The sequence below is a fragment of the Xenopus laevis genome, chromosome 3S, assembly GCF_017654675.1.
Source record: "Xenopus laevis strain J_2021 chromosome 3S, Xenopus_laevis_v10.1, whole genome shotgun sequence".
Classification (NCBI taxonomy): Eukaryota; Metazoa; Chordata; class Amphibia; order Anura; family Pipidae; genus Xenopus; species Xenopus laevis.
Window position 1 is genome coordinate 14,978,527 of NC_054376.1, and position 60,948 is coordinate 15,039,474.

Sequence of the window (60,948 nt, forward strand, 5' to 3'; positions counted from 1 at the left end):
ACCAACTCCACTGTTGTTGTTGAGCTACCCATTCCCCGCTTCCCAGCCATTACCAAGTTCACCCAGTGGGCAGTGTAGGTGACATACCTGCCCTGACCATGCTTGGAGGACCATGCGTCAGTAGTCATATGGACCTTTGGCCCAACACTAAGTGACAGAGATGCGGTAACTTGGCTCTGCACATGTTGGTACAGGTGTGCTATTCCCTTTTTAGAAAAAAAATTGCGGCTGGGTACCTTCCACTGCGGTGTCCCAATTGCTACAAATTTGCGGAAGGCCTCAGAGTCCACCAGCTGGTATGGTAAAAGCTGGCGGGCTAAGAGTGCAGACAAGCCAGCTGTCAGACGCCGGGCAAGGGGGTGACAGTCAGACATTGGCTTCTTACGCTCAAACATGGCCTTCACAGAAACTTGGCTGGTGGCAGATGACTGGGAATGGGAACAGGTGGTCAAGGTGGAAGGCGGAGTGGAGGGTGGTTCAGACGGGTCAAGGAGAGCAGAGGTAGAGCAGTAAGATGCTGGACCAGAAGGAGTGTGGCTTTTAGTTTGCCTGTTGCCTTTGAGGTGTTGCTCCCAAAGTGCTTTGTGCTTGCCGCTCATGTGCCTTCGCATAGAAGTTGTACCTATGTGGCTGTTGGGCTTACCAAGGCTCAGTTTCTGACTGCACTCATTGCAAATTACAATGCTTTTGTCAGAGGCACACACATTAAAAAAATCCCACACTGCTGACTTTTTGGAAGTGTGCGATCTGGCGGTAACAGTAGAAGTTGGCGGCATTGGCGGCAATGGCGGGTGCGTTGGCCGGCTGAACACAGGTGCCGATACATGTTGTTGCCCTACTGATCCCTGCGGGCTGTCCTCCCTGCTTCTTCTAAGTCTTATTCTCCTACTGCCTCTCTGACTCTCCGTCTCTCCATCTGAACTACCCTCCTCTTGCTCTCTTCTACTAGGCACCCACAAAACATCAATCTCCTCATCATCATTCTCCTCAGATGCATCAATTTCTTCTGACACATCACAGAAGGAAGCAGCAGCGGGGACCTCCTCCTCATCACTCATTATGTCCATCTCTATCATGTTCTCTGCCAGAATTAAATCTGGTGTAAGGTCCTCATCTCCTTCATCTTCTTCTGGCAATAATGGTTGCGCATTACTCAGTTCAAGAAACTCATGGGAAAATAACTCCTCTGACCCCAGTGAAGAAGGGGCACCGGTGGTGGAGGAAGTGTTACGTGGGGTGGCCATAGCAGTGGAGGATGAGGAGGATGTTGTGGTAAAGATAGAAACGGTAGAGGATGGGGTGTGCTGTGTAAGCCAGTCAACTACCTCTTCAGCATTTTGGGAGTTCAGGGTCATTGGCTTTTTAAAACTGGGCAATTTGCTAGGGCCACAGGATTGCATAGCAGCACGGCCCCTAGCACGGCCTCTGCGTGGCGGCCTGCCTTTGCCTGGCATTATTTTTAAAAAAACAACAACAACAACAAAAACTCAGTTGGTTTTTCTGGAAACGATAATACACACAGCTAGATGGCGGGTTGAAGAAAACAGTGTGCAAATAATGCCTACAAGGTCAACGTATACACTACTACAGCGGTGGATACGGATTACGTAAAATATATGAATGCTGCTTGAAAAAAAGTAACTCAAGTGGTTTTTCTAGAGACGATAATATTATCAATATTTAGACAAAATGTGAACAAGCTCACACAGCTAGATGGCGGGTTGAAGAAAACAGTGTGCAAATAATGCCTACAAGGTCAACGTATACACTACTACAGCGGTGGATACGGATTACGTAAAATATATGAATGCTGCTTGAAAAAAAGTAACTCAAGTGGTTTTTCTAGAGACGATAATATTATCAATATTTAGACAAAATGTGAACAAGCTCACACAGCTAGATGGCGGGTTGAAGAAAACAGTGTGCAAATAATGCCTACAAGGTCAACGTATACACTACTACAGCGGTGGATACGGATTACGTAAAATATATGAATGCTGCTTGAAAAAAAGTAACTCAAGTGGTTTTTCTAGAGACGATAATATTATCAATATTTAGACAAAATGTGAACAAGCTCACACAGCTAGATGGCGGGTTGAAGAAAACAGTATGCAAATAATGCCTACAAGGTCAACGTATACACTACTACAGCGGTGGATACGGATTACGTAAAATATATGAATGCTGCTTGAAAAAAGTCACTCCGGTGTTTTTTCTGGAGACGGTAATATTATGGATATTTAGACAGAATGTGAACAAGGTCACACAGCTAGATGGCGGGTTGAAGAAAACAGTGTGCAAATAATGCCTACAAGGTCAACGTATACACTACTACAGCGGTGGATACGGATTACGTAAAATATATGAATGCTGCTTGAAAAAAAGTAACTCAAGTGGTTTTTCTAGAGACGATAATATTATCAATATTTAGACAAAATGTGAACAAGCTCACACAGCTAGATGGCGGGTTGAAGAAAACAGTGTGCAAATAATGCCTACAAGGTCAACGTATACACTACTACAGCGGTGGATACGGATTACGTAAAATATATGAATGCTGCTTGAAAAAAGTCACTCCGGTGTTTTTTCTGGAGACGGTAATATTATGGATATTTAGACAGAATGTGAACAAGGTCACACAGCTAGATGGCGGGTTGAAGAAAACAGTGTGCAAATAATGCCTACAAGGTCAACGTATACACTACTACAGCGGTGGATACGGATTACGTAAAATATATGAATGCTGCTTGAAAAAAAGTAACTCAAGTGGTTTTTCTAGAGACGATAATATTATCAATATTTAGACAAAATGTGAACAAGCTCACACAGCTAGATGGCGGGTTGAAGAAAACAGTGTGCAAATAATGCCTACAAGGTCAACGTATACACTACTACAGCGGTGGATACGGATTACGTAAAATATATGAATGCTGCTTGAAAAAAAGTAACTCAAGTGGTTTTTCTAGAGACGATAATATTATCAATATTTAGACAAAATGTGAACAAGCTCACACAGCTAGATGGCGGGTTGAAGAAAACAGTGTGCAAATAATGCCTACAAGGTCAACGTATACACTACTACAGCGGTGGATACGGATTACGTAAAATATATGAATGCTGCTTGAAAAAAGTAACTCAAGTGGTTTTTCTAGAGACGATAATATTATCAATATTTAGACAAAATGTGAACAAGCTCACACAGCTAGATGGCGGGTTGAAGAAAACAGTGTGCAAATAATGCCTACAAGGTCAACGTATACACTATTACAGCGGTGGATACGGATTACGTAAAATATATGAATGCTGCTTGAAAAAAAGTAACTCAAGTGGTTTTTCTAGAGACGATAATATTATCAATATTTAGACAAAATGTGAACAAGCTCACACAGCTAGATGGCGGGTTGAAGAAAACACTGTGCAAATAATGCCTACAAGGTCAACGTATACACTACTACAGCGGTGGATACGGATTACGTAAAATATATTATGGCTGCTTGAAAAAAGTCACTCCGGTGTTTTTTCTGGAGACGGTAATATTATGGATATTTAGACAGAATGTGAACAAGGTCACACAGCTAGATGGCGGGTTGAAGAAAACAGTGTGCAAATAATGCCTACAAGGTCAACGTATACACTACTACAGCGGTGGATACGGATTACGTAAAATATATGAATGCTGCTTGAAAAAAGTCACTCCGGTGTTTTTTCTGGAGACGGTAATATTATGGATATTTAGACAGAATGTGAACAAGGTCACACAGCTAGATGGCGGGTTGAAGAAAACAGTGTGCAAATAATGCCTACAAGGTCAACGTATACACTACTACAGCGGTGGATACGGATTACGTAAAATATATGAATGCTGCTTGAAAAAAAGTAACTCAAGTGGTTTTTCTAGAGACGATAATATTATCAATATTTAGACAAAATGTGAACAAGCTCACACAGCTAGATGGCGGGTTGAAGAAAACAGTGTGCAAATAATGCCTACAAGGTCAACGTATACACTACTACAGCGGTGGATACGGATTACGTAAAATATATGAATGCTGCTTGAAAAAAAGTAACTCAAGTGGTTTTTCTAGAGACGATAATATTATCAATATTTAGACAAAATGTGAACAAGCTCACACAGCTAGATGGCGGGTTGAAGAAAACAGTGTGCAAATAATGCCTACAAGGTCAACGTATACACTACTACAACGGTGGATACGGATTACGTAAAATATATGAATGCTGCTTGAAAAAAGTCACTCCGGTGTTTTTTCTGGAGACGGTAATATTATGGATATTTAGACAGAATGTGAACAAGGTCACACAGCTAGATGGCGGGTTGAAGAAAACAGTGTGCAAATAATGCCTACAAGGTCAACGTATACACTACTACAGCGGTGGATACGGATTACGTAAAATATATGAATGCTGCTTGAAAAAAGTCACTCCGGTGTTTTTTCTGGAGACGGTAATATTATGGATATTTAGACAGAATGTGAACAAGGTCACACAGCTAGATGGCGGGTTGAAGAAAACAGTGTGCAAATAATGCCTACAGGGCAAATAATGCCTAAAAGGTCAACTTATACACTACTACAGCGGTAGTAAAATAAAAAAAGTAAAATAAAAAAAAATGAATATTAAAAAAAAAAATTAAAGTTGGTGCTGCTGAACTACTAGGAGCAGCAGATTAGCACACCAGTCCCACTCCCCAACACTGCTAGACTAATAGCACTGGGCTCTTATAGTAGTAGTAGTAGTAGTAGTAAAACAACAAAAAAATAAATAAAAGCAGTCCTTACAAGGACTACTGTTATTGCAGCAGTCAGCAGATGAGATCAGAAGCAGGACAGCTGCCCACTGCAGCTACATACAGAGCACTGCAGTAGAAGGTAGATTACTAGCCAGCAAAGCTACCTAAGCTTAAATGTCCCTCAAACCCCTGCAGACTTCTGTCCCTCCAATAACAGAGCAGTATCAAAACGATTACTAGCCAGCAAACTTTCAACTGTCCCTGAAATCACTAACAGGCAGCAGCTCTCTCCCTACACTATCTCTTCAGCACACACAGGCAGAGTGAAAAAACGCTGCAGGGCTTCGGTTTTTATAGGGAAGGGGAGTGGTCCAGGGGAGAGCTTCCTGATTGGCTGCCATGTACCTGCTGGTCTGGGGTGAGAGGGCAAAAAAAAGCGCCAACAATGGCGAACCCAAAATGGCAAACGTCGCGCGACGTTCGCGAACTTCCGGCGAGCGCGAACACCCGATGTTCGCGCGAACAAGTTCGCCGGCGAACAGTTCGCGACATCTCTAGTGTTCTTCCAGTGAGCATCACGGAGTGACCGGCTTCCTTCTTTGAATTTCCCAGGGCAGACGCATGCGCAGTAGAACGAAATAGCCATCTTTTTCGTTAAAGTTCGGCTTATCGATCTAAGAAAGAAGAAACCGGAAGACGATCGCTCGCTGGAAGAACCCCAGGCCGGTGCTGTTTTCTGCTGATAGGTTAACTGGCCCGGTGTAAGGTGCAGTGCCTGGCCACGCTGGGCAGGCGCCCTAGACAGGCCCGGCAGTCGCGGCGCCTGCACAAATTTGTGTTCCTGTGCGCGAATTCAAGCTCGCGTACGCATTCGCATATTCAAGCTCGCGTGCGCATGCGCACATTCAAGCTCGCGTGCGCATGCGCAAATTCAAGCTCGCGCACAAGCGCTGAGAAGCGCGAAAAAATTCCTAGTCGAGAAGAGAAGGGAGCCGGACTTGGGGTAGGCAACAGAGAAGGTACGTGCCTGGTGCCCTCCCAGCGCCCTAAGCACGTGCCTACTCTGCCTACCCCTAGTTCCGGCCCTGGTAAGGAGAGTATACACAATCACTTGGGGGTGCCTAACTTTTGGCACCCCCAAGTAAAGAGCGCCTTTCCTTCTCCTTTAAAATTCAAAATGCAATTATAGTTATGGAAGAATATTCTTATTTATGCAAATTGTTTTTCTCTTTGCGACTTTTTATTCCCCCATTTTTGAGCAAAAACTTAGATTGTGGCGTCTAGGTAAATACTTTAATACGTTTTCAAATGAAGTGGGGGAAAGCTAATGTGTATACTGTATATAAAATATGTATATTGCGTTCCTCTCTCAGACAAGTCTTTGTGTGGGTTACCTTGGCACAACACACAGTTCTGTCCCGGCCCCCACCCCCTTCATTTCATTTCTGCAGACTGGGCTGCAGCCTTGTGACATCACCAAGGCTGGTGGTGGAGCAGCTGCTGTGGTGGAGCAGCTGCTGTGGAGTAGGAGGGCAGTCTCTCCTTCTCTTCGTCTCACAGAGCTGCGACAAGCTGCCTGTATAAGGAATCTAACAAGCTCTCCTTCAGATCACTCCCTGCGCCAGCCCTGCCTGCCACCTCACAAAAAAGTAAGTTTTTAGATCATGTACTAGTGCTTATTCCTGGGCATTACCATTGGCACACAGCCCAAGGCTTAGTGGGTTTGATGCAAATTCTAATCCGTTGCTCGTGACCTTTTCCTCTGCGCCAGACAATACTTATAGATTGACAAATGAAAAGTATAATCAGGATATGATTTAAAAGCTGAGAAAAGTAAGAAACATAACTGACAATTCCTAAAACCAAATATATAAAGGATAGATTTCAGAGATTGGCACATATGAACTTACTCTCAGTATATTTTGTAGTTTGTGGCTTTGTCGTTTTCCTTGATGATGTTGAATTTCTCTATTTTAAGTAAGTTTAAAAGGGAAGGTTGTGGCCTCTATTGTGGTCTGACATATGTTCTTTCTAACTGATTTCATAGACCGCTAGCTAGTTGGGTGTCATAGACATGCTGGACAACTGTGATGCCGGCAGGGTGTGTCTCGGTGCCTACATATGGTCAATGCAGGCATGAGATTCTGGTGTAGAGAAACAATGCCATCATACTGGCTCTGATCCACTGAGAGCACACAATTCCCTTCCAACTTCTAAATTTCCCCTCTTACTTTAATGTAGTTGACATTTTCAGATTTTTTTACATGTATCTGTCCCTCAGCATCTTCCTGTATAGGTTGTCCTGAAAAAAATGGCTTTTTGTGCAATCAGAAAAGGAAAAGGATGTGGCATTAGATCTGGTGAAAGGAAACAGGCACATTGAGATATACAATATATTTGAGAAGGATGCTTAAAGGAGAAGGAAAGGCATTTTATACTTAGGGGTGCCAAAAGTTAGGCACCCTCAAGTGATTCTATTTACTTATCTGACACCCCGGGCCGGTGCTCCTATCAACAAAAAACTGCAATGGCCCAGGGTTATTCCAGCGAGCACCACAGAAAGAGCATTGGCCGGGGTGTCAAGTAAGTACATACAATAACTTGGTCAATTTTGGCACCCCCGAGTGAAAACATATTTCCTTCTCCTTTAAGAAAATGAGTCATGAAAACAGATATTGGTGCTCAATCTATTTCCTTGCTTTGATGGGATGCCATGATTAAGCTGATGTGTGGACCCTTGGGTGTGGCACCAAAGGAATGTAGAGCCTGGTCTAATTTAAACATCCTCTGACCTGCCGGATTTCATCTGGAATTCTGCATAGTGGACTTAGATATCATATACAAATACTTGAGAATAGGTAACCATTTTCTCCCTGTTTACTTAATAAAGGGCAAAATGCACTATTTTAGTTCTTTATTTATATGGTAATCCCCTTTGAACTGCTTTTTTGTCTATAGAGGAAGAAATAAGCCACAGGGCTTGGATACGCATTGAAACATGCGCCAACTGCCCTTCCCACTTTTTTTAGTGCCTGATGGGTAGCTGAAGTGTCACTGGCACAGGGGGGAAATAATAAAATTAGTAGCATCAGCTGAATAGGACTACGGCACAGGTTGCACAAGGTTTTTGCTTCCTACTCGTGCAAGAACCATGCTCAACCTGTGCAGATATATATATATATATATATATATATATATATATATATATATATATATATATATATATATATATATATATATATATACACACGATATATATACGAAGCAAACCTCCTTGGATTCTAATTCAATGATGTGAATGATGCCTGAGCTTATATATAAATAAAGCATAATAATAAAGTTAAATTTGAAACTCTTGCCTTTTGGTTAGTGTTTGTATATTATCTGTAAGTTTGATGTATACACCTGTGGAATATGTTGGCACTTTATAAATACTGCGGCTACTGCTACTAATAAACTATTGATAATATAACTATGGGAATGGGACCTGTTTTTCAGAGTGCTTGGCACCTGGAGTTTTCTGGATAAGGGGTATTTATGTAATTTGATTCACCATAGTTTAAGAAAAATTCTAATATCTTAGTTGGGATCAAGTACAAAGCACTGTTTTGTTATTACAGAAAACAAGGAAATCATTAAAAAAAACTTAAACTATTTGGTTAAAATGGAGTCTATGAGAGATGACCTTTCCATAACTCAGAGCTTTCTGGATAACAGGTTTCCGGCTAAAGGATCATATACCTGTACTCTAATAATGACTACTTATAATAATTACTTAAAATGCTGACGATAATAATAATTATGGAGTGAGTGATTGACACAGGCTGTAATGCTTGAGGTCAAGCTCAATTAAAGAAGTATATTTATTTATTTAACCCCACAACCTCTACTTACATTTCCGTATTGAATAGAACACAACACAAGTGTATAATCATACAAGGGGTCCAGTGGTTAATTCTCTTTATCCCATGCACACAAACACACATAGCCAGTAAAATTAATATGCTAAGAAGCCACATAATGTATTTTGTTCCATTGCTAGTATAGTAATCTGATTTGTGTCACTTCAGTAGAATTGATTAGGCAAAATGATGAGGCATGTTGAACCATCAGGCCAGTGGGGATTATCCTCCCAGTTAAGAGAATTTCCCAGTGGACTTATTCTGTGCCTACTAAGACTTAGCCGCAGAATGAAAGCTGTGTGCACAATATTGGTTTCCTCGAAAAAAGGTTAGAGCTGACATCTTATTAATAGCACATGAAGAAGAACAGTGTCGGACTGGCCCACAGGGATACCGCGAAAACTCCCTGTGGGCCCAAGTGTCAGTGGGCCCTCCTACTTCTAACCATTTGGTCTGTTTCATGGTCATTACCTACTTCTGTATGAGAACAGAGAGGCTAAATAGAATAATAAATAATAGAATAGAAAAAAAATAAATAGAGGATGAGTCAGCTGAGGAAGAGGAGAAATAGTTTGGAGAGTGGGTCCATGGACTAGGTTTTTCTGGTGGGCTCCTGGCATCCCAGTCCGACACTAAAGAAGAACATTTGTCACTGAGTGGAAATCTGTTTGGAAACTAAAGATGAACCAAAAATAATGAATTGTGTTTGCAACAAAAAGTGCATTTAATACAAATTATCTGTTTGAGAACTGCATGTAGTTTTCAAGTAACGGAACACTTCTGATTTATAATATAATATAAGAAAAGACCCCTTGCAATAAAATCAGATCCTATATGTCATACACAGGTGATTTTCTCAAAATACTGCAGAGTTGAATATGGATGGGAATGTCTAGAACAAAGTTCGTTACATGTTGCAAATTCTTCTATCACTCTAGTCCAATCTCATAGAACCACAAGGAACCTAAGGAATTTATTAGATACAGTTAATTGCCCCAGTTGGTTCCACTGTGATCAATCGTGTCAAAGTGAATTTAAAAAAACATCAACAATGAATCTGTATTATTAGGTATTATCTAAATAGTAATTAGTAAAAGCAAAATGTTCATACCTGTAAATTACAACATACTTTCTCTACCATGTTTATCTACTATCATTCAAATGCGTTTACTCATTCATTTGCTCCTGCTGACAACTGAGCTCTGGGTGCAAGAGATTCAAACTCTCCTACATGCCCAGTCTCCAGTGCTCAGGGTCAGGGGCGTAACTATAAAGGAAGCAGACCCTGCGGCTGCAGGGGGGGGGGCCCAGGAGGCATAGGGGGCCCCATGAGGTCCAAATAAATTTCAATATTTATTAATAAAACAGGCAATCTCTGGAAACGTTGGGGGCCCTAAATTATTATTAATATTATGCTGTGGGTCCCAGTAACAACTAGTTACACCACTGCTCAGGGTGTCAGTAGGAATGCAAACAAATGCCACCCCTATAATGATGCCATTCTTGGCCCAGGCCTTTGTCACCTTCCCACCGGTACTGAAGTATTATTGTCCAAGTTCAGTGTTGTATGTGCTATTAAAAATCAGTTGTTCATGGTTAATATAACTGAAAAAGCTGAAAGACTCCATGGTGGAGTCTCAGGACCCTCTTTACCACTTTTATTGGTCACTGTTAATAATAACAACATTATATAATGGTGACAAAGAAAGCAGTGGGGATTTCCTACTTTTCCAGTGTGCAGGGTGCCAGGACTGGGATATTTTGCTTTTTCTTGGTGATGTACTTTAATGAAGTACACAGAAACAGATTATAAAGTGCCTGAAGATATTTCCCACACCAATGGTTTAAAAATAGCATTTCACTGCCTCTTTCATTGCTTAATGTGTGTCCTGTGCATGAGTCTGCAGTTCTGAAATCCCATGCTCTGCAGCTTCCTCATGCACCAGGGGATTTTTTTTTTGTTGTTAATTCTTTATTTCTGAGATTTTTCAAATAATAAAAAGGGGGAAGTGATAGCTCCAATGTACATATTATAATACATTCACTTAAACATTTATTACAAAAATATCATACAAAAATTTATCATATCCTTTTTGTCTCACATTTCCTAAGACTATACAACATCATAATCGCATAACACAGTTCTCATACATCGTCCACATTTTTCATCTTTATTTACTTGCCATATGGTCTTCATTTATCAAGCAGAAACCAAGGGTGTCGTTATATTCATGTGTTAGTAATAGTAATTTGGCTATACTCAATAATTAATGAGCCATCAGGGATCTGAAGAAGGAACCTTGAGAAATAATTACTATATATACAGTATGTCAATGGGAACTGGGTATACCAAATAAGACTTCCTTGAGGCTTCACCTTTTAAATACTGGGGTCTTTTAATCTTGCCATGCAACATTTTGCCAGTACATCTATGGTGCAGCATAACATAAAGGGGAACCCAAGAAGCACAGAATCTATTGTGCCAGCACAACGGTAATTTGATATAAGTGATGTCAGTTTAGGTTTGTTCTTGTTAAAATAAATTTTTACTAGAGGTATATAAATCTTTATCTGGAAACCCGTTATGCAGAAAGCTTTGAATTACAGGAAGGGCAGAGAACATTTAAGGCAAATAAATCTAATATTTAAAAATGATTTCCTTTTTCTCTGTCATGGCCGGAAGCGCCTGTCTATGCCGCAGTGATAGGGTGGCAGGTGCCTGGTTTTATCCCATGCTTTGCTGAATGCAAAACCACATAACTCAGCTCTGCATTTAAAAACATGTAGCAGGCAGGACAGCATGACAGATGCAGCTACAGGAGCTAATTGAAACTATCAGCAAATTTATTCTCATTTATGTAGCAGGAGCAGGCTTGTTTATTTAACGGACTGACTTTTGGCCTGCAGCTCTTCTGAGCACCAACGATTCACTAGCCGCACCACAGCTGGTAGGACTGTTTTCAGGGAGCAGGGGTGGGAAAAGGCAATAGAACTGCAGGTAACAAGACAGGCTAGTAAAGGGAAATAGTGAAATGTGGATAAAATAAAGGGCAAGTGAGGGAATACTAAACTAAGATTAAAATAGAATAACGTGAAACTGGGGAGAAAAGAGTGCTGGCTGTCAATCAATACTATGACTATTTCCTGTGTGAAATTTGTTTTAACAGACTTTAAGTATGGTGATCCAAATTATAGAAAATTCCTTATCAGGAAACCACAGGTGCCAAGAATTCCAAATAACAGATCTAATACCTGTATTATATAGATCATACCTCCCAACATTTTGGACGTAAAAAGAGGGACAAAAAATTTTTCCGCACGTAGAACAGGGAATTTTTTGACCACACCCCTTTCTGTGGCCACACCCCATAATTACCATGTTAATTTTACAAAATTTGGCAGGTTTTAAAAGTTTGAAAATATTTCTCCTTATCTAAACTGTTTTTTTGTCTCAAAATTGTTACAGAGTATATGATTTGCACCTGTTAGGTGTTCTGGGCTCTCTGCTAAAAGTCAATTAAGTGAGAAACTTTGTTTCTTTTTCTGGCTGTTCAGTGCAGAGAAAAGAGGGACTTTCCAGTATAAATGAGGGACTGCAGGTTGAGCTGTCAAAAGAGGGACTGTCCCTCTGAAAAAGGGACAGTTAGGAGATTTGTATAGACACTGACATTCTGAAGAATGTAGAAATTTGGCTTCTCTTTCTTGTAGGTTTTTGGAATTATGGCTTTCCTTTTATGTCTCCTTAAAGGAGAAGAAAAGGCTTGCAGCACTTGGGGGTGCCAAATGCTTGGCACCCTCAAATGCTTGGCACCCTCAAGTGATTGTAGTTACTTACCTGAAACCCTGGGCAGGTGCTCCTATCAGCAGAAAACTGCACCCACCCGGGTTATACCAGTGAGCACCACGGAGCAATCCACTTCTTCTGTCTTCAAATTTCCTCGGGGCAAACGCATGCACAATTGAACAAAATAGCCGAATTTTTAGTTAAAGGTATACTATACCCCCAAAATGAATATACAGTATACAGAATACAGTATTGCACTGCTGTTTCTTTTGTATTTTTATACTTTTTATATAATCTTCACTCACTGTCACCATGTGACACCACATTACGTCACCACAATATAGTACTATACAATCCACATACACTTTAATCTTGTGTACTGTTACTTGGTGTACTGTACTGCACTGCTGTTTTTATATTTTATATTTCTATACAATCTTCACTGTCACTTATGTAAATAACATGCAGTGTCGGACTGGCCCGGTGGGACACTGGGAAAAAACCCGGTGGGCCCCGACCCTCATGGGCCCCCTTCGGACCAGACCCCCCAGGTTTTAAAAAAATAAATAAACCTTCAGCGGCGCTGCACGCTGAGGGGCGCGGTGTGCGCATATGTGCCTTCATGCACGGCACCCCTGTCTGACCCTGATAACATGGTTCATCTTGTACTACATATGCTCTGTTGCTATACTTAATTTTCAAAAAAATGTTTATGTAAAAAATTTTTTGTACTTACTTGTAGTATTTAACTAGTATGTTTTAACTTTTAACAGTCTAAAAAAGTGGATCAGGATGCATTTCACTGTATGTTGTACTTGTATAACTATGCATGTGACAAATAAAGAATCTTATCTATATGTATTTTCTTCTGATAGGAGCACAGGCCCAGGGGTTTCAGATAAGTCAATACAATCACTAGGGGATGCCTAACATTTGGCACCCCCAAGTGCTGCGAGCCTTTCCTTCTCCTTTTACCAAGCTGTCATTCAAAGCACAGCCTGGTTGTTAGGGAAAGTGGGACCATAGCAACCAGATAAAACGTTACATTCCAAACCACAGAACTGCAGAAAAAATATCACAAACAATCCAAGAATAGTTTTGCCATATGGTCCAGTCTGTACATATGATACTAGATGTCAATGTTATTAATAGTAAAGGTTAGGGTTAGGGTAAGTAAAGATAGAGAGAGAGAGAAAAGGAGGTAATTTTCCAGAAAATATTCTAAACCCAATCCAAAATATAGACTGCCTTAGAATAACATTGTCTAAATCATATTAAAACTGTAAGAAGAGCTTACCTGATAAATGTTGACTATAATAACTCATCTTAAAGCCTAGACTAGGCTATTTGAGCTGAAAGTAAAATAATTTCTAGTGAAAAGAATGTGTCATAAGCAACTTAACATTCATTACACAATTTTAATGCAGTTTGTATATATAATTGCTATTGAGAGCAATCCCTTGCTGTTGTATGCATTTCTGGTTGTGATTATTGAAACAGCAGAAGCTAGCTTATTAACATAGCTTTGAAAAGGCAGTTGAAGTCTTGACTTCTGTTACGTTGTTTCCACAGTCAGAACCAGCAGTACAGAGAATAGCAGGAGAAGATGCACCAATTTCAAGCTATACAAATAGCTTTAAAACCAGAAAAAAATTCAATGAATGTATTTTGCTCAATGTAAGAAAATAAAGTTCTAATTTTAGGTTTCATTCACTTTAAAATGAGACATGTCCAAGTGTTCCCACGGATGGTGCCAATTGCCATTCTGTAATGTTGAACTTTCCAAACTGCTTACTCATAGTTGTTCCTCATTTGCTCTTTAAATTCCCTTTCTCCACTGCCTCGTTTGTACCCACCCATACCACTTTATATTCCCTTTCTCTACTTTAAGCAGGCTAGTATAATTTCCCACATTGCACTAAAGTCAACTGCAATGTTTTCAATATCCTGATTGCTGGAGAGCAACTTCAACAAGAAAAGATATCTGTATGACTGGTAGTTACTGGAATAACATAGGGACTTTTACTATACTATTTGGGAGTACACCGTCAACATTTATTTTAAATTACCATGATCTATGATTATCTGTGTATATTTTTTATACTATTTTATTAACAAGCTGTTTTATCAGGCCTGTTACCTATTCATACTCACCTATTATGACTGTTACATCAGTGTGAGGTTGCCAGAATTAGTGACCTTAGCAACAAAATTGTTGAAATATTACACTCAGGTTTACAGAACGTACAAAGATAGATCAATGAATAAGACCAATTGCAAATTGCATCATGATTTCCACTTTAATAATACATCTAATATGGGATCTGTTTTCCAGAATGCTTAGGACTTGGGGTTTCCCGGATAAGGTAGGGGGTAACATAGTAACATAGTAAGTTAGGTTGAAAAAAGACACACGTCCATCAAGTTCAACCTTTTAACTTTTTTTAACCTGCCTAACTGCTAGTTGATCCAGAGGAAGGCAAAAAAAAACTTTTGAAGCCTCTCCAATTTGCCTCAGAGGGCATAAAAATCAGACTAGTCCCTGGATCAACTTGTACTATGAGCTATCTTCCATAACCCTGTATTCCCTCACTTGCTAAACACCATCCAACCCCTTCTTAAAGCTATCTAATGTATCAGCCAGTACCACTGATTCAGGGAGAGAATTCCACATCTTCAGAGCTCTCACTGTAAAAAAAACCCCTTCTGAATATTTAGGTGGAACCTCTTTTCTTCTAATCGGAATGGGTGACCTTATGTCAGCTGGAAAGACCTACTGGTAAATAAAGCATTAGAGAGATTCAGCGTCCGATTGGTCCGGCGGGAAGCCGGGAATAAACCCAGTGGCCCCAGGCCCTCATGTCCCTCACCAGCATGCGTGTAGGCATTCATGCATGCGCACCGGCGTTTGTACACACATGCTGTGTTTGCCCAGATGATCGCGCATGCACACAGGGGGGCCCGGAGTATAGTTACTTGGTGGGCCCCCCCATGTCCAGTCCGACCCTGGAGAGATTATTATATGATCCCCTTATATATTTATTTATAGTTATCATATCACACCTTAAGCGCCTCTTCTCCAGTGTGAACATCCCCAACTTGTCCAGTCTTTCCTCATAGCTAAGATTTTCCATACCTTTCACCAGCTTAGTTGCCCTTCTCTGTAGCCTCTCTAATTCAATAATGTCCTGTTTGAGTGATGGAGACCAAAACTGTACGTCATATTCTAGATGGGGCCTTACCAGTGCTCTATACAGTGGAAGAATGACCCCCTCCTCCCGTGAATCAATGCCCCTTTTAATCTCCCTAATTTGGCACTTTATACCTTGAGTCTATGTAAATATTAAATAAACCCAGTAGGATTGTTTTCCCACCAATAAGGATTAGATATATTTTATTTGGGATCATGTCCAAGGTACTCCATGGGAGACAACCTTCCCACAATTTGGAGGTTTCTGGATAATGAATTTCCGGATAATGGATCCTATACTGTACCTGTATAATAGTTTTATTGAATTATCTCTTTAAAATTGTATATGAAAAAATTTATTCATATTTTAAAATTATTTAACCAGCACTAGATCTAATCTACAGGGTTGGCTTTTTGTGTATTCCATATTGCACCATGGGAACAACACTTGGCACCAGTTGTGGCTTCCGCAGCTGGCACTGAATGGGTTACAGCACATTGGTTAGCAATAAATGAAGGTATGGTAACAGTATGGGAACCAGTCAGCAGGATAGCTACACGCCAGTCTGTTTTTAGGGGGGTGTGGAAGGAACGATCTGCCTGCACAATGGAAGACATAAATATTTAATTTGGCTTTTTCTATTTATATGTGTGTTTGACTTACATTCTCAGCTGTTATGGCATATCAGTGCTGGTGCTACAGGACATCTGTTTGTCCCTGGTGGGAGTGAAGAGTGAGACACTGCAGAGGGGTGTGTGAATGGGCATCAGCAACGCTGGACAGATTGTGTGCTACTTCCTAGAATACTTACAGGACTGACAGACACAGGCAAATAGACAGGCAGATATTATATCAATGACATACTGGGAGATATAGCGTTCAATTCAAAGTAACCGTGTAGAGAGGAAGTTTTTTTTATTTTTTCCAAGGGACTGAGTGAGTGCTGGTTACTTTATCCCCTCTAATTTCTGTACAGATGTGGGATCTGTTATCCAGAAATCTGTTATCCAGAAAGCTTCAAATTAAGGAAAGGCTGTGTTCTATTTTATACAATTAATCCAAATTTCCTTTTTCTCTGTAATAATAAAACAGTACCTTGTATTTGATCCAAACTAAGATATAATGAAAGGGGTTGTTAACCTTTGAGATAACTTTTAGTATGATGTAGAACAGGGATCTCCAACCTTTTTTACCTATTATCCACATTTGAATGTAAAAAACAGTTGGAGAGCAACACACGCATGTAAAAAGTTCTTGGGGTGCCAGTTATGGGCCATGATTGACTATTGGTAGCCCCTATGTGGACTAGGAGCCTACAGGAAGCTCCACTTGACTACACACCTGGTTTCTGTGCAACCAAAACTTGCCCCTAAACCAGGAATTAAAAAATAAGCACCTGCTCTGAGGACATTGGGAGCAACATCCAAAGGGTTGGTGAGCAACATGTTGCTCTCCATCCACTGGTTGGGGATCACTGATGTAGAGAGTGATATTCTGAGACAATTTGCAGTTGGTTTCAGTTTTTATTATTTGTGTTTTTTTCAGTTATTGCAGCTCTCCATTTTGCAATTTTGGCAATCTGGTTGCTATGTTCCAAATTACCCTAGCAATCAGGCCCGGATTAACAAACTCATCGCCCCCGCTCCCCTGCAGGTGCCGTCCCCTTCGCTTCCCCTGTCCAGCACTGTTACCTCCACTTCCGGTTTCCCCCTGTCCAGCGATGTCCCCTTGCCTTCCAGGGCCTTCCGCTTTCTGTGCGTGCGCATACGCATAGCTTAACACTCTGGAACAGCACTGTGCCGTCCCCTTGCTTCCCCCTGTCCAGCACTGTCGCCTCCACTTCCGCCTGTCCAGCGATGTCCCTCCCCTTCCAGTTGCCGTCCTCTTCCCCCTCAGTGTGTGCGCGCGTATGCGCACATCTTAACACTTGGGAACAGCACTGGAGACTGACATGAGTCTCCAGTGCTAGTTACTGATGCGGCTGGGCCGCCCCTGAAATTGCGCCGCCCTAGGCCCGGGCCTATGTGGCCTTGCCTCAAATCCGGGCCTGCAAGCAATCATGCATTGATTTTAATAAGAGACTGGCATATAAATAGGGGAGGGTCTGAATAGAATGAGAAGTAATTTAAAGTAACATTAATTATACATTTCAGAGCATTTGTTTTTGGATGGGGTCAGTGACCCCCATTTCAGAGCTGGAAAAAAGTCAGAAGAAAAAGACAAATTATGAAAAAACTATAAGAAATAAATAATGTAAACCAATTGAAAAGTTACTTAGAATTGGCCATTCTATAACATACTAAAAGTTAATTCAAAGGCGAACCACCCCTTTAATCTACATTGGAGGCAATATCGGCTTATTGGGTTTATCTAATGTTTACATGATTTTCTAGTAGACTTAAGGTATGATGATCCAAATTACAGAAAAAAACAGGTCCCCAGCATTCTGCATAACAGGTTCCATACCTGTATTACTTATCTCTGGAGTACGCTTTTAGATTGACAGTGTATGTGAATGTTGACCTTTTCTGACACTTTGGGGCACATTTACTTAGCTCGAGTGAAGGATTAGAATAAAAAATACTTCGAATTTCAAAGTATTTTTTTGGCTACTTTGACCATCGAATTGGCTACTTCGATCTTCGACTACGAATTCGAATCGAACGATTCGAACTTAAAATCGTTCGACTATTCGAACATTCGATAGTCGAAGTACTGTCTCTTTAAAAAAAACTTCGACCACCAACTTTGCCACCTAAAACCTACCGAGCACCAGTGTTAGCCTACGGGGAAGGTCCCCATAGGCTTTCCTAGCTTTTTTTGATCGAAGGAATATTGTTCGATCGATGGATTAAAATCATTCGAATCGTTCGATTAGAAGGATTTAATCGTTCGATCAAACGATTTTTCCTTCAATCGTTCGAACAATGGAAACACGGTAAATCCTTCGACTTCGATATTCGAAGTCGAAGGATTTTACTTCGACGGTCGAATAATAATTAACCCTCGATATTCGACCTATGTGCCCCTTTGAGTAGAACGGCACTGGCTCCCAGATGAAGGTTGCAGCTTTTTAGCCTTTAGTAATATTGGGGTAATTCCTGTATTTATGGAATAGTATCAGAGTTTGTGCAACTCCAGCACTAAGCAAAGTAGTCCCCCAGCTGCTGGATTTCAACTAATACTAATATTTAACTGATTTGGCTTATGATGCATTGTATCCATAGAAATGTCAGAGTTTATTTAATGGGTAAATATTTTACTCTGTGTATATCAAGGGGTAGTACAAATTATATATATATATATATATATATATATATATATATATATATATATATATATATATATATATATATATATATATATATATATATATATATATATATATATATATATATATATATAATGACATGAAGCTAGGATTGTCTTCAAACCAGTATTTAATCCAGCCTGTCCATTAAAAATGATGATGTTTTTAATAGGGGAAAAGATGAAAGATGAAAATAAATTAAGGTCTGAAATTCCTTGTTAGAAAATAAGCAACCCTATATGCAGTAGTGGTGCTTAGTTATTACAGATCAGTACTAGATAGGAGATTTATGTTAACTGGTGTCGTGGGGGTTTGATGAGTAGAATGATTAAGACGGAACATGGACATTTACAACGGAAAATTTTAATCACCATTAACTGTGGTTTGGGTAATGTAGCGCCCCTTCCTGAAACTACAAGTGATTTACATGCTGATTGTGTGCTTTATTGATTTAAATGATTCAAATCATATCAGCTTCTCTAATGTGTATCACAATCCAAGGAGCTTATCACAAAGATTTTCTGTCATAGCATGCTGTACAGAAGGGAAACAGAGAGACTGAAGGTATCAGTCAAGAGGCAGCTCATATACAGGGGCTTTATATAACCGTCCATATTTCGGTACATATGAAAGACATCCTTAAACAGCTATGAATGCAGGCTCACTTCCAAAAGACATGAGTCACTTCAAAACCCTTTATACTTAAAATACTACACACAGGTTTCTGGGAAGCCCTTTGACTCTGAGCCAAGGAGGCTGCTCCACAAGAATTTTCCAGCAACGTGTCATCAAGGGATAAAATTCCATATATGGGATATGGTTGGAATCTGGGACATTTCATGGCAAAGGAACAAAGGAAAAACTTTGATTGCAAGGGCAGGACTTTGTTATCTTCAGTTTATTTAAAATATAGACATTTGAAAGAGCACACATTAGTGCAGCATACATGTTTGGGTTTTAGAATAAGGTCTTCCAAATCACTTCTATAGCACAAAGTAGCTGAGTCAGAATCTTCAGTCAGTAGCTGAGCTTGCAGATGTCACAGTATACTTTGTGATGCCTGTCTTTTCCTGACAATCATCCTTTGTTTCAGTTTCTTGTCTTTAATTTACAGCAGGGCAGTTATGAGATAGATGTAGATGAAGAATCAGGGGATCAGGCAGTTATGAGATAGATGTAGATGAAGAATCAGGGGATCGGAAATTCAACACAATTAAAGCTTGATTCTCAGCTTAAAAGTTATTTATAGTTACTATGTTAATAGTATTTATCATCTCTTTCCAATAGGAAATAATCCCAGGACAAGTCAGCTATATATGACAATGTGTTCTCTTATGAGTTTTACATCTCCAACAAGAGCAAAAAACTTTTGCTCTGAGAGACTTACATTTAATTGTTGTTTTTTATTAATTTTCTTTCTATTCAGGTACTCTAATAATTATCTTTTAGTCTCTGCTAACCCTTGGAAACCAGATAGCTGAAAAAGTCCCAAACCGATGAGCTGCTAAACTAAACAATACAGAAAAAATAAAGACCAATTGCAAATTGTCTCAGTTGCTGTACCACTGTCTACAGTGATAATCAAAAAGTTTTTTTATGGTGATTATTTATATCTATTTCATTTTTTTCTGGTCTCTTTCAACAGGTTTTTCTTGTATTGGAGTCTACATTCTGAAGCATCATGTCCTTCACGGTAAGAGTTAAATTATGATGGCTAGAACAGGGAATGGTATGTTTAGCAGGAACATAAAAAAATATGTTTAGCATGAACAGAAAAAAATATGTTGAGCAGGAACAGAAAAACATATGTTTCGCAGGAACTACAAAAAATATGTTTAGCAGGAACAGAAAAAAATATGTTTAGCAGTAACAGAAAAAAATATGTTTAGCAGGAACAGAAAAAAATATGTTTAGCAGGAACAGGAAATAATATGTTTAGCAGGAACAGAAAAAATATATTTAGCAGGAACAGGAAATAATACAGTATGTTTAGCAGGAACAGGATAAAGCTAGATAGGTTTTACCCTAATTGTTGTGTGCATTGTGATCAAAAGCCAAACAAATCTTGTGTAATTACATTATGAACATTGGCATCAGAAAGAAATACAGTCTGGAGAAATAAATACAGGTCTGGTGATTAATAAGGTTCCCCACATTTGGTTGGGGAAAAGGTTTTTTGCCAACAGGTGCCCTTTTAATGGAACGACTGTTAAAAGTAAAATGACATCCTAATTAAATGTATAAAAAGATGCAGCTTATAATTGTAACACCCACTTGGTGACCCCCCTGGTGCCAAGATTGTACCGTCTTACCAACTCAGGTCCTGAGTCCGCTTTGCAAGGTGAAAGGGTACTTGGAAGTTCCTCTCTTGGCAGTGCCTCCACCTAATGGGATCCGGGAATATACCTGCGGGGGGGCCCCATTAGGAAAACATTCAACACACACAGTGCTGTATAACAATATCAACTTTATAATAAAGAAAGTGCAGATTAAAGGCAAAGTAAATAGTCATAATACAAGTATGCATTTACATAGCATGACCCACTACCCTGAAGAACCTGTGACAGTCCAGTCCTGGCACCTCCCTGCCAGGCAAAGTCCCTTTTCCCAAAAGACCACATTTGGTCCCAGGTAGCGCTACTGCCCAAATACCTTTCCCGATGAACAAGGTACTTGCTCCCTTGTGGCAGGCTGTCAGGTATCAAGGCGAGTCTGAAGGTATAAGCCTCCCCCACACTTCCCACTGAGCTGCCCCCTGGAAGTTGGTACAGGACGGTCCCAGTTAAGGAATAGCAGGAGTGCCAAGTGAGCCCGCAGAAATAACAGTTTGTGAATAAGGACTCAGCACTTATCTGCAATTGAAGAGACGAAGTCAGGAACAGGCCGGGTCATACACAGGAAATGATCAGGAAGCAGGTGCCGATTGGGTATAGTCAAGCAGAGAAGTCAGGAGAAGCCAAGGTCGAAATCAGAAGTAGCAATCACAGAAATCCAGGGATAATCAGAAGAATAGTCAGGAACAAGCCGTAGTCGTAATCAGAAGAATCATCAGAAGTCTAATACGCTTAGTGTCAGTAGAGACGATCACCTCGCATTGAGCCTAGGCCTGAGCGTCCTTTTAACCTCAGAACGCAGCCTGATTCTTTCCACTATACTCAGTGAAGTAAAATCAGCAAATCTCTGTACACCCTCTCTCAGCGAAAGTGAAAGCAGATATGGCTGTGAGCACATGGCATTTCCTATATATTGAAAGATGGTGCAGCAGCGAAACCTTGTGACACCCTCCAGTATCTGCTAGACATAATTCTCCAGCCCCTCCCAAAGCTCTAGGTAGACCCTGTAGCTGCACAGAAAGGGGATTTCCACCATGTGGTTCAGACCGTTGGGGAATTAACCATACGGGTCCCTACATAATGGTGTTTTAAACCCATTGGACTGATTATAAAGCCTTATTTGGATATTGACAATTCTGCATCATCTGTAAAATGAAAACATCATATTTTGGAACAATATACAACTGTACACATACCTTCTACCTATTGGTATATGAACCTTATAAAAGTGTGAAACTGAAAATGCTTTCATTTCGAGCCTTAGTCATTTCTTTGCTACTTACAAATTTGTGGGAATTATCTGTCCCAGTTAAACCCCTTACAACAAACTCCTTCTTCAGACACATGTAGCTGGTGGAGGAAAGGGTTCCTTATTGCCATAAAAGGAGAACGAAAGCTTAACTAAAGAACTAGGCTAGAAATGTTGTACAATATGCTTTGGCCTTCTGTACCAGGGTAACCACAACCCTTTAGCAGGGAAGTTCTGTGTCTCCAAAGATGCCCCAGTAGCTCCCCATATTCTTTTCTGCTGATTCACTGCACATGCTCTGTGCTGTTGTCACTTACTGAGCTTTGGGACTCACTCACAAAATACAGTACAAATAGAATAGAAATGTCACAAGGCTGATTAGTAATTAATACAGATAATTACTACATGGCAGCACAGAAACCAGTGCAATTAGCATCAGAATTTAATAATCAGCTACGTAGCTACGTAGCATCAGCTTCATTTTCTGCTTGATAATTAGCACCGATCCCTAAGTTTAGCTTCTCAACAGCTGCTCAGAGCCCACTGAGCATGTGAGTGTCACAGACACTTTCCAAGATGGTGACCCCCTGTGACAAGTTTGAAGTGCTGGATCATTACTGCTATTGACAAGCTGAAACTTTAGTTTAGTGCAATAAGTTCAGTATATAAAATATGGCATTTTTAGTTTTATTCATTTTTAAGGTTTAGTTCTCCTTTAAAATTGGGTGGGGTGAGACAGATGTAGTAAAGATACAATCAAAAGAATAATTAATTTGTGCTTTATCATAAAGAATTCAGTTAAAAGAATAGATACAGGTATATATTTCCCCTACATTGCAAAATTGCAATGAAAACTAAAATGAATACTTAATATTCAGCCAAACCTGAATATTGCTTACACCTAATTTCTTGTTACTTAAGAATTTAGTTGTAGTGTTCATTCACATAGATTGCAAGTCCAGATGGCGGCAATGAACGTGAGAAACAGTAAAATAAAAAGCAAAAGACAGTCAGTTACTAGCATATAATATATGTTGGGATGTGGGCCAAGACATGCTGAGACTCCAACACTTATGAGATATTTATAAGCTCACGAAGCAATGCCGGGGACTCAGAGGGGCCTAGAAGGAAACTATATATCTAGCTTTATCCCCATATCATTTATGAAGTCTTCTAATATTGCCTAATACATGTTCCAGAATAATATTCATTGACATGACTTCCTAGCAGGGTCCATATTTGAAATCATTGGACATTAGATTGGGAACATTATGAAATGTCACAAATAGTGATGGGCAAATTTGTCCCGTTTTGCCGGAAAATTCGCTAATTTCCCATGAAATGCCTAAAAATTTGCGAAACGCCTCCGGTATCTTGTTTTGCATGCGGCATCCATTTTTGGATGCTGGCGTCCGTTTTTGGATGCTGGCGCACATTAGTCTGCGAAAATGCGACAGCTCAAAAACACCGGACGTCAGCGTCCAATTTTCGTTGCAGTTTCGTGAATTTATTCACCGGTGGCGAAACGCGGGAATTCACGGCAATTTTGCACCTGGAGAATAAATTTGCCCATCGCTAGTCACAAATGACATTTTGCTCTGCCAGTTTTTGCGTTCAGAGCAGTGGCGATCCTGGTGCGTGACGCGCAGCCGGGCCCCGCCCCCTTCCGTACGGCCGCATTTGGCCACATTTGTCGGGGGGCCCTGAGGGGGTGCGGGCCCTGGCCCTGGCCCGCTCGCACCCCCTGCTCCCCCGGTAGTTCCGCCACTGGTTCAGAGGTTGATTGCTTTTTTTTTTTTAAATGAGAGCATGTACCTGTAGTGAGTTTATATTGGGGTACAGCTATTTTAAAGTGTATCAATGCAGTTAGTGCCACTTGCTGACCTGGACAGCCTGCCGTGCCAAATGCAGTAAGTCAGGCTCTTAGGCAGCAACTCTCCAGGCTGCCTTCCTGGGAACAGTAAAGGAACAATAACACAAAAAACTGAAAGGGTTTTAAATGATTGAGAATATAATGTCCTGTTGCCCTGCACTGGTAAAACTGGTGTGTTTGCTTCAGAAACACAACTATAGTTTATATAAATAAGCTGCTGTGCAGCAATGGGTGCAGCCATTCAAAGCTGAAAAAGGAGAAAAGGCACAGGATATGCTGCTTATAACAGATAAACTCTGTAGTATACAATGGTATTGTTCAGAACGTATCTGTTATCTACTGTGTATCCTGTGCGTATCCTATCCTGATCCTGTTGCAAGGATGTCGCATCCTGGATGGAATTAATTGGGCTGGATAGTTGTGTGTCATCTCCAAACACTGATATATTACTTACAATACCCTCCTCTATTTCATTAATGAACAAGTTAAATAAAAGTGGACCATTAACAACCACCCTCTGTACCCGATCCTGTAGCCAGTTTCCTATCCATGTGCAAACGACTTTATTAAAGGGAAACTGTCATGGGAAAAAAATTTTTTTTCAAAATGAATCCGTTAATAGCGCTGCTCCAGCAGAATTCTGCACTGAAATCCATTTCTCAAAAGAGCAAACAGATTTTTTTATATTCAATTTTGAAATCTGACATGGGGCTAGACATTTTGTCAATTTCCCAGCTGCCCCATGTCATGTGACTTGTGCCTGCACTTTAGGAGAGAAATGCTTTCTGGCAGGCTGCTGTTTCTCCTTTTCAATGTAACTGAATGTGTCTCAGTGAGACATGGGTTTTTACTATTGAGTGTTGTTCTTAGATCTACCAGGCAGCTGTTATCTTGTGTTAGGGAGCTGTTATCTGGTTACCTTCCCATTGTTCTTTTGTTTGGCTACTGGGGGGGGGAAGAGATATCACTCCCACTTGCAGTACAGCAGTAAAGAGTGATTGAAGTTTATCAGAGCACAGGTCACATGACTTGGGGCAGCTGGGAAATTGACAATATGTCTAGCCCCATGTCAGATTTCAAAATTGAATATAAAAAAATCTGTTTGCTCTTTTGAGAAATGGATTTCAGTGCAGAATTCTGCTGCAGCAGCACTATTAGCTGAATCATTTTGAAAAAAATGGTTTTTCCCATGACAGTATCCCTTTAAGCCCAACAGACCTTAGTTTAGAAAGCAGTCGTTTGTTGGGCGCTTTGGCAAAATCCAAATAGATCACATCTATGATCAATGCTATCTTTTCAACAGTATGCAGGAATTGAAGCAAATATGGCAGCACAATGAAAGATTTTAAATTGCATAATTTAAAATAATAGAAATACTGTCATGCTATATCATGAAGGCTGATTACAGAGATACAGCATAAATGAGAGTTGTAGTATTTTAATTTGGTAGGACATCAACATGGGAAAGAAGAAAGATCATTGAAGGATCTAGGCAAAGAAACATGTGTTGATCAAACCAATAAACATTTATGAGATTGAGATTAATTTTCCCATGCTGAGCTATCTCACCTTTGCCCTATACCCATATACCTCTTCAGGGTCACAAAAAGTTTGTTGAATGTTTATATAGAGGTCAAGTTCATCGGTGTTCTCTCCATGCCTTGTGTTCCCTCAGAAAACAGGGGAAGGTGAAAAAGTTGAAAGAACTCAGTGAACCATGTACTTCTGTTCTAGCAAATAAAGTGGGACAAGGGGCTCAGGACTAAACATTATGGTATCACACACATAGGGGGTTATTTACTAAACTACGGTTGGGCTTTTTGGGGCAAAACTCAATTTATTGTTTTTTTAACTCAGGTTTTTTTTTGAGATTTATTAAAACACAAAGCAGCAAAAAGCCTGAATCCAAAAATCCGCCATCGCAGATAAGTCAATGGCAGAAGTCCCTATCCTATTTTGACATTTCTGTGGTCTGCACTGTAATTAGCCTGAAAATCCGACCTTTCCGGGCTTCTCGGGCAAAAATCCGAAAAAATTCAGACTTTCGGTAATAAGCCCGAAAAAGTTGAGTGATTCAGGAAAAAAGGTACGATTTGTTCTATTTATCAAGTTTTCGATTTATCAAGATTCTAGTTTGGTCTGATTTTTTTTAATTAAAAAATCAGAAAAATTAAGATTTGGATAAATAACCCCCATAGTGACAGCTGATAGTCATGAATATTTAGTGGCACATTTACTATGAGTCAAATATCGAAGGTTAATTAACCCTCGATATTCGACCATCAAAGGATTTTAATTAGTGATGGGCGAATTTATTCGCCAGGCGCGAATTCGCGGCGAATTTGCGCGATTCGCGTCCAGCGAATACATTCGCGAAACGCCCGCGAAAATTTGCCGAAAAAAAACGGGCGCCGGCGTCAAAAAACGGGCGCCGGCGTCGAAAAAACGGGCGCCGGCGTCAAAAACGAGACGCCGACGCCGTTTCGCGAATTTTTCGCCGTTTCGCTTCGCCGAAAAATTCGCGAAACGGCGAAAAATTCGCGAAACGGCGTCTCGTTTTTGACGCCGGCGCCCGTTTTCCGACGCCGGCGCCCGTTTTTTGACGCCGGCGCCCGTTTTTTTTCGGCAAATTTTCGCGGGCGTTTCGCGAATTTATTCGCTGGACGCGAATCGCGCAAATTCGCCCATCACTAATTTTAATCCATCGATCGAACGATTTTCCTTCGATCAGAAATTACTTAGAAAGCCTATGGGGACCTTCCCCATCGCATTTCCATTCGATCAAAGGATTTTAATCCATCGATCGACCGATTTTCCTTCGATCAGAAATTACTTAGAAAGCCTATGGGGACCTTCTCCATAGGCTAATATTGGTGCTCGGTAGGTTTTAGGTGGCGAAGTAGGTGGTCAAAGTTTTTTTTAAAGAGACAGTACTTCGACTATCGAATGGTCAAATAGTCGAACGATTTTTAGTTCGAATTGTTCGATTCGAAGTCCAAGTCGTAGTCGAAGGTCGAAGTAGCCAATTCGATGGTCGAAGTAGCCAAAAAAATAATTCGAAATTCTAAGTATTTTTCATTCTAATCCTTCACTTGAGCTAAGTAAATGTACCCATTAAAGTAAGTGCTATGAAACTTAGTTTGATAACATTTTCTAAAATACTGTTTTTGTCCTTTTACCATTTGCTGTAATAGGGAGGCCGTTATCGAGGATCAGTAAAAGACTACCCAGACTTTGATGCCAATCAGGATGCAGAAATGCTTTACAAGGCAATGAAAGGATTTGGTAAGTAAACAGTATTATACACACTTATACAAACCTCCACTTCCTGGCCCAACCTTTCCTAATGAAACACACGCCTGATGTGAATGCTTTAGAGGGTGTGTTTAGAAAAATAAGTTACAGAGACTCAAGCTATAAATGTTTATTAAATTACTATTTCTTTGTCAAAGATAAACAACAATATAAATAAATGATAATTGCTTTATCAGGTTTGGCAGGTGCTGAATACCTTATGTAACCCACTACTGAAGCCAGTACCATATGGATATATGAATGTTTTTGTTTCACGTTCATGGTAAAATATTATTCTCTGCATGTTCTACCATATGATATGTAAAATCAAAATAGCAAACAGTTGCAGGAACGTTGAGTCTCTAGAACATATTAATAAGAACATCTGAACCTGTGTGTAACTTGGTATTGAATTTTACCTTTCCCTTGCCTGTAAAACAAAGACAGCCTTATTCTGTTTCTTCTTCATGATTTATGCAAAGCCGCTGTTAGCTAACAACTTCAGATATTTACTTTCTGAAGATCTAAAGTTTCCCGCTCAGTGCATTCAAGGTCAACATTAATTAAGAATATCTAAACAATTTAAGTGTTATTGGCATTTTAAGTTCCCAGTTAAAAGTGGTAGTTATCATGAAGGAATAACGTGTGAGTTTTGACATATAACATTAAATAAAAATAATTATTACAAGAAGCAGAAATGGTCGTACATGATGCATTGGACTGTTAAGATATTTGTCGGGAGTGGAATTTGCGTTTGACCAATCTTAAAATGCATTTAAGAATATTTCTTGCCTGAAAGTGCCTTAATATGTGATAAAATACAAACTCAAGGGGTCAATTTAGTGGAGTCCACCCAACTGCATTACTATTTAGAAAATAAAAACAAAATGACACACTCTTGAAAAATGACATAACATTTATTAGATCACAAAAAATTTACATTATATTTCATTTTCCCTGATGATGACTTCATATTAATGTAAAAAGTTACAATGTATTCTATATAACCCTAGTTTCCAAGGTGGCAGACTAATACCTATCACAGGTTTTGGAGACCTACAGTATGTGCCCTGTATGCACAGAGTACCTATGAACATGTACATAGCTGTAACGTAAGGTATCTGAAACTCAGAACAAACTTCAAGGACCTGGTCATGGCTCACGCTTCTGCCTATAGTAGCTGACTTTGGCTTTGGGAGGAGCCCTCCGCTACTCAGATGCCGCCAGGAATTAATGTGAGAGGACCAAGGAGAGAGTTCTGAGCAGGCTAGGGAACCATAGTATGCGGAATGGATGCGGGAGCAGTCAGTGAGGTGTGAACAGACAGGGTCAATACCAGATGGGTAATGCAGTACCAAATCAGATAAGGGCAGCAAGGTCGTTGTCACAAACCAAGGTCAAAACTCAGAGTGTTAGCTCATCACCAAATCAGGATCCGGAGAATAGTCAAAACCAGGCAGGGTTCAGTATCAGGCAGCAGGGACAAGTCAGGGACAGGCAAGGATCAAGACCAGATAACAGAACTAGAAATAGCACCCAGGAACTTAGGAAAGGACGTTTACATTGGCCAATGAGAATAAGGCATTTGCTCCTTTAAATATTCAAATTTTGCGCCAACTGCTATGACATCATGCAGTGCGCCCAAAGAAACCTGATTCTACCAGAAAACCGTGCGAACCCGGAAGCATCGCAGCAAGTTCAACCTTTTTGCATTTGTGAAATCTACCTATCTGCTAGTTGATTCAGAGGAAGATGAAACCCCCTGCAGCTTCTCCAGTTTGGTGAAAAATGTTCATTCCTGACTCCCAATCAGACCAGTCTCTGGAACAATGTTTGTTTAGAGTTAATTTCATTGACTAGGTACTTTTTTCATTTTCTAAAAAGGCATCCATTCCTTTTTGGAAACTATCTTATTTATCTGCCAATGCAACAATCCCAGGGAGAGTTCTACAACTTCACAGTCCTCACTGTAAAAAAACATTTCCTTATCTTAAAGGGATTCTGTCATGATTTTTATGGTGTAGTTTTTATTTCTAAATTCTAAATTTTCTAAATGCAACTTGCAGTACCGCAGTAAAGAGTGACTGAAGTTCATCAGAGCACAAGTCACATGACTGGGGGCAGCAGGGAAACAGACAGTATGTCTAGCCCCATGTCAGATTTCAAAATTAAATATAAAATAACCTGCTTTCTATTTTGAGAAACAAATTGCAGTGCAGAAGTCTGCTGGAACAGCACTATCAACTGATGCATTTTGAAAAAAACATGTTTTCCCATGACAGTATCCCTTTAAGATGGAACCTCCTTTGCTCTAATCTGAATGGTTGACCTCATGTTTACTGGAAGGACCTGATGCTGATCAAGCATCTGAGAATTGCTTGTATGTTCCCCTTGTAAATTTATGCAAGGTGGTCATATCCCTCTCAAGTAGCTCAAGTACCTCTTCTCCAGTGTAAACTGCCCCAACTTAGCAAACCTAACTTAATGGACTGTGGTGTTTTTTCAAACCAACTTAATTATGCAACTATGTAATTATTAAGAAATATGTGCTGTGTAGTGATCAATTTTACCAATGTTCAGTATAGAGGCAGAATGGCTATAGATATATAGTAGAGTCCCAATGAATGGGGGTAAATGTTCATGGTGGTCTAGTGGGGAGGCAGAGACGCCCGTTTCCTGTGCGGAGATGCCCAAACCCTTCCTCTTAGGTTCCGGGCACTCGCACAGGTTTTTCCTGTTTAATTTATGTGTTTTTTTGTTTTTTTATTTGGCATGCCGCGGCTAACGTCATCACGCTTGGTGTGAAATTTAAATATTTAAAGGTGCCTTGTCCTTTTGCTCACTGCCCAACGTAGGTCTATTGTGAGACAGTTCATTGGTGTGCTTAAAATCTGGTTTCTTGTTCTTGACCATTGCCTGTCCCTCACCTGCGATGATACACCACCTGTACTGACCTTTGCCTGTTACTGACTGCTTCCGGGTCCTGACTTTGTACAGCATTTACTGATTGGTTTGAGCCCGGCCTGTGTCCTTGACTATGCTTTCTATTTCCCTGTCCTTCCTGCCCAGAGCACTTGTCTTGGTTCTCTCAAGTTAAGACCTGACTCGCCCCGATGTGGTAGGCAGCTGTTATAGGCAAAAGCATGAGTCGTGATCAGAACCTTGCAGTTTGTTCTGGGTTTGGGATACCGAATGTGACACATACCATGCAAGTAAACTGATAAAATGCATTTATTAATTGACCAATTTATTCATTCTTACTTGAAGTTCATAGGACTTATATATTTCTTAAGCACTAAAAATTGACAGGTATTGGAAAGGCTGGTTGCAAAATCTTTTTTCGGTAGAGTTTTAACAGATGAAGCGTGATTATAAAGCCTAAGCTGGAAGTTTTGAAATTTCAAGCTGCAAATACAACTGTCAGCTACTTTTGACCTTATCTTTAAATAACCAGTGTCAAGTATTTGTGACCTTGCATGCCACAACTTATCTCAGTCCAAAATGTGTTCATTGTTGCCATTGTTTATCTAACCCAAAACTGTTTGACTTCTCTAACTATAACAATACAAAATATAATAATAATAATAATTAGCAACTCATATATATATATATATATATATATATATATATATATATATATATATATATATATATATACACACACACAACGCATCTGACCTTCAATAAAGCTCAGTGCCTGGGTGCCGGTTAGAGAATGCAATTATATATGCTATATACAAACCGCACTCACAGAACTTACATGAAAAAAGCAGCGATGGCTTCCTGAAGACGACTAGAGTTTGGTAGCCGAAGTTGCCTCACTAGGAAAACGAATCGCCGTGTGTGCCAGGCGATTTTCATTTTTTTCACAGGGGGAAGGCAGTTCAGGCAGATTGTTGCCCTGGCGACTAATTTCCCCGAATCTGCTCGTGTGGCCTGACCCTAAAGAAACTCAGAGATTCTGCTCAGCAGGGACAAAGATAAGAAATCTAACAATTTATGTATATACAGTTACAGACCCCCATCCACAGAGCTGCTTCAAAAATTCATAAATGAATCCTTGCACTCCAATATGAAAATGTTCACAAACAGTAAATAGAACGGAATTGAAAAAAAGTCTTTATTTCTGGTGAACTACTTGAAAACAACTGAACTGAAAAGAGTGTTGGAAGGTGAACAGAACCCCTTGAACACAACCCCTTTAACAAATTTCTTTTTTTTTCTATTGATTTTAAATGCTAGAAAAATACTTTTTTCTTGAAAAAGGCCCTAATGTGGGCCGAAACGTTGGATACACAGATGCGATAAAAACAGTTTGCTTTACAAACTATTGGAGTGTGGGTTCTTTTGAAGGAAAACTATTTGTTGAGTTAACCCTGCATCCACAAATATTGAAGAATATATTGTCCTGTTTTCTCCTGATGAAGATCCCAGTAACGGATCGAAACGTTGAGTTCAAATAAAGGATTTATCTTTTTGCACAATACAAAGCCCCATGAGTGTCGCTACTTCTCGCACAAATATCTATTTTACTATTGTGGGCACCCGGGCAGTTCCACAGTAAACGGTGTGCACCTTTTGGAACATATATATATATATATATATATATATATATATATATTTATATATATATATATATATATATATATATATATATATATATATATATATATATATATATATATATATATATATATATATAGTGTATATATACAGACAAGGGGAAGTTGTGCTCACCACTAATTTGTAAAACCATTAAGCGGGGGGTACAATGAGTCTGTGAACACAAAATTCATACGGACAAGTACAAGAGGTTCTCTGCACTCAACTCATTATCAATATATTTAAGACATTGAGACACTTTTTGCCTTACGCTACCAAAAAATGGCCTCCCCTTCAAACAAAACAGGGATTGTTGGTCCATATATTGCAATATATTTAAGTTGGCAAACTACATCAAAGTCATCCCCTGTATGGCCAGTCCTGCACTCAACTTTTATTCTTTGACATGTTGGCCAGCTTAAATATATTGCAATATATGGACAAACAATATCTGTTTTGTTTAAAGGGGAGGGCATTATTTGGTAGCTTAAGGCACAAAATGTCTCAATGTCCGATATAAAATATATTGATAATGGGTTAAGTGTATATATATAATACACAAAAAATATCTTCCAAGTGGCACACCCTTGTAAAAAACATTGTCTTTTTATTGCATTGTATCAAAGTCCAACGTTTCGGCCCTCATCAGGCCTTTATCATATATATATTGAAATAGGTCTAAATACTATGTAAATCTCTCTATGTGTTTTCTTTACAGGCAGTGATAAAGAAGCCATCTTGGATCTTATTACATCCCGTAGCAACCACCAACGCATCCAGATTATTCAGGCATACAAATCCCTGTATGGAAAGGTAAGATAAGAATATATTTATCTCCTTAATTCTGTAGAATTGACTGTGCTACCACTGTAACACCAGGACCCATAGTACTTGTAGATTCTGAGTTCTTGTTTAACATATAACGTTTTGCTGGCCAACTTATAGTAGAGGTTTAATAGGATTAAGGGATACTATCATCTCCATTTGCAAATATGCCTAATTTTGCAGCATTAAAATTGTACATGTTCAAATTAATGAGCACATGCCCATGTCCTACAGTATTGAAACTGACCCTTTATTGTATAGTAACTGAAGTAAATACCCTTTCTACATTACTTACAAGGCACTATCACCATATACTAAGCAGTGCTCAGTGGAGCAGAGGAGCAATGCATTTTACTCCTGTGAAGGTTCTACATGAGAATCGTTCCTACTAGCATTCAATTCACCTTTGGGTGAGTGAGGTATATTGTTTCAAAAACATACCTCTTCTTTCTACTTAGCGCCTTGTAAATATTGGCAAATGAGCAAATAGCTGCAATTACACTTACGTATATTATCATCCAGTCATTCATATAAGAAACACAACCAGTGATTTGATTCAGTTTATATTATAATACAAAGTAACAGTGTACAGCACAATGTTGAAACCTCTGGCGCCTTCCTTTATATCTTGTGATGACGGGCTGATGGTCTACAGTAAGATCATGTTTGGACTAAGGGTACCAGATAGTAGGATCATATCTAGATGCAGATAAATGCTTGTGGAAAATCTGTGTCATTGCCCCTTCCTTAATGTACCCATACACCTGTGTCACCAAACTATATACTGTCTTACACATGATAATAAACGTGGAACTAACGACGGAAGCTGTTTTCCCATTTATAGCCTGAATATGTGTTTTTATTTAAAACAGGATCTTATTGATGACCTTAAATATGAACTCACAGGCAAGTTTGAGAGGCTGATTGTTGGACTGATGCGCCCCCCTGCTTATTTTGATGCCAAGGAAATCAAGGATTCCCTGGCCGTGAGTATCTGTTTTATTTATTTTGAATTAGCTAATAATTATTCAACCCATATTCATTCATTAACACCCATAACATATAAATAACCTCTGAGCCATCTTCTGTTTAATTGAGCCATTTTCAGTTTCAAATGCTATTTTCTCTTGTATCCCTACTTGAGTGCACAGTAGATCATGTCAAGGTTTGGAACCTGCTCGATGCTTTAAATACAGATAAGAGTATTGCTTTGAGCTAATTTGTCCAAAAGGGGGCATAAACCCCTCATAACTAACATTTGAGCATTGTAGCTCTCCAAGGAGGGCATCCTATGTTCCACTACAAGTGCAAGAGCATTCTCTAGAAAGAATCATCTCTAGCAGTATTTTATCTGTAGTCTTGCTGTTATATAAAATTGGGAGACTAATGCAAAATGTCAGCGTGCCAATATTACACTATAATGAAATCAGAAGTGCAAGCATAGAACTGTTTATGTTTTCAGTGCTAACAGCAGCAAACGTATAAATATGTGCCTGCAGTGTAAGAACATTTCCCATAAATTGGGCATTTGGCCTTGCTGACTTGAGCATAACCTTTTATTGTATAATGTTGCTTTAGGAATAAATCCCCAATATTCTTGGACTACAGCTTCCAGTTTGCCTAAGTGCTCATGAAATGTTCAACCTTTAATGGCTTCAAATTACTATTTGTGTTACAGGGTGTTGGCACTGATGAGAAATGTCTCATTGAGATCCTGGCATCTCGGAGCAACCAACAGATTCATGCCCTGGTCGAAGCCTACAAAGATGGCAAGTGACTACATATACTTAGCTGCTGTGATATGCTTGATGCCATTGATTCAATTATGATATAGTGATGTGGATACAAGACATCTTAATTATACAGATACAAACGTCTGTTTGGGGTTTCTAGTCAAGTGTCCAGCAAGTACAACTCTTCAGTGTAGCTCAGAGCGTCACTGACCCAAAGTGATGGAAACTTGTTATCTCTAATCAAATGTTTGCTATCTTCTTTCTTACAGCATATGGCAGAGATTTGGAGGCAGATGTCATCCAAGACACGAGTGGTCATTTTAAGAAAATGTTGATTGTCCTGCTGCAGGTATTAAAAACCCAGTTCTAAACTGCTCATAACCCGAGTGCTCTGTTAGTAGTCTCTGTCAGTATTAAATATTTTGATTGGCTGGAAACTGATATATCAAATCTTAATTTGTTTCATCAAATAGCTAATGAATTGTTACATAGTATGTACCATAGTAACATAGTAAGTTAGGTTGAAAAAAGACACACGTTCATCAAGTTCAACCTTTTAACTCTATTTTAACCTGCCTAACTGCTAGTTGAAGAAGGCAAAAAACCCCACTTAAAGGCTCGCCAATTTGCCTCAGAGTGGGAAAAATCCTTCCTGACTCCAAAAGGGAATGGGACTAGTCCCTGGATCAACTTGTACTATGAGCTATCTTCCATAACCCTGTATTCCCTCACTTGCTAAACACCATCCAACCCCTTCTTAAAGCTATCTAATGTATCAGCCTGTACCACTGATTCAGGGAGAGAATTCCACATCTTGACAGATCTCACTGTAAAAAAACACCTTCCAAATATTTCGGCAGAACCTCCTTTCTTCTAATCAGAATGGGTGACCTTGTGTCAGCTGGAAAGACCTACTGGTAAATAAAGCATTAAAGAGATTATTATACGATCCCCTTATATATTTATACATAGTTATCATATCACCGCCTCTTCTCCACCGTGAACATCCCCAATTTGGCCTGTCTTTCAAGACTCTCCATACCTTTTACCAGCTTAGTTGCCCTTCTCTGTACCCTCTCTAATACAATAATGTCCTATTTGAGCACTGGAGACCAAAACTGTATGACATATTCTAGATGGGGCCTTACCAGTGCTCTATACAGTGGGAGAATGATCGCTTCCTCCCGTGAATCAATGCCCCTTTTAATACAGCTCAAGACCTTATTTGCCCTTGATGCTGCTGACTGGCATTGCTTGCTACAGCCAAGTTTATTATCTACAAGGACCAATGTTCTTTTACATTATGGATTTGCCTAGTGCAGTCCCATTAAGGGTATAAGTGGCTTGGATATTTTTACATCCCAAGTGCATGACTTTACATTTATCAACATTGAATCTCATTTGCCACTTTGTTGCCCAGATTGTCAGTTTGTCAAGATTGTGTTGCAAGGATTCTGCATCCAGGATGGAATTAATTGGGCTGGATAGTTTTGTTTCATCTGCAAACACTGATACATTACTTACAATACCCTCTCCTGTTGTCGGATTGTAGGGTAGAGAGGGAAAATATTGGGCTTGTAGCTTTGCAGTAGCCGAAGAAACTGTGCTTCTTTAAAACAGGTCATTTTCTGGCATGTTTATTATCAAAAAAGATGTAGCGTACAACACTGCCTATAGGAAATGTGGTACAGGGCTCTTTTGCAGTAAGCCCCCAATTAATATAGCACTAGACGGCAAACACCTCTTTAGTGGGTGTTAACCCACAGGGCAGGGTGTAAAGAGTTTAAAACATGGTGGTTTGTGCCTGTTTTTTGCACTTTGTTCCTTGCCCTGTGAATGATACATAACACTGTCAGTATTTTAGAAATTAATTCAGCTATAATAATAATTAGGGACAATAAGATTTGCTTCTGTGTGGCTTTAGTAATTTCACTTTTACAAAACACTCAACAATCTGCACTTTATTTTAGGGCACACGTGAAGAAGATGATGTGGTGAGTGAGGATCTGGTAGAGGAAGACGCTCAGGTAATGTCTACATTTGTTTTATAGATTATAGTCTGATAATTTTGCACAATGTCCAGTGACATATATTACAGGTATGGAACCTGTTATACAGAATCTTTCTGTAATTTGGACCATCGTACCTTAAGTCTTCTAGAAAATCATGTAAACACTAAATAAACCTGTTTGCTGTCAATATTAGTTTGGATCAAGCACAAGATACTGTTTTATAATACACAAAAGCCATGAATATCCTGTAAATTATATCCTTATAAACAGCGAGTTCTGATGTCATTAGTTATAAACGGTGAGTTCTGATGTCATTTTGGTCACATGACTCATTGAAATTTGGGTATTATAATAAATAAAGTACCCCCAGTTGTAAAATATGAGGATATTAGAAGTTACCTCGCAGTTCCATGACCTGTATAAAAACACTCGTCCTTCGGCCTCGTGTTTTTAAATGGTCATGAAACTCCTCGGTAACTTATAATATCCTTATATTTTACAAGAGGGGGTACTTTATTCACTATATTATTAAAGAAAAAAAGGAAATTTGGAACTTTCTGGATAATGTATCCCATACCTGTACTGCATTTCCCAAATGCAAATGCATTTTTGGTCTTGCCATATAGTCAAATCACCCACATTTTTCTGGAGTTAATCTGATTTTTCGTACCCTCATCATTAGTAGCCAAGTCACTTGAATCTCTGCTTACCCCTGAAATTAATAAATGTGCCACACCCAAGACAGTCTATTTGAACAAACATTTAACAGGTTTGCCTGTTTTTTTTTACTGTATTTGTGTGCAATACACATCACCTCTTAACGCAGAGTATTACTAATTATATTAGGGCCTGATTTGCTTGGTGCAAGTTTGTTACAGTCATGGATTCAAGTCAATAACCACAAAATCACCAGTAGGTTCTGGCTACCCATAAATCCACAACTCCCCACAACTGCACACATCGACACTATTGCCCACAGTTCTTTAAACAATGTGCATCGCAACAAGTTTCTAAGAAGCAGCTATGGATAAAAGTACCTTGATCAATAGCACAAATGTATGCTCAATTTTGCACCCATATAGTGCTTTGTAGTTGTATTTTTGTTTATAAATGGGTCCTTTTATCTAGTTGGTGGCTAATAAAATGGGCAATTTACAATTGTAGACAATTATAGCAATTTATCAGCAAGTAGTGTGCATTTTTGTTACCTGTTTAAAATAAACATCTTATTGACTGGTATGGGTTACTGAACTTGCACACACTTTCTGCCTATTATTAGTGATGGGCAAATTTGTCCCGTTTCCCACAAAATTCGCGAAACGGGTGAAAAATTAGTGGAATGTGAAATTTTTGCTGCAATTTCACTAATTTATTCGCCACCGGTGAAAAACGCAAATTCGCAGTAAATTCGCACCTGCCGAATAAATTTGCCCATCACTACCTATTATTCCCTATGTTAAAAAAGGCACAAAGTTTGCTATGGTGCAGGGACCCTTAGCAACCAAAAAGATGTTTGCTTTTAAAACAGATGATCAAGTGCTTCCTGCTGATTGGATGCTACATGTGACTAAACTTGCAACAAATGCTGCAACTTTTGTTACATGATTAAGTGCCCTTGGGCACAAAACGTGTAAGAAGTCTCTCTGTTATTTGCCTAAAGAAAAGTCTGCAGTTCTTTTACTTGCATGTCATTTCCTTTTTTCTGGTGTGATAACTTTTATTACATGACCCTTTGCCAAAAAAGAAGGTAGCCCCCCCCTTGTCGTGCCCTAGACACATGGTGTGTGTTATTGAGATTTGTAGCTATTGCTATTAATAAAAACAAAGCATTGTGATATGACATATAACATTAATGTTATGTAAATCATATCTCTGTCCTCTTCTACTTTTAGCACTTATTTGAAGCTGGAGAACAGAAATGGGGAACAGATGAGGCTCAGTTCATCTTTATCTTGGGAAGCAGAAGCAAGCAACATCTCCATCTAGGTAGGTGCCAGTCTCTGTGATCCCAACAAATGAGCATTGAATACACTGCATTAGTTTGCATTTATGATGACCTCAGGCCACTGCAGTATTGACATCTTGTTTTAAAATCTATGATCTGGTCTCTGTTTAGATGCATATAAACCCAGAATTAAAGAAGGGACTCTGCTCTCCCGGAGCTTCATCAGTTTTGGTTTTTTAAAATTACATGAAAATCAAATAGAAGGGCAGGTATAGTGTTGGTTATGTGTTCAAAATTAAAATAAATATTGAGGAAAAGGTTGGCTTATGATTAAAGCCCAGATTTTCTGAACTGCATCTTCTGCAACTGCATGTTTTAACCTTCCATTATATGTTGGTGTGTGGCTTATATGTTCCATTATATGTTGGTGTGTGGCTAGAGTAGTATACCAGGAAGTTTTGCATTGGACGGAAGGTTTGGGGCCCATTTACTTAGCTCGAGTGAAGGAATAGAATAAAAAATACTTCGAATTTCGAATTCTTTTTTTGGCTACTTCGACCATCGAATTGGCTACTTCGACCTTCGACTACGACTTTGAATCAAACGATTCGAACTAAAAATCGTTCGAATATTCAACCATTCGATAGTCGCAGTACTTTCTCTTTAAAAAAAACTTTGACCCCCTAGTTCGCCACCTAAAACCTACCGAAGTCAATGTTAGCCTATGGGGAAGGTCCCCATAGGCTTTGCAATCTTTTTTTGGTCGAAGAAAAATCGTTCGATCAATGGATTAAAATCCTTTGAATTGAACGATTCGAAGGATTTAATCGTTCAATCAAACGATTTTTCGTTCGATCGAACTATTTGCGGTAAATCCTTTGACTTCGATATGAGAAGTCGAAGGATTTACATTCGACAGTAGAATATCGAGGGTTAATTAACCCTCGATATTCGACCCTAGGTAAATCTGCCCCTTTGTGTCCGCTTTAACTTGTACCACAAAGAAGAGTGAATATGCCCTTCTTTTATGCATATTATAACAAGTTGTCAGATGTTGTGATGTAAAGTTGGTCACACTGGGGGAAATTTGTGTGTGATCACAGTTTGTGTGCACTGCAATATGAATTGCGCTGATAAATAGTAAACCTACAGGCCAAGGGATCACAAGTCATGGGTAACATGCTGCCATGCTCTAAGAAGTAAAAAGATTGTTACAATAATTCTCTCTTCTTCTCTCTCCCTCTTCTGTATACAGTATTTGATAAGTACCAGGAGATATCAGGAAAAACTATAGAGGAAAGCATAAAAGGGGAACTTTCGGGTGATTTTCAAGATCTGATGCTGGCTGTGGGTAAGTTCTGGCACTCTTCATTTTGCCTTGATGTCATCAGTAAAAAATTATTGTACATACACAGACTACACAGATTCTAAGAGTTTCCTTTTTTTACCACTCCATCATTCCTCCCATTTGACCCCTCCATCACCCAGTCACCTGCTCCCACGCTCCCTGTAAATTGCACCCTAATTAATCCCGCTGCCATTAAAATGCAACCTGGTATCCTTAGGAACAGGCATCAAAGGGTATGTAATCGAGGGCGTTGCCTGGGGCATAATAAGGCATTGTCAGGCCTGGCCAAAATATAAAACATCAAACGTTTCTGTATAAAGGCACTTGATATTCAATACATTTTTCTTTGTAGCAATGGACAAGGCTCCCACCATGTAATTAGATGGCAATACAACATATAAGCCATATTCCTAAACAAATACTACAAGCAGCAGTAGCCACATGTTCCATGCAGGCACAGAACATTTCATGCAGCCATTACTGAGAATGTTTCTGTTCAGGGCTGGCTGCACCTGAATTCTCACTGTTTATTTTTCTCCCCAGTCAAATGTATTCGAAGCATCAGGGAATATTTTGCGACTAGACTGTACAAATCGATGAAGGTGGGTGACATTTACTATAAAGCCATTAAATCAATATGTGCACATTTATTTGTAGGGGACCTGGGTTTGTCATTTTTAAATATTTTTAATTTCTAAAAAGTTCATTATTATTAAGTTATTTGTTTTCCCCCCTCAAAATCCATCTTTTCATTCAATTCTTGGGTACCTCACTATAGGGATTGGGTACTTCTGACAACACTCTTATCCGGATCATGGTTTCAAGGAGTGAGATTGACATGCTGAACATTAGGGAGTCTTTCCGGTCTAAGTATCAGAAATCTCTTTACTCCATGATCAAGGTGAGCTTGGCACCGTATTGGATCAGCTTATAAATCAATAAATGGATATCAGTTGTTTAGTCTTGAAAACAGGGACAACAACATGTTTGCTGCATTCATTAGTTGATTTAATTGCTGTATTGCCCATGTCTGTCATAATATCAATGATCTAATGGCAATATGATCACAAAACTGTAGAGCGCCATGCATGGCATTTGGTCCTTATTTATCTCCCTGTGTATAAACTAAAACTGTTGTATTTTAAAGAATTGATCAGTTATCTGTATAAATGCGTGCGCTATAGCCGCATTCAGCTTGAATGGCTGCCCCGTGGCTGCACAGTAGATTACTTATATATATTATAGTAGTCCTTCTGAAACATACATTTTCCCCAGACCAGTTCTATTTAAATGCATATAACTCCTTGTCTTGTTGACACTCCTAAATAATGTGACTCTAATGAAATGTACTGTTATAGCTGAAGTTCTACCATGGAATTAAAAGTTAAAATTCTCTTATTGTGCCTATTTCAGAATGATACATCAGGTGAATATAAGAAGGCCCTTCTGAAGCTCTGCGGGGGAGATGATGAGTATGTATCACATTCCATAAACCAGACACAAATTTAGAAACTCAGGTCTAGAGTAAACAACGTATCATTGTCAACTAGCCTGCTCCAGAAAGAATGTAATAGAGTAGCTTCAGACTATAGCACATGGTGCACTTTGAATATGTTACTTTTAGGAGAGAACAAAACAGCATTTAACTTTTTTTGGGTATTAGTCGTCCCTGCAGAGTGTGTTTCCCATTCAAGCTAATGGGATACCATCTGTACTGGATAGATGGCTATGAGGCACTGTTATAGTTGTGAAAGTTCTTGAAAAGTATACATAATTAAACATCTCAGAAAAAACTCAAGTTTTAAAGTTTTGTCCATTGTACTAGAGTCTGCGGCTTCTGCATGTGCAATGTAGCTGCTATATTATTATTGCAGTCTGGAGTCTTCATCATCTATCCAAAGGGCTGCTAAATGGGCAGAGAGGCAAAGTTTTATTTTTTGCAGCAATCAGTAACGTAACTAAGTAACGTAACTTTGCAGCAATCAGTAACGTAACTAAGTGGCTTTGGGTCCGGGTGCGGGCCATGCAGTGGGGGACCCACCCGGGTGCGGGCCATGCAGTGGGGGACCCACCACCCGGGTGCGGGCCATGCAGTGGGGGACCCACCCTCCCGAGACCCCACCCTCCCGAGACCCCACCCTCCCGGGACCCACCCTCACCAGGAATCAATCTTCTTGGCTGATACATGGGGGCTCAAACTGCTGGCGTGCCCCGAGAGGGTGCGGGCCCTGGTGCAATCACACCCCCTGCTACCCCGGTAGTTCCAAGACTGGCAGCAATGTAAAATCCAGCTTATTGCATTGCAGCACAAGTTGACAATGCACAGACATGTTGGCCTGCACTACATGAAATGCTTGAACTGCCGTCAGCACATTGTAATTTAATAATGGATTACACTTATTATTACAGTATCCCTATTGTGACATAATACTACCACTGGCAGTTCAAGTGAATTAAGCATACCCCCCCAACATCCAGTACCCCATACTGCCTGATATATATTTATTTAATTATATTTTCTGACAAAGACTAAATAAAGAAAGAATATGCTTAGTAAAATGGTGCATCGTATATTATTTTCAGAGTGCTGTAAATACTGAATTCTCTATAGAAAATATGACTGATCCCCTAGGTTAATTCCATTTTATAAACTTTGAACAATTATCAAAGCACATATTTAGTCATTGGTTTGGATTCTGTTCTGCCAAATAAATATGTAATCAAAATGTCTGGGCTCAGTACATTCATTGTTTATGCCCATAGAGTGCCCTACCTCTTGTGCCAAACAATATCAATCCCATATGTACTATGTTGTAGAATATCAGCTTGGTTTTTGAATGATCATCGTCCCTTTTCACAGATCAGCTGTTCCTTCCTTTTTAGCGCCCCTGGAGAGTTTTTTCCAGAAGCAGCTCAGGCGGCCTATCAGAACTGGGAGCTTAGCGCTGCCACTGCGAGACGTTTGGAGGTTGGAACAGAATGTGATTTATTGCTCTGCCTAATGCACTAATTAATATATTGGCCTGATGGTCACTATAACCCCCAGCTAATACATATTATTCCCCAGCATTCCACCCTGTTGCTTGCTTGCATAAGATTAACCAAGGTCTGGAGCTGTATTACAATTGAACTGCTTATTTTTCCCCTTCTGCTTTACCCTAACTAGTTTGGATCTGGATGCTTACACTCTGCTTATTGAGAAATCATTGGTAACTGTACTAACTGGGTTTAAATTTTCTTGCTGTGATTCCAATGCTTTTTGATGAAATAAACTGTTACTTAAAGGGAAAATATACCCTCTTTACAAGTAGATGTTAGGCAATGAGACCATGCATTACTATTTGCATAGATCCCTTCTTTTCTGCATTAGCATAATCCATAGGTTGTAACTAAACAGTACTAGTGTTCTTAGATATTCTTACTGTTATATGAAAGGTGTGTTCACCTTCCTGCAAAATGGTACTACACTGTAGAATAATAGAGAATTTTCCTTAATATGGAGTTTTTAATTTACAACTCTGTTGAGCTGATCATACCAACAGTGACATCATGCCATGAAGCCTGGTTTCTCGTATTGGAACATATAACAATAGTTGTGAGTGGCTATAAGTTCATTTGTTGATGGTAACCAGCAAAATGCAACAGCTTGTCTTAGTAACATTTGGATTCAAACCAGGAGAAAAAATAATTGGGTTACAATATATTCATCGCTTGATATTTATATTAGACAACATTTTAAAAAACACAATGACTCTTTAAATTCTATGGCGAATGGAGAATTTCTCCATATGGGCAGGACCATGACTAATGCATAAAAGAAATATAAATTTGAAGGAAGGAATGTTCTATGCATGTTATAATCACATGTTACAAAGGATAAACAAAAGGAAGATACACCCTACTTGCAAAATGTATATTTTTCCCTTTAATTTATAATATTCTATAACATTCTTTTACATTCACTAGTGTCCCACTGCCTTCTTGTTAAGTACAAATGCCAGTGGGTTCTATGACAAAATGGTTGTCTGGGTCAGACTTTCCTGTGATTATATCATTCTGTCCATGGTGATCCTGGAAGCTGATGTATTTTTGCCAGGGGCAGCTCTCATGAATTAAGGTGGCCATACACGCACAGATATTATCATATGAATTTAAGTTACGTAGGATATTCGGTTTGTGTATAGCAGGAGATGAGGCATCCAATATCGTCAAAAGACTTGGATATTGTTTGGCTTGTTGATCGGCCAAGATGGAAAATTTTGATTGGGTGCCTTTGAAGGTGCCTCAATGGCCAGGGTTTACAACTGAATCGTCAGAAAGAGGTAGAATTCTATTGTTTCTGCTTGTCGATTCAGCTCTTAACTGCAACAGCCTATGCAAACCAACAGGTGGAACCTTGTATCGCCATACTGAACTCATTAGTTCCATGGCTAGAATGTGCTCCATGCAACAGACTCCTTTATTTTAATTTGCATGGAAATAGCAAGAATGTATTTTAGCCTCATTTATACTGATCAACTTAATCATCTAATGGACTTATGGCTATAATTACTCCAAATAATTTCAATGTCAATGTAACTAGACAATAAAGGTTGTTATCTGTGTACCATGGTCAGATTTTACAACCCTGTGAAACCTAATCTACCTAATCTAGTGCAAACCTAGGGGCTAAATAGAGAATGAGGACCCACTGTCAAACAAAACTTGGAGACAGTGCCAAATGGTATAGAGGTTTTATAAGCCTATGATGGAAAGAAAAAGGACCGATCTGCATTTTTACAAACTGCAGCCACTAGACCTAGGGCCCACCAAGAGAAACTATGGTATGCAAACGATACTATGGGCACAATTATGTAGAGCTAAATCTGTTGGTTAGTTGGGTTGTCACAAAATGTCACCACTGGTATTGATACATGACACCTTCCGCATGCTTTAAAGGGTTTTTCTGCCTCTGAAAGAACCAGCTTGTTCTACACAGGTATAAAAACCCTGGACATGGAACTATTTATATATGTTTTTCTTAGACTCTTGCTTGTTTCTTTTTATAAATATGTTTGAATGGTGGTGGACAGTTATGTATTATGACATATTAAAACCTACAGTGGTTGAAAGATGTACACATTGCAGAATGGGTGGATTATAGGCTGTTTGGTGCCATAGATTGCACTGAGGCAATGAGGTACTTCTGTCACATTTCATTACACCAAAGTCCTCCCTCACCTCGACCGTAATAGTAACATTCAACATGGTTACTCCTTATAGCCAAATTATAGTTCAGTCTCTGATATAATAAAGCTAATTCAATATTCCTGGTTTTATTGGGTGATAGGTAATTGGTCTCTGTGTTGACTTATGGTAGACAGGAAAGGCAGCAACCAATGTGCCAGGAGAGCCATGCATGGTATTAGTTACACTTCTCATTCCCATCCTAGCTGAAAGGAACAGTGCAGCCTGCTGAGAACTTCCATGCAGACAACGATGGCAAAGCCCTGCGGAAGGCAATGAAAGGATTTGGTAAGCATTTAATACAGTGCTGGTAGTACCCAATACTGATCTTCTCCTGTATCTTCTCCTCTTCATCTCAGCTGCTTTGGAGAACAAAGGGGGGGGGGGTCAGTTCTCTCTACAAAACAACTACAGCATCATATCCATCGTAAAGATGATAAAGTTGTTTATTATCCACTACAGGTACCGATGAAGATACCATCATTGATATCGTTACTAAACGCAGTAATGCTCAGCGCCAAGAAATCCTCAAGGCATTCAAGTCCCACTTTGGCAGGGTTAGTCTATTTTCTCTTACATAACATCTTTACTTAAGCCGTTTGTTCTGGATTACAATTCCCAGTACACTCCAATATGTTAACGAGATTTAGGGGGTTATTTATCAAAATCCGATTTTTTTTTTGATTATTTAAAGGGATACTGTCATGGGAAAACATTTTTTTTTCAAAATGAATCAGTTAATAGTGCTGCTCCAGCAGAATTCTGCACTGAAATCCATTTCTCAAAAGAGCAAACAGATTTTTTTTATATTTAATTTTAAAATCTGACATGGGGCTAGACATTTTGTCAATTTCCCAGCTGCCCCATGTCATGTGACTTGTGCCTGCACTTTAGGAGAGAAATGCTTTTTGTTAGGCTGTTGTTTTGCCTTCTCAATGTAACTGAATGTGTCTCAGTGAGACATAGGTTTTTACTATTGAGTGCTGTTCTTTGATCTACCAGGGAGCTGCTATCTGGTTACCTTCCCATTGTTCTTTTGTTTGGCTGCTGGGGGGGAAAAGGGAGGGGGTGATATCACTCCAACTTGCAGTACAGCAGTAAAGAGTGATTGAAGTTTATCAGAGCACAAGTCACATGACTTGGGGCAGCTGGGAAATTGACAATATGTCTAGCCCCATGTGAGATTTCAAAATTGAATATAAAAAAATCTGTTTGCTCTTTTGAGAAATGTATTTCAGTGCAGAATTCTGCTGGAGCAGCACTATTAACTGAATCATTTTGAAAAAAATTTTTTTTCCCATGACAGTATCCCTTTAAATAAAAAAGTCAGACTGGAATCTCTCTCATTCACTTATATACAGTACAACCTCTGCAGGTCTGAGATGCTGGGTTTTCGGATGCTGACTGGTTTTCATACTCAGGTTATAATAAATCTATTTTTTTTTTCACTATAAATTCAGATTTTATAGTAAAAAAAAAATCGCTAGTTTTTGGCATTCAGACTTTAATAAATAACCTCCGTAAAGCATGTTGGTTGTCCGACAACGCCATGCATTATTGCAACTGTTTCTCTAGCTCTCTAGAACAAATGGATCAGCTGATTTCTTTTGAGAATCCTGCCTGACCTTTGTATAACTGGAATTGTACTTTAAATTTGAAATAAAGCAGATTCTGCTAAAAAAAAATGTATTGTCTCTTTTTCACAAAGTGAATTATTGATTTAATCATTTGCCTCTGCACAATATCACATATTTATGTAGGATCTGATGGCAGACCTGAAGTCGGAACTGTCTGGCACCTTAGCCAAAGTGATCCTTGGTCTCATGATGACACCTGCCCAGTTTGATGCCAAACAACTGAACAAGGCCATTGCGGTATCTATGCTGTAACTATGTTGCTATGATTTAGGCTATTGAAAGCTGGTCAAAGCACACTAGATCCAATGAAGATATTGTTGGGGGGCACATACCACTGTCTTTGATCAAGGATTAACCTGATAATCAGTAGGCGAAAGAATTCACATTGCAAGCCAATCTCTTGCCCTTACCATGTTCTAAATGTAAAAATGAGCCTTATTGTATCCTTATTGTATGTAACGTCAACAGCTGCTCTTAGGAAGTTCTGAGTCACAGTTAAAACAACAGTTGAAGGTCCACTGTTTCTTAGAGACCCTTTTTCCTAACATGTCTAACCAGAGATACAGTTAAAAAGATTGGACAGGAGAGCTGAATAGTTTTTGGGGATTAACTGTCCTTTTAGAAACTATACAGTTTACAGAAACCTTCATTAACCAAGCTAGATATGGACAATGGGCACATGCCCAAAAAGAAATGCAGTTTTACAACACCATCTGTTGGTGAAAACTAAAAATGTTTTCGTCCAGTGATCTGACCATTTGTTACTAACCTAAAAAATTCAGGATGGCTCTCAAGGGGGTTATTCAAGAACAACAACAGCTGAAGGGAATTGGTAGTTGTATTACCAACTTCCTTAGGGTTTTGGTTTTTATAGTACCAGGTACAGTTTGCTTCAGGTCTCGTAAACCAATAGCAACTTATTAGAAGTTTTGGTTTCTGCAGTTAGAATAATAAAAGCAGACAAATATTATTTTCTGTATGAATCAGAGATCACAATCTAGGAAGCTGTGCTGTAATATTTCTAGTGCATATACAGGAAAAGGGGGCATGGCTGAGAACAGTTGTAAATACAATATAAAGTACATAAGCGAGTTCATACCTCTATATAACAACACAAAGAATAGGTAAAGGGTTGCTGGTCTCCACATTTTACACTGTCTGTTGCCTTTTTCCAGGGGGCTGGCACGGATGAAAAAGTCTTAATTGAAATCTTGGCCACTAGAACCAATGAGGAGATCCAGGCCATCAATGCAGTTTATCAAGCAGGTAATCCAGCAAACAATTACCCGTCTTTTTCAAAAGGATACAAATCACATTAAGTGAATAGATCACCAGGAAAACCAAGGGCAGTGGGTAATGGGGAGTTTTGTCACTGTGCATGACAAATCTCAATAAAATGCCTCTCCACTGGAAATAATTGAAATTACTGGTGGTAAAAGTAGTGCATTGCTTTTTTCTTCCAAAGTCGCCTGGAGTTGCCTCGAGAAGAAACTTTAGGTGACTTTGTAAGAAGGTGATTGGTTTGTGTGCGTGAGAAAGTGTATTGTATGTGTAAAGTGAATGTGAGTGCTGTGAAAAATGTTAAAGTGATTGAAAGTATTAAATGTGTTGGAAGACTGTAATGTGTAAAATGTACCACAAGATGGCAGTGTTGTCATGTAAATGAAGGGTAAAGGTTCCATGCTGGATAACAGAGGGAAAGCACATGTACAGGATTGAGAACAGCACATGAACAGTAAGTGTTAGGGTAGTGTTTAATTGAAGAAGGTATTTAAAGGGGAGACACACCCAAAGGGTTGTTCTCATGCGTTTGGATTAAGATAGAGATAGGGCACAAGTGTGAAATACTAGGTATTTCAGATAGTCAGGACTATTTAGCATGGGTAGTTAAGACCCCAACAAGGAGGTAGTGGCATATGTGCCAAGGCTAAGCTAGTGAGGGTGCAAGTGGAAGTTATAGGAAAAGGACATCCTGAAGGAGGGGGAAAAGAAAAGTCCTATCCGGAGTAGGCCAGAGAGGTGTCACAAGAAAAGTCCTACCCTGAAAGGTCAGTGGTGCACTGGCGTGGTGTCAGCCCGGCTGAAGCAGGGAGGTTGTGAGTAACCCTGGAAAGGGATGTCCTTCGGAAGGTTTTTTGAAAAACCTTTGTGTATTTGGAGTGTCGGCTTAGCCAGCAAAGGAGAAGTGTATCATTGCCGTGGATTGTATATCTGTATGCCCTGATGTGTGGAAGAGTCATCTGATGAAAGAAAGTGTACCCAATAAACAGTTCAAGTTTGTTTTATAATCAAGAGTGTGGACTTTAATCTTTGGATCAAGTTGGGTTTCCATAGTGACGGTGTTAACCCCTTCCTACCCTTACAACTTTGCGATATGTAGGATTTACTGCCAGCGATTTATAGGGATTCTGTCGTGATTTTTATGGGGTGGTTTTCATTTCTAAATGACACTGTTTATACTGCAAATAATTCACTCTACCATATATAATTTCATTCCTGAACCAGCAAGTGTATTTTTTTTTTAAATGTGTAATATTGGTGTGTAGGCAGCCATCTCAGGTCATTTGCCTGGTCATGTGCTTTCAGAAAGAGCCAGCACTTTAGAATGGAACTGCTTTCTGGCAGGCTGTTTCTCCTACTCAGTATAACTGTGTCTCAGTGGGACTAGGATTTTTACTATTGAGTGCTGTTCTTAGATCTACCAGGCAGTTGTTATCTTGTGTCAGGGAGCTGTTGTCTGGTTACCTTCCCATTGTTCTGTTGTTAGGCTTCTGGGGGTGAAAAGGAGGGAGTGATATCACTCCAACTTGCAGTACAGCAGTGATTCTACACACATCTCTCTGCTATGCACTTTTTTCATTTTTATTACACATTTTTCATACTGTTTTAAAGAACAAATATGATTTAGAAGTAAAACCCCTCTTCCTTAATGCTAGTTCCTGATGTGAGCACAGATAACTGTAGGGCTAGCAACCTACGAAGGAGGCCTCTCCACTTAGATGTTTCTCTTTACACTATTTAGAATGCTTGGGATCTGGATTTTTCAGGATAACGGATCCTTCCGTAATTTGGATCTTCATATTTTAAGTCTTCTAGAAAATCACGTAAATGAAATGAATCCAATAGCCTGGTTTTGCTTCCAATAACGATAAATTATATCTTACTTTGTATCATGTACTGTTTTATTATTACAGAAAAAAATTAAATCATCTTTTAAAATTTGGATTATTTGGATAAAATGGAGTCTATGGGAGATGGCCTTTCCATAATTCAGAGCTTTTTGGATAACTGATCCCATACCTGTATAGGCTACTGTTAGTACTGGAATGTTCATTAGCTATGTTGTACTTTGAAGAGATAGGGCAGCATCCCCAGCAAAGCTGTCCTTAAAAGCTTAGAAGCCCATTTGGTGCTGAAAGTGTAGGGGTGAGAGAGAGAGATTCCTCATTTTATCCCAGATTCACACTTTGAGGTCAATTCACTATCATCCCTGTAGATATTTGTGTGGTATTTTGCATCTAGCTTTGTTTTGTATTCACTCACTCTACCAGCCTCTCTGCCATTAAAATGGAGTTGTGGCATTTATTATACAATCCATTCTTTAATAAAAGTCTGCTTAGTGATAGACACACCTTTTTTTTTTTTCAGCCTATCGCAAGTCTTTGGAAGATGCTATTAGCTCAGACACATCTGGACATTTCAAGAGGATATTGGTATCTTTGGCACTGGTTGGTACTTGTTAAATCAATTATCTTCATTACATGAGTGTCTGTGCACACCTAGCATAGTAAGCAATTGTTATGGTTAGCCAGGACACTTACTATGGCTGATGCTTTTATATTTTCTATCAGGGTAACCGGGACGAGGCTGGTGAGGACCTGGATAAAGCAGTGGAGGATGCAAAAGTAAGAAAATCTGCTTCAGTATATTGTATACAGAATGAACACGATACATACACTCTGTTTTGATTGTACTAAAATCAATTGTCACATATATAAAATATTAATGTGCCTATGTAGTGCCTGCCTGATGGCCATTAGATTTCTGGCCAAATTTAATTAGGCTGTCCAAAGGCTCCATACACCAGGCCCATGCATGGTCACGCCTGTGTCTAGGTATAGCAATATGCTCCATACAAAATCAACTTCAGTGTACTGTATGTATCGTTGTTGCCTAAAAAAAGTGACTCAATACATCCAGTTAATATACAACATTCTCTCATATATCTGTCACTGTAGAGTTGAGTTTTTTGAGCTCTGTTTCACAGCAAAAGACTGGTGACTTCTTATTGTCATCAGTTTTCATAGTGAAAGATGGCTTATCTCAATATCTATTCCTCTTTTCTTCTTTTCATCCAAATGATAGGTCCTTGCTTCAGTTCTGGTAAGTAATAATTTATGGCATGACTACTATACATATATGCATCGGCTGTCAATGACACAAAGTGCATACTAGTGTAACTTTACTCTCTATATTCATCCTTCCAGGAGATCTCAGACTCTGGATCTGGTGATTCAAGCTCACTCGAGACGAAGTTCATGACCATCCTGTGCACTCGGAGCTACCCACATTTGCGAATAGGTGAGATAGTTGTCCCCCTTCAGGATTTCCATCATCTAGAACAGTGCTGTTCAAATGTTTCCAGATAGTGAGCTAGTTATTCCCTTATACCTCATGCTTTGGGTCCGATTATAGTGAAATGATGTTGCCCATAGAGTTCAGTGAAGTTCTTGTGCAGTTTGTTGGCCATTCATTTCTCTTGGTGGACCACAACCTGTTCGCAGGCTTCTAATTGGACAACCCTGATTTACAATGTTTTATTACTGAAAAACCTGCTTCTTCAGCAATGAGCCCTTAAATGTTCTTTCTGATCTTCCCAATCTTTGCGCACTAGTTTTCCAGGAGTTTATCAAACAGACAAATCATGATGTGGAACATATCATTAAGAAAGCGATGTCTGGAGACGTAAAGGATGTATTTGTGGCCATTGGTGAGTAGTGACCTATTGTTGCTTTGTGATAAATAACATGGGACTTTTTCATTTCTGCATGTTAAACTGTGTGTTAGTGATGGAGAGCTTTCTGCTTGTAAGAGACTACAATCTGGAGTGTTAGTGGGTGGAAAAGTATTGGCAGAAGGTTTTTTATTTTGCGCCTCATAAGGAAATTACACCAATAACACTATGCCTGACAAAGTCAACATGCTTTACAAGGGGGTAGGGATTAAAAATATGCTTATATAAGCAAGGCTGTATTAAATCTGTAACAGGTTTTTAGGCTACTTTAGACCAAAAGGGTTATTTTAACTACTACGATTTACATAGAGAGCACCAAAGTGGTCAAAATGCCCCATGTGCCATTAAAGGATCAGTAACATCAATTTATTTTTTTAAATTCGTTAGTATACAACGAAAAAAAAACACAAAGACAAATTAAACTTTGAAATCGCGAAGTCTTTATTAAGAAATAACTTACTGAAACTCCACTTTAGCTCCTCTTCAGAAAAGGCGACAGGGCGACGATCCATCGTGCGGCACTCAATTTATCCTCCCTGGCTATTTCCTATAAGGAAGGCAGGGAGGAGAAATTGAGCGGCGCACGATGGATCGCCGGATCGCCTTTTCTGAAGAGGAGCGCAATCGGAGTTTCGGTAAGTTATTTCTTAATAAAGACATAACGATTTCAAAGTTTAATTTGTCTTTGTGGTTTTTTTGTTGTTGTATACTAACACATTTTTTTTTTTTTTTTTTTAAAAATTCATGTTACTGGTCCTTTAACCTATATATAACCTAAAGAAGGCCCAGAAACAATACTCAACACAGGTGTGATCCAGCATTTTTCAGTTATTTAGCCTAGCCAAAGCCAGCTAGGAACCACCAAGAGCACAAGATGAGTTATCACACAGTGTATTGGTGTTTGATTATTTTCCTTGTTTCATTTGACAGTACGTAGTGTGAAGAACAAACCAGCCTTCTTCGCAGAGAGACTCTACAAAGGAATGAAGGTAAAATTACTGTTATTAATGACATTTTCACACTCTATGGCAGAATCTGGCCCAGACCATTTGTTCACCATCACTAGATCTGCAAATTGGCAATGTAGGTGCATGATGTCTGCAAGCCAGCTGTCATGCAGCCTACTTCAGAGAATGAGAAAGGCAGATTTAAAACAGAAATTATGGTCTTATTGTTGCCAAACAATGAAATCATTGCTTTTTAGCAGGGGTTGGATGGATTTTTAGCAAGGGAGGTAATACAGGGTTATGGGAGATAGCTCATAGTGCAAGTTGATCCAGAAACTAGTCTGATTGCCATTTTGGAGTTGGGAAGGAAATTTTTCCCCTCTGAGGCAAATTGGAGAGGCTTCAGGTGCAGTTTTTTGCCTTCCTCTGGATCAACTGGCAGTTAAGCAGGTTATATATAGACTTAAAAGTTGAACATGATGGACGTGTGTCTTTTATCAAACATTGTTCCTTTTTTAGCATGCTACTTGCTGCTGGATTCATAAGAACGCGCATTGATCCTTCCAGCCCCCTACCCTTCACCTAAACCTAATTTTCGAATCATTCAGTTATGGTGCTGAGACTGCTGGCTGCAATGGGGCGCTGTACTTACCTCCTACCTTATGTATTCCATAACATTAATATGTTATGCAATTATACCTTTTTATATCATTGGATCAAAGAGATGCATATTAAGGGCTTAGATAAAATGGCTGCTGCTAGGCTCTGGGTAAACCCAATGCCATTAACTATGTCTTATAATTAGTCCAATACAATTAACTGTAGTGCATTCAAAGTCAAAGGCCTCCTGGTGGTGGGATGTTTAGCACTCTCATGCGAGTTCAATTACAGGATCAGTCTGCTTGAATTTCTCCTATGAAGCATTTGCATGAATGTGCCAGTAATAAGTATGTTTCCTTATTAGGGGGCAGGAACAGATGAGAGAACCCTCACAAGGATTCTGGTATCCAGGAGTGAAATTGACCTTCTGAATATCCGGCATGAGTTTAAAACTCTGTATGAGAAATCACTACACCACTGTATTGAGGTGAGAAATGGAAATGAGAATACAGGTATGGGACCTGTTATCCAGAATGCTCAGGATCTGGGGTTTTCTGGATAATGGATCTTTCCATAATTTAGATCTTCATACATTAGGGGGCACATTTACTAAGCTCGATTGAAGAATTCGAAGTAAATAAACTTCGAATTTCGAAGTTTTTTTTTGGGACTTCGACTATCGAATATGCTACTTCGACCTTCGACTATGACTTTGATTCAAACGATTTGAACTAAAAATCATTCAACTATTCGACCATTTGATAGTCAAAGTACTGTCTCTTTAAAAAAAACTTTGACTACCTACTTCGGCACTTTAAACCTACCGAGCACCAATGTTAGCCTATGGGGACCTTCCCCATAAGCTTTCTAAGCTTTTTTTGATCGAAGGAAAATCCTTCGATCGATGGATTAAAATCCTTCAAATCGTTCGGTATTTTGCGGTAAATCCTTCGACTTCGATATTCGAAGTCAAAGAATTTTACTTCGATGGTCGAATATCGAGGGTTAATTAACCCTCGATATTCAACCCTTAGTAAATGTGCCCCTAAGTCTACTAGCGTCTACTAGAAAATCATGTAAACATAAAATTAACCTAATAGGCAGGTTTTGCTTCCAATAAGGATTAGTTATATCTTAGTTGGGATCAGGTACAATCTACTGTTTTATTATTACAGAGAAAAATGAAATTGTTTTTAAAAATTTGTATGATTTGGATAAAACTGGGAGTCTCCATAACTTGGAGCTTTCTGCATAATGGGTTTGCAGATAACGGATCCCATAACTGTATTGACACATCTAGTTGTCAGTAGCCTAGGAGGTTAAGTGAATTTTTTTTGTAAATCTCTTTTTTTTTTAGAATTTTTAATTTTTATTCAAAAAATGTTTTTGGTTAAAGCCAAGCAAGACAGAGAAGAATTTGATCAGCTTTAGTGTAGTCCAATACAGTACATTTTGGAAGAAAAAATAAAAGATCTTTTGGTTATTAAATAAGATGGTTAAGTGAGTTTTTATGGTCACAATTTATTTCTACTGGGATTCCAACCAAGGTCTCTTGTACAGGTATGGGATCCATTATCCAGAAAGCTCTGAATTACAGAAAGGCTGTCTCTCATAGACTCCCTTTTATCCAAATAATCAGAATTTTTACAAATGATTTCCTTTTTCTCTGTAATTATAAAACAGTACCTTGTACTTGATCCAAACTATGATATAATCCTTACTGGAAGAAAAATTAATTAATGTTTACATGATTTTCTAGTAGACTTAAGGTATGAAGATCCAAATTACGGAATGATCCATTATCCGGAAAACCCCAGGTCCCGAGCATTCTGGATACATTTCAGTCTATGTCCGTCCTGTCATAGGATTCTGTATGTAGTATGTGGGAGCTTCAGGCATTAGCTTTAAGAAAAAGTAATGGGATATTTTAATTATGTATTTCAACCCTTACTTAAGTAACAAAGTCATTAAGCTTTAGTGTAAGCTGTTTAGGAGTACATAGAATTTTAGACCGCGCTCTGCACAGCCAGAGAAATTAACAGGCAGGAATTGGAACAAATGTAAGGTTTCAGAGGAATTTTATAATAAATCAACCCAAAAACTACTTTTTCAGGGAATTTCCTTTTATATGAGTACAATGCACAGTTATTTTCTGTGTAATATAATGTGGATCATAAGGTTATGTTGACTCTTTAGTATTTTTGTAAGTTCATGCATGTTTTTATTTTTTTAATGAAACAAACCTTGGAACGTTATCAAGAGAGAGGGGATTTCCAGTAGGGAATGCCTATATGAATTCCTAACCCATTCCTAACCCAATACTTAGATATCCTTCTGTAGAGAAAACAATGTTTCTTGCCAAGTCTCATACATAATTGTAAATAACCTGTTTACACTGAAATGAACCAGAAGTTCTCTAACAGCGCCAAAGAGTAACTACGTTTGTCAGAACTGGAATAACCCTTTATCGCGCATTGCTTAAGAGACATAGCATAGTGATGTATCATATATTACAGTTCGTTTTTAAATATCTTATCTATGAAAAAAATGTGAATACGTTCCATAAATGTGTCAGCTGTATTGGATCATTCGTCATCTCTGGAAATCCAAAGCAAATAAAGAATTTCCTTTTGTGTTTATACTGTGTTATTTAGCTCAGGTCTTGTATGCCTTTTGCTCAAAGTTGTCTTTAGATGGTCCACACAAGCATGCCTTATGGAACAGTGGGGCCTCAGTGCCCCCTGGCAGCACCCCTGACCTGCCCAATACCCATCCTTTTTACAGCAAACACATTCTTGGCAGTCCTATGAGCCCCAAAGATGGCTTCACCTGGATGTCATTCCCGGAAGTATCTCTAAAACCACTGAAGTGCATATATAGTCACCTATCACTGGTCAGACGAGAGCATAATGTAGGTTAGAGTCCTGCAGCCGGTACCCATGGGTTACCTGCAAAAACCTGCGGTACCCTGCGGGCTGCGGGTAGAAGTTACCGGAGCAGGTACAGACGCGGTTCTGCGCATTTGCCGGTCGGGCTGCGGGTCTTCTCAATAGCGATTTTTACTGATTTTTTCTGATCATGTCTACTTCCGATGATGTCACTTCTGGTTTACAATGACAGCACTTCCTGATTCTTGATGGTCAGTGGGTTGCGGATAAGGTACTTGCGGGTCGGGTAGAGGGTCCAAGTGGGTAAGAATGCGTTTTGCGGGTCCGGGTTGCGGATTGCAGGTTGCGGGTACAGGTTGGGTATGGGTTCCAAAAAATGGACCTCAAATAATAAAATGACAAATTGTTACTTTATCATTAATGCAGTCCTGAGATATTGTGTCTAAAGCAATTTTGCGCACTGTTTACACTTTTTTTTCTGTTCTGCAGGGTGAAACATCTGGCGATTACCGTAAAACCCTGCTGTCCCTTTGTGGCGGCGACGACGACTAAACCAAAGAAACCCACTGCATCTGATTCCTGTTTGTGGCCCTCTGGGGCCCATGCACCAAATGTCTTTGTGTTAGCTAACTGAAGAATGCTATGCTCAAAGTGACAAGGAGAGCATACCAATGAAATTCACAGAATGGGACTGGGTGGGAGGGAAGGGAGAGGCTGTGTTTAAAGGATTATCACTTTCATTGGGGTCAAAGAGAAGAGCTGTTACTACTGTTTTCCTTAAACCAAAGAATTTCCCAGATATCCTAAACACATGGGTATGTAACCTAAGAGAAGTAAAGTTTCTTAAAGAACATCTCTATTGTGTTCTCTTACTGGTTGGGAGTCATTCGGGGGAACCAGGCTGCATGTAAAAGCTTGTTTGTGTGTTTGTATTTAGTTTTTAAACTCTCTAAAGACCTGTTTTTTTTTTATCTATGCTGAGTATGATGCTTTCTGCTCTGTAGTGTGGCAGGGAGGTGGGACTTCCTCTTTAAAGGGATTCTCTCATGGGAAAAAATGTTTTTTTCAAAACGCATCAGTTAATAGTGCTGCTCCAGCAGAATTCTGCACTGAAATCCATTTCTCAAAAGAGCAAAAATATGTTTTAATATTTAATTTTGAAATCTGACATGGGGCTAGACATATTGTCAGTTCTCAGCTGCCCCCAGTCATGTGACTTGTGCTCTGATAAACTTCAGTCACTCTTTACTGCTGTACTGCAAGTTTGAGTGATATTACCCACCCTCATAGCTTTCCCCCCAGCAGCCTAACAATAGAACAATGGGAAGGTAACCAGACAACAGCTCCCTAACACAAGATAACAGCTGCCTGGCAGCCTGGTAGATCTAAGAACAGCACTAAATAGTAAAAATCCAGGTCCCACAGGGACACATTCAGTTACATTGAGTAGGAGAAACAACAGCCTGCCAGAAAGCAGTTCCATCTTAAAGTGCTGGCTCTTTCTGAAAGCACATGACTAGGCAAAATGACCTTAGATGCACCTACACACCAATATTACTACTAAAAAAAATACACTTGCTGTTTCAGGAATTAAATTTTAGTAAATTATTTGCAGTGTAAACAGTGTAATTTAGAAATAAAACCGACATCATATAAATCATGACAGAATCCCTTTTAATACACAGTCTCTTATTTGCTCGCTACTTGCAAAGTTCATTATCTGCTACTTAAGGTACATAGGGTTACGACTCCCTGCTCCTAACTTCAGAATACCCAACCCAGCTATTGCCACATCCTGTGACTTCTAGTCTACCATGATTCTTTACCATGAAAGGAAAGGAACCAGCCTATGTTTTAATAGCCACTCACTATACCCTCAAATTCTCCAGCAGAATTTAGTACCAATTATGATATATAGAGCTGTCAACCTAGAAAAGATGTATTTTTTGTTATGGAAGTGAGGTCAGTGGATGTGACGCCATGCGCATTCACACATCCTCTCCTGAAGCAACAGATTCTGCTGACAACACTGGAATTTTCTGCGCATATGCACATCGGATTTTCATCCAAAATCGTGGGAAATTGTCAGGAAGCGGGGGGATGCGTAAGAGTGACCGGAGACTGGGGGACATAGGCCAAAATCTTGTAACTCCTGAAAAAATAGGGGGTGGGGCTGTGACAGCTCTATATATATATATATATATATATATATATATATATATATATATATATATATATATATATATATATATATATATATATATATATATATCATCACGGGTCATAAGTAAAGCCAGCAATTTGTACGTAGCAAATACAGTGCCATTTGGTTTGCCCTGATCCCAATGAAGTAGTGCCATGCTCAGTGGAGTAACCGGAGTGTGCTGGACCCCCCCTGCAAAAAAATCTTCAGAAGGGCCCAGTCCTTACTCTCCCACCCACTTCCCATGCCGCTTCTCCCACATCCTGCCTTTGTCCTGCCCACTCCCTGCCCCCACCCCCCCATCTGACTAGCATTCAAGGTAAGAGAGCGGCTGGGGAGGAGGTTTTTTTTAATTAGCTATAGAGGAAGCAGACCCCACAGTCCGGCCCCTCCTGTTCTCTGGGCCCGAATGCAACTGCAGGGTCTTTTTCCTCCATAGTTACGCCATAGCCCATGCTCCACTGATGATCAGGCCACACTCTCTCCTGTCCAGGGCCCCCCTCCAGGCTCTCCACCCGCCCCCTACTATGAGGCTCCCGCACGCACAAAGGCGCATTCGCCAAAATTCTTTTTTTTTGGGATCCCAATATGGGGAGAGGGGGTCTGGCCCATGAGGGTCCGGGCCCACCAGGTTTTTTTCCGGTGTCCCGCCGGGCCAGTCCGACACTGCTCCTGGTTTCTTGCATTGTGATTATACAAAAAGACCCCTTTGGTGGCACTCAGTCTCAGGCAGTCAGTCGCAGTCAGTCTGACCCGCACATGACCCTAACCCGCCCTCCCTCAGCCCGCGGCCGACTTTCCGGTTTGTTTTATAGACCCGCGCCCACCCTGTCGATGACGTCACAAAAGGGCCGGGGAGGGCTGGCGCTCGTCTATAAAAAGGAAGCTGGAATTAGGAAGCCAGCAGTACAAGGTGGTGGGGAGAGCAGGAAAAAGAGCTCAACCTGGACCCGCCCACCACCCACAAAAAGTAATGCCTTTTAACAGAATCTCTTTAAAATGAAAGCACATAGATAAAAGTTTATGTTTAGCTTTTTGGTTGTAAACCCTCCATACATATGCGAAATGAAAATATAATGTACTGACTATGCTACACTGGCACAACTGATTTGATTGCTTCAGAAACTCTACTATAGTTTATATAAACAAGCTGCTGCGTAGCCATGGGGCAGCCATTCAAGCACAGGATACACAGTAGATAACAGATACGTATTACTATAGTTTATATAAACAAGCTGCTGCGTAGCCATGGGGGCAGCCATTCTAAGCTGAAAAAGGAGAAAAGACCCAGGATACACAACAGGTAACAGATAAGCTCTGTAGTACACTATGGGATTCCTCAGAACTTATCTGTTATCTACTGTGTATCCTGTGCTTGAATGGCTACCCCCATGGCTACACAGCAGCTTGTTTATATAAACTATAGTAGTACTTATCTGTTATCTACTGTGTATCTTGTACTTGAATGGCTACCCCCATGGCTACACAGCAGTTTGTCTATATAAACTATATTTGTGATTCTGAAGCAAACACACCAATTTTGCCATTGCAGTGCAATATTGTGTTATATAGTCATTCCTTTGAAATATTATTTTTGTTTTATTACTCCTTTAAATTAAGTACTTTAAGCAAGAGGAACGGGCATCCAAACCAAAGGTAAAACCTAGCGAGTGCTGAGATGTATGCAGAAAGCATTGTTTGTTCAAATATACCTTCTACAAGAACACACAATCAGTGGCGTAACTAGATATTACTGGGCCCCACAGCAGATTATTTCTCTGGCCCCCAGGTTGACCAGTTTTACCAATATTTATTTAAATTGTATATCAATTAGGACCTCATGGGGCCCCTATCCCTTCTGGGCCCCCCTGCAGCCGCAGGGTCTGCTTCCTATATAGTTACATCCCTGCACACAATAAAAGGTAAACTAGTTTCAAGTTTGAGAGCAACTAAAAGTTTGCTTAGGATTCATGGCCGTACACCTGAAGCCAGAAGCATTGGAACCTTGGGTTCAGGTGAGCTGTGCCACATATGCACTGGCCCAGCTTGAGTTTAATCCATGTGTTTCATTTCGAAACGTTGCAAGGACTTGCCTTGTGCTAGTGTGGTTATTTCTATTGCTGTTCACTGGGAGGTTGCCGTATCCTCCAATCACTGTGCACCGAGTGAACCTTAATATTTACACAACGGGTGTGTGAGTGTCCTCTTCAATTGTAGCACCAAAGAACAGATTGTGAATTCAACACTGTGGCCTAATAATGCACAGGCACAGTCACAGGCAAAAT

General features: G+C 39.5%; 1 protein-coding gene across 1 annotated transcript; it reads left to right on the top strand.

Moving 5' to 3' along the window:
* The first annotated feature begins 6,241 nt into the window (after positions 1 to 6,241).
* anxa6.S (annexin A6 S homeolog) lies at positions 6,242 to 57,313 on the top strand. The gene is made up of 26 exons (XM_018254943.2): positions 6,242 to 6,396; positions 20,580 to 20,627; positions 27,584 to 27,674; positions 33,004 to 33,098; positions 33,983 to 34,096; positions 34,789 to 34,879; positions 35,113 to 35,192; positions 36,814 to 36,870; positions 38,748 to 38,841; positions 40,056 to 40,151; positions 40,692 to 40,750; positions 40,927 to 41,049; positions 41,562 to 41,620; positions 43,032 to 43,116; positions 45,581 to 45,662; positions 45,837 to 45,931; positions 47,135 to 47,248; positions 48,187 to 48,277; positions 50,660 to 50,739; positions 50,863 to 50,916; positions 51,377 to 51,394; positions 51,499 to 51,592; positions 51,906 to 52,001; positions 52,956 to 53,014; positions 53,937 to 54,059; positions 56,950 to 57,313. Exons 2-26 carry the CDS (start codon positions 20,616 to 20,618, stop codon positions 57,010 to 57,012), a joined length of 2,025 nt encoding a protein of 674 aa, XP_018110432.1. The 5' UTR covers positions 6,242 to 6,396; positions 20,580 to 20,615; the 3' UTR covers positions 57,013 to 57,313.
* Positions 57,314 to 60,948: the final 3,635 nt, after the last annotated feature.

Excerpts from the sequence above, each read along its gene's own strand:
- anxa6.S (XM_018254943.2), top strand. Across the intron at positions 33,099-33,982 it reads ACAAATCCCTGTATGGAAAG|GATCTTATTGATGACCTTAA; the intron begins GTAAGATAAGAA and ends TATTTAAAACAG. Across the intron at positions 40,152-40,691 it reads AGATCTGATGCTGGCTGTGG|TCAAATGTATTCGAAGCATC; the intron begins GTAAGTTCTGGC and ends TTTTCTCCCCAG.